Genomic DNA, 72,089 nt, shown 5'->3' on the forward strand with positions numbered 1-72,089 from the left:
GAAAATGTCATGGGAAGGCAATGAGAGCCTAGAATTTCTAATATTGATGTCTTAGTTAGGGTTTTACAACTGTGAACAGACACTATGACCAAGGTACCTCTTATATGGACAACATTTAACTGGGGCTGGCTTACAGGTTCAGAAGTTCAGTCCATTATTATCAAAGTGGGAGCATGGCGGCATCCAGGCAGGCATGGTGCAGGTGGAGCTGAGAGTTCTACATCTTCATCTGAAGGTCTGTAGGAGAAAATTAGCTTCTAGGCAGCTAGGATGAGGGGTCTTAAAGCCCATGCCCACAGTGACACACCTACTCTAACAAGGCCACACCTCCTAATAGTGCCATTCCCTGAGCCAAGCATATACAAACCATAACGTTCCATTCCCTAGCCCCCATAGGCTTATCTAAATACATGAGTCTATGGGAGCCATACCTAGACATAGCATAATGCAAAATATATTTAGTCCAACTTCCAGAGTCCCCAGTCTATAGCAGTCTCAACAATGTTAAAAGTCCAAATTTCAAAGTCTCTTCTGAGATTTATCTAATCATTTAACTATAATCCCCAAACAAGACAGGAAACCAATTGAACAAACTCCACAGCCTACATCTCTATGTCTGATGTCAAAGCAGTCTTCAGATCTCCAACTTCTTCTTTTTCATCATTGTTGAGTGCAACAGACTTTTTTCTCCTGGGCTGGTTCCACTTCCTGTTAGTATGTTTCTTCAGCATAACCCATGGCTCTGACATTTCGAACATCTTGGTGTCTCCAAGGCAACTTCAACACTACAGCTTCTTGTCTGGGATCCACACATGATCTTCTGGGCTCCTCCAAAGGACTTGAGTCACTTCTCTGTCCACTGTAGCACTCTAGGCTCTGGCTGACTCCACTCCACTGCTGTTGCTATTCTTGGTGATCATCCCATGGCACTGGCATCTCCAATATCCTGGGGTTTTCAACTGCAACTAAGCTTCACCTTTCATAGGCTCTCTTCATGATGCCAAGCCTCAAATCCTTTGCATGATCCCTTTGGTCCTGGGCCATCAACAACTGAGGCTGCACCTTCATCAATGGCCTTCCATGGCCTCTCACAGTGCCAAGCCTCAGCTGCTCTTCATGACCCCTTCATACCAGCACTACCTGGGTGACTCTTACACGTTACCAAGTCCAACATGAGGTACAACATTTGCTATTTCTGGAACACAGTTTCTTTGTGCTCTCAGAAAACACTTCCCAGAAGATATCACCTCCAGGATGCTGATCTCTTCTTAATCACTGCTAATTTCTTAATTCCAGCTAACCAGCATCTATTGTCCCAGTAATCCCTTCTATTCTTTAAAGCCAGCCACATAGCCAGAGCTGCTGGGTTCTGCTGCTTGTTGAGGCTGGCCCTTCCTTATTCTATTACCAGCTTTCTGTTTTCCAACTTCTTCACTGCCTAAGCTTAGCTGTCCTGTAACTTGCTCTGTATTGTATATTCATTGACCTTGAACTCAGAGATACGCATGGCTCTGTCTCCTTAACACTGGGATTAAAGGCATGTACTACCATGGTTGGATTTTTTTTTTAATTAATTTATTTATTTTTATAGGAGTACACTATAGCCATCCACAGACACACCAGAAGAGGGCGTTGGATTCCATTACAGATGGTTGTGAGCCACCATGTGGTTGCTGGGAATTGAACTCAGGACCTCTGGAAGAGCAGCCAGTGCTCTTAACCTCTGAGCCATCTCTCACAGCCCATGGTTGGATTTAACTACTCGGAATTTGCTCTGTCCCAAGCTGGTCTTGAACTCAGAGATCTGCTTGGCTTTGTCTCTTTGCATTAAAGGTGTGTACTACCATGCTTGGACCTAAGCTTTTCATGGCCTCTATTCCTCAAGATCCAGATCAAAAGCCTGTGTCTTTCAGTCTCAAGATCTGGATCACAAGTGTGCCCTCCATACACAGATAACATGGATAACTTTTATTTTTGCCATGTCAATATATACATACATATACATACGTATATACATACACTCATATACATATATGTACATAGTCACTGAATTGACAAAATCTTAAAAAGGCTTTCTTTCAAAACTCCACCTGAAATACATTATTTTTGCTTAATCAGTAGGATTGCTAAATAGTCCAATAATTAGCGGAGGTGCAGGGTTGGCATGGCCACGCCCATCCCTCCACCCCGCCCACCACAAGCGCAGGCAAGAATACACGCTACGCGGGCACAAACACGTACCCAGGCGCGCACGCGCGCACACAACCCCACCCGCGACACACATAAGCGCACACACACGCATATATATGACTCAAGAGAAGAGGGTTCGGGGTTGGGGATTTAGCTCAGTGGTAGAGCGCTTGTCTAGCAAGCGCAAGGCCCTGGGTTCGGTCCCCAGCTCCGAAAAAAAAAAGAAAAGAAAAGAAAAAAAAAAAAAAAAAAAAAAAAGAGAGAAGAGGGTTCTCGACCTCGTCCTCTACAGCCAGCGCTGAGAAGTTTTTGAGGAGCAGTCAGCAAAGGTGATTCTAGTGTGGTTCCTTTAAATGGTCTCAAATCCTCTTAGATCCTTTTGAAAGGAATCCAAGCTGCAGTAGAGGCGACAGGCAGCCCAATGCCTGTCAACCCGTTGGCACACGAGTGTACAGAGGACCTGACACGCTCTAGAAATCAGCTGCGGCACAGAGATGGAGACGTAGGACTCTGCGCCTAAAGAGCTCTAGGTAGCGCGAGTTTTTCCATAAATACCAACAGCCCGTAAACTTTTTCTCACTTAATCTTTACTAACCCACCACACACACACACACACACACACACACACACACACACACACACACACACACACACACACACACACACACACACACACATTTAGGCTTCTTTCCAGGAGTCAGCTGGCGGTCTGAACACTAACTTTGCGAAGAAACAGGAGCTAAAACCAGCCCTTGCTCGCATGAGAGTACAGAGACGAGAAAACACGGTAAAAGCCTGACCTCACAGTCAGATTTGCCCGGTGCTTGAATAAAAAAAAAAACCCCACGGGCGGCTCGCCGCGCGATGCATGCTGGGACGAGTAGTTTGTCCCGTCGGTCCCGCACGTAATCAGAACAGAGCGCAGGTTGGCTCCGCGACCAAGAACTACCATTCCCGTGGGGCCTCGCGGCAGGGGAGGGGCGGGGCCGGAGGAGGGGCGTCTCCCTCGCGCAGGTTCTGGGGCTAGAAGGAGGCGGAGGAGCCTCGGTCCAACTGCTGAAGTCTCCATGTGACAGTGAGTGGGGTCCCCTTTCTAGGCGCCACTCCAGTCCTGATCACAGTCACAGGAACGGGCCGCTATTCCAGCACCGGCAGACCGGCAGGCTTTGGACTCTGGGCGTCGGACCGTGCGGCCGCCAGACTTGGGGTGCGGAGTGAACGGCCGCCCCGGGGAAGGAGGCGGAGCGGCGCGGCGAGCGGGGCTCTGTAGCGGCGCCGGCGCCCCCGAACTGGCAGACATGAACGGCTTCACTCCGGAGGAGATGAGCCGAGGCGGGGATGCGGCCGCCGCCGTGGCCGCTGTGGTCGCTGCTGCAGCTGCCGCCGCCTCGGCCGGGAATGGGAACGCTGCCGGCGGTGGGGCAGAGGTACCGGGTGCCGGTGCGGTGTCCGCTTCTGGGCCACCTGGAGCGGCCGGTCCGGGCCCCGGGCAACTCTGTTGTTTGCGCGAGGACGGTGAGCGGTGCGGGCGAGCGGCAGGCAACGCCAGCTTCAGCAAGAGGATCCAAAAGAGCATCTCCCAGAAGAAGGTGAAGATCGAGCTGGATAAGAGTGTAAGTGGCCCCGGGACCGCCCTGCCCTGCCTTATCCTGCGTGCCCTGCCGGATCCTTGGCGGGGTTCAGGAGTCTCTGAGACTGGGCTGCAGGTGGGATTAGTGGTTCTCTGACTCAAACAAAGTCCCTGCAACTCCGGCCACCTCCCCCCCACCCCCCGAGCGCGCGCTCGCGCAGTGGTGCGGGTCCCCTCCTCCCCTAACCCGGACTCCCGCTGCCTCGCGTGTCTCCCACGCCAGGCTTCCCTCTTCCTCCTTTGCTGCGATCTGGAAACGAAACAAAGGGGACCGCGGCACCAAGTAGTTTTCTCGCAGCCGGGTAGTCCCTTCTGGAATGGAGGCGCCTTTGTTTTGCTGCCAGAGCCGGTGTCTGCCCCAGGGAGCAGCTCTGTTCCTCTAGGGAAAGTAGAGTCTGGCTGGATCCCACAATCCTGCTTGCTTCTCTCTCTCTCTCTCTCTCTCTCTCTCTCTCTCTCTCTCTCTCTCTCTCTCTCTCCCTTTCCTCTCTCTCTCTCTCTCCCTTTCCTCCTCCCCCCCCCTTCTTTTTTTTTTCCTCCCTCGGTGTTCTCTTTCTCTGGAACACAGGCAGGGAAGCCGAGCTCACCAGTTGCCTTGCAGAGAGATGGTTGTAAACGGCGTTTGCGGTGTCAGCTCTTCGGGCAGCTGCTCTGAACCAAGGCTGCAAATAAGCCTCTGCGGTTTTACAACCCTCTCGGCAGCCATCGGGATTTCTTTTTCTGTCTTTATGCACGTCTGCTGTTTTGGCCAGCTATGAGGTTTCAGAGAATTCAACTACTACTTTTCAGAGCTCTGACTGATGGCAAAGGAAGAACAAGATACAGAACCTCCACACATCCTGTATATTTTTAACTTGCCCTTAGCTTAGAAGTCTATTGAAAAGCCTGTTCATTCGGCCTTTAATTGTAGCCTTAAAAGCGGGGAGGGGGAGAGTGTCACTCAGCTCACTACTTTCTATCCCACCGTATATAACTCTCAAATGCCTGAGTAATTACATTTTTTTGAAAAGTTTATTTGTGATTCTGTTTGGGCAGTTTCTCAGTAGGGTCCATGAGAAACTTTGCAAGTGAACGTGAATAATTTCAGTTTGCTTTAATTGAAAACAACATAATACAGTGAAATGCATTCATTTAATTCTTGAAAAGAAACCTTGGGGCTTGAAATTTAAACATAGGATATGACTATGAATTCAATGACACATTCGTAAAAAAATGCATACTTTGTATCTGTGTAGAATTTGACTATCTAATTAGAAAGATAAGGAAGCATATGTACCATTAATATAATTTGCTGTTCTCAAGTTAGAGAAAATACTAACAAGTACAAAATTGTGGGCAATGTCACCTCTCCCCTTAAGTCAAAACCAGCAGGAACTAACTTATTTAGGTCACCCTCGATGCAATTTGGTGACAAAACACAGAGGATTGGAATTTCTCTTCCTCTGCTTGTCTGCCTGCCTGCCTGCCTGCCTGCCTGCCTGCCTGCCTGCCTGCCTGCCTGCCTGAGTTCTCCAACCATTCTTCCTACCAGCCCATCACTTTCTACTACACCCCTCCCCCAATCTCCTTAACAGTATCACAGATTGCTAATGTTACAGCATTTTAGTATTGGAAAGAAACATTGCATCCTCTTGCCAGTGCCATTAGACTGTTTTTAGTGAGCTGCCTGGGCCTGTGCAGTTTACTGACCTTAGTTTTCTGGACTCACAGTCTTTGAACCTTTCTTTGTCCTTTCCAGGCAAGGCATCTTTACATTTGTGACTACCATAAGAACTTAATTCAGAGTGTTCGAAACAGAAGGAAGAGGAAAGGGAGCGATGATGATGGAGGAGACTCACCTGTTCAGGACATCGACACTCCAGAGGTAGAAACCGCAGGGTTTTCTCTAGTGAATTGTCAATCATAATCACACTGGCAACTCCAAAACCGTTCTGTAAATATTTAACCATTTAAAGCATCTGAGAAATCTCAAAATTAAATACAGCCAGTAAGATAGCTTTATATTAATATTAAATCTCAGATGACAGTCTTATAGTTCTTGATATACAACTTCCCCTTTTATTTCTCCAAAAGTTTATAATATGTATTCCCCAAAGATGGAACTGTTTCATAAATTACAGGTCTGATTTTGTAAATGAAGTCATGTGAAGTGCCATACAGATCAGAGATATCTTTTTAGCAGAGTGATCTAATTCATATGTTATTTTTTTCTAGGTTGATTTGTACCAATTACAAGTAAATACACTTAGAAGATACAAAAGACACTTCAAGCTTCCAACCAGACCAGGTCTAAATAAAGCACAACTTGTTGAGGTATATATAAATATGCTTTATACTGGTAAACAATCCTGTTTACAGCAACAAGGTATCACTAGGTGATGATGAAATAGAGAAATGCAGTATACTGAATAGTACATTACATGCAGTAAAGTCAAAGTTAATAGACCTATCATGGAAGAGGAGATCTTTAGAAACATCTGTCTGCCACTGAGAAAAATCTCTTAAGTGAGTACTCAGTGGATTATATTCAGAGTATGTACAGCATCTTTTAATAGTGATTTTTAGAGTAAGTATTCAATAAGAAATTTTTATCATCGTTCTAGAATTCTGTTTTAAATTTCTAATTATTCAATGAATATTTATTGAGGGAATATAAATATGGAGTGGAATTGAAATGGAATATTTCCATTGCAGGATGGAAAATAAATAGTTTATAAGTATTTATTAGAATTTAGTTTTCAGAGTTTCTGTGGAACAAGTCTGCAGGGTTTTATTACTTTTTAGCTTTACTTTCAGATACATTTGCCTTTGTTAGGAGTTTTAAGTAGAGGATACTTTCTTTACATCAAGAGAAAGAACAAAAATAAAGCTTTAACATAAAGTTTGTTTTGTATGGGACTTAGTTCCTTTGATGTATTTTGGAAGCTAATAGAGTGTGTGTGTGTGTGTGTGTGTGTGTGTGTGTGTGTGTGTGTGTGTTGAAGAAGTAATAAAGCCACAAAATCTGTGAACGGTTAAAATAACAGATTTAAGTAATTATACTTTTTATTCAAAGCAAACGTTTCCACTGAATAGACACATCAGAAGTCTGTATGTGTGAATCAACACATACATATTTATGTAAGAGTGTTCCTGTATTCTTCAGCTGGACATTAATACTTAGCCTGCATTTCTAATGTGCACAAGTAAAAGATAACTGAGTTACATTTTTTTGTAGAAAAGCTCTTTAACATTAAAATTCAGTATGCTAACAAGCCAAATCTCCTATATTTCTTGCCTAGGCAACAAAAATATTTTTTTCTTTAAATTTATTTAAAAGTTCTCATCCTTTTTTGGCTGCATAGTACATAAATGTGAAGACATTCCTTACTGTAATAAAATATACTAGTCACTAATCTAGTACAGTCACCCCGTTCTATAACAAATAGCCAGGATCTGATGCAAAGTTATATTTAAATATAGAACTCAAATCTCAAAGCCCTTGAAATCTGGTCTTGAAAGACAGTTGTATTAGTTTAGAGTTCCGATTCTAGAAAAGCAGGCAATCTTCAGTCTACGCATATCAGCTGCGTGGTTTCTCAGCTGTTGATAATTGTGGCGTACATGTTAGATTTGTGCAGTAAAAGTCAGGGAAACAGCCCTGTTGAATAACCCTCCAGCTCCTTTAATTTTCCATTCTTAAATTTTATTCAGAAAGATTTGCAAGAAACTTAAGAAGAATTAATATCAATTGCACCAATGATATTTATGGTATAGTTTATTACCAAGGGTTTTTTTTTTCTTTTTATTAATCTTTTCCTGTGAATACACTCTAAATGTCTAAATGTCTTCATGTGATGGACATCAGTTCTTCTGTTTTATTTCATTGATATTTAATGTTTACGAATATGTAGCTTGGGCTGGAGAGATGGCTTAGTGGTTAAGAGCACTGATTGCTCTTCCAGAGGTACTGAGTTCAATTCCCAGCAACCCCATTGTGGCTCACAACCATCTGTAATAGGATCTAATGCCTTCTTCTGGTGTGTCTGAAAACAGCTACAGTGTACTCATATAAATAAATAAACAAACAAAAAAATAAGTCTTTTTGAAAAAAAGAATATGTAGTTTGCAAACTAAAGTTGTAAAGTTTAAAGAGAAAATACTTATAACAGGTGCACATTAATCAAGTTGACCAATGGGAGTAAAATACTCAGAGTCAGAACATATTGAGTTCTTTGAAATCAGACTCTTTTGTTTATAATATCTTGTTTGTGTGTGCTTTGGAGCGTGTTGATACTCTGTTAAGACAGCTTAATCTTTAAAAGTGTCTTGTGGTCACATAACTCGTTGGCAAAGTAGCGTCTTCTACTCGGCTCCCAGCGTCTGCTCTATCTAACTTAATTTGTCTGTTTTTTAATTTGTAGATAGTTGGTTGCCACTTTAAGTCTATTCCAGTGAATGAAAAAGACACCTTAACATGTTTCATCTACTCAGTGAGGAACGACAAGAACAAATCAGATCTCAAGGCGGACAGTGGTGTCCACTAGGAGAGATGCCCGCACGTAGACGTCTGCTGTCAAGAGTGTTTACTGTTCTTCCGATGTAGAAACGTTCTTGTGTATTTTTTCTACAGAGGATTTTCTTTGGCTTTTTGTTTTTGTTGCTGTCGTTTTTGATCCTGATAATTAGTTGGAAACTCATATAAACTGAGCTTCCTAGATTAAACATATTTTAAATAAAGGTTATTACTATTACAGCTGCTTCAGCCTGTTTATTTTATGAAACTTTGTTTTTTGTTTGAAGCTTTCTGGGGCTGGCATTAAGATTTCAGGTAAAGGTTCTTATTTTGTAAGCCTTTCTTTAAAATTCCAAGTAATTAAAGGTAAAGGAGGAATGACAGACATGACCCAGTTGCCTTCCCTAGGCCAATTTGATTTGTAATTAAGCATTCTTGTTTTGTTTTTGTTTGTTTCTCTGTGTAACCCTGGATGCCCTGGGACTCACTCTGTACAGCAGATTTTCTCCCACTCAGAGATCTGCCTGTGTCTGCCTCCTGTGTGCTGGGATTAGAAGCAGGCACCACCAACTGCCTGACTAGCATTTTGTTTTTTAAAGTGCTTTACAATGTATGTTAGCAAATGTGAAAATTAGTCTTTCATTACTTTTCAATCTCCCTTTATGCATTGTTATTCCTTGAGGACCTATGAAAAAAAAAGAATTGTTTTTGTGCCTCTCTCTTTCCAAAGACACCCAACATCCCAGCAAAGTTAAGTGCCGTGCTTGGGCAAGTGGGCGGAAGGCCTGGAGCTAATTACTTCTTCAAACCAAGGTGACATGAACATAGAAACAAACGCACCTTCTGGCTATTTGCTTTTCACATGCAAACTGATGCTAATAAAACTGGTATGCTCTGATTGTTTGTAATCCCCGCACTCTGGAGGCTGAGGCAGGAGGACCACGCGTTAGAGAACAACCACACTGCATATAGCAAACCTTGTCTGAGGGTGGAGAAGTCTAGGTGTGTAACAAGCCCTTTGTTTTTAAGGGTTGGTACTGCTTTATGTTTTCTTATGCTTCATTCCCCGTTGGCATTTGATTTGCAATGTTGTTTTTTTCCTCATGGGATTGTATTGCTTGGCTAAACGCTTAGCATCATGCATCAGGGTTTTAGCTTGTCCCATCAAAAGCAAAAACAGCTCCAGGAAAATGTCCTAAGAATGTGCGCAAACTTTAGGCTGGAAATGGATATGACTACTAAAGTAACTCAGACTTATTCAATGTGAAGGTTTGAACCTGTGACGTCCTGGCTCTAGGAAGATGAGCAAATGCCACTCATGACACTGACCTATAAGTGCCAATGGCTCTGAGGTGTAGTACTAAAGACCACCAAAGGTCACCAGCTGGAAAAAAAATGGAGCAGGAGCTGAGAAACAGCTAAAGTACACTTATACAGTACTGATCCATGAAGGAGGCGAGTCTGCTTAGGTTCCGGTTACATTCTTGACCAGAAAATAGAGCAGCTGGCGTTTGGTTCTTAGCACCATTTAAAACGTCCTTAGAACACTGGTGAGTGGAAGTCATGGTTCCAGGCATTGTGGAAAGCTTACTGCAGTGTCCCAGAGACTTCTGGGACAAGGTAGGGTTTTTTTGTTTGTTTGTTTTCTTAGCTGTGTCAAAACAACCTGTACCCACTTCATACCCGGTAGCATGCCTTTAATTCCTAATTAAAAAAAAAGTACAGGCCAGGTGTGGTGGCACACACTTAATCCCAGCCCTCGGGAGGCAGGGGCAGCCTGGACTACATAGTGAATTCTAGGACAGTCAGAGCCATATAGTAGCTAGGATTGTGCTAGCACTTGTTTGCTTGCACTTTCTGGTCTTTTTCTTTTCTTTCTTATTCTTCCCTCATGCAATATATCCTCACTACAGTTTCCCCTCCCTTCCCTTCTCCCAGTCCAGCCCCTACCTCCCCTCTCTCCCAGATCCACTCCTCCTCCATTTCTTTCAGGAAAGAGCAGGCCTGCCAGGGATATGAACGAATGCAGCATATAAGATATAATAAGACATGGACACAGACCCTTCTATCAGGACCGAGTGAGACAACCCATTAGGGGGAAAAGGATCCTAAGACCAGGCAAAGGGACAGGGTTCCTCTACTATATAGCTCTGGCTGTCCTAGAATTCACTATGTAGTCCAGGCTGCCTCTGCCTCCCGAGGGGTAGGATTAAAAGTGTGTACCACCACACCTGGCCTGTACTTTTTCCCTAATTTAAAGCCATGCTAGGGGTATGAAGTGGTATCTTATTGGGGCTTTGATTTATATAATTTTTAAGATTTACTTTTATTTAAGGACATATGTGTGCATCTCCCTGTCTGTCTGAGTCCACATGTATGTAGGTGACTTCAAGGGCCAGAAGAGGCATTGGGACCCCTGGAACTGGAGTTACAGGCATCATGAGCCAGTGTGTGTGTGGGGTTCTGGGAGTTGAATCCGGGATCTCTGTAAGCTCAGCAAGTGCTCTTAATCACGAAACCATAGTTGTAGCCCTTGATTTATATATACTTATCAATGATATTAAATATTTTATAGGCTTATAGATAATTTAACTCTCTTTGTAGAAAAAGAAAAAGTTATGTTTGTTTTTTCCTTTTTTGGTTTTTGTTTTTTAAACTCAGCTGTTCTTTTCATTTAGTCTCAGGAGTCCTCTATTCTGGGTAATTAACCTTTGTTAGAGATTTCCAAAGGTTCACTCGTCCACATTTTTTAGTGTTCTTCAGTGCACTAAAGTTTTACATCTTCAGCTGGCCTACTGTAATTACTTTTCCTTTTGTGGCTCTACTTTTGGCCTGAAGTCTGGAATCCATTGCTAATCCAGCCTGGTAAGCATTAATGCTGTCTTTATGGCTAAGCGGTTGTCAAAAGCATCATTCTGAGAAGATACCATTTCCTCACTGGATGATCTTAGTTCCCTTGTGGAAAATCACTTAGTCAAGAAGATTCAAGTTTATTTCTGGACTTTCGACTCTTTTCCATTGATTTATTAGCCTCGTTGTAAGTCTTAAAAGCAAGACTTATTTGTTCTTACTCTCATCATTCTTGGGCTCTTGAAACCCCATATGAGTCTGAAAAGATGTCTTTTCCCACTGGGATAGCATAGGATATCCCTCTGTGCTAAGATTTCCATCTCAGTTATGTTAGACACACTAACCCAAGCAGTAGAGTCTTTCCATGGGCCTAGGTCTTCTCGAGTTTATTTTTATAGAATTTTATTGTTTCCATCGTCTTTAGCGTCTTTGGTTAAACTCGTTGGTAGGTGTTTCATTCTTGTCATGTTATTATGAATTAAATTGTTTTCTTAATTTTCTGTCTTGTTCATTAGTGGCGTAGAAATAACTGATTTTGTGTGTTGACAATACTACAACTGCGCTGAGTTCGTTAACTTTACGTGTGTATGTGTGCATGTACATGGGGATATATAGATACACACACACACACACACACACACACACACACACACACACACACACCACGTTTCAGGGTAAGGGAAAATAAAGGCAGTTGATATTTCCCTTTCCATTTTGGATGCCATTTATTAATTAATTTATTTATTTATTTTTGCCAGGTTGTAATTGGCTGGGACTTTCTCTGTTAGATTGACCATCACTGGTGAAGCACATTTTTGTTTTATTTTGTTTTCTCTTCTTCGAAAGCGATAATCAAAAGAAATCACACCTATTAGCAGTTACAGCAGTTAAAATTTAAAAGTGACCTGTGAATGCTGCTATGTGCCTGCCTTAGTCAGGGTTCTCTAGAGTCACAGAACTTATGGACTGTCTCCATATATTGAGAAAATTTATTGTACTGACTTACAGTCTGTAGTCCAACTAACCCAACAGTGGTCAGCTGTGAATGGGAAGCCCAAGAATCTAGCAGTTGCTCAGTCCCACAAGGTTAGTTGTTTAAACCGGTCTTCTGTAATACTAGGTTCCAAGTCATGTGCTGTCAAATAAGTGCAAGTGGTTGAAGAAAAGTAAATCTTCCTTCTTTGTCCTAGGCTGACCTTGGTCTCAGAGAACTGCTTGCCTCAGTCTTCTGGAATTAAAGGTGTGGACTACCTTGCCTAGGCCTAAGATTTCCATGGCCACTATGCCTGAGATCTCCATGTCAAGATCCAGGTCAGAAACCTGTCTTCCAGCCTCAAGATCTGGATCACAGGTGAGCCCTCCATTTCTGGATTGTAGTTCATTCCAGAGGTAGTCAAGTCAACAACCAAGAATAACCGTCACACTGCCCTTCCTCCTGAGTTGGTTGTCTATGTTGCTTGCAATCCTCCAGTAATCCTTAGGATCTGTTCTTGTTCTAGCAAAGCACACCCTGAAGAGCCCCTCAACACTGCAAGGAAAAGAATCCTTTCAGGAAGAGATGAACTATTCAAGTGTGATGGTCACCGTTGAATTCTACAACTTGGAGCCAAGAACAAAAAAGACACAGAAAGTCAAAGACAGATCCAGAAAGTGTTGGATGCCAGTGAGCTTTCTGAAATGTACAATCTCATGTCCTATCATGAAGAAACTTGCCTTTCTGAAAAGGAAATAGATTAAACGGGCCCACAGTGTTTTCACATCAGGTTTTGCTTGCAGCAAGGAAATGCTTATTTAAAGGACTTGTTGTTTCACATCTGCTTTCACACCGGTGTGTTGCTCACATAGACCATGGATTATTAACTCATCTGTTAGAGAAAATACAAATTAAAACAGATTACTGATGATTTTGCTTTATTTAGCTCTCTGATGGATAGTCCAGGAAGAAGGTAAAACTTCCCTTGTTGAGTCTACTTTAAAAAAAATTTTTATTTTATATGTATCGGTATCTTACCTGCATGTGTGTTTATGTGAGGCTGTGAAATCTTGGAGTTATGGACAGTTGTGAGCTGCCTCATGGGTGCTGGGAGGAACAGTCAGTGCTCTTAACCACTGAGCCATCTCTTAAGCTCTGTTGAATCTACTTTACCAGTCCGTTCAGCAAAGAAAGCCCAATTAAATCATGTGCTTTTTAGATAACTGATTTATTAATTTTCTTTACAATTGATTTTCTCCATCTTTTTAATGATGTCATGGTATTGACATGTTCTGACAGGTATTACATAAAGACTCTTAAGAGGATTAATCAGAATTATGATTCCCCCAAAATTGTTTGGCTCAGTCCAGTAGTGACCCTGCTTTCTGGCTGGGGCTTCAGAAACAGGATGTTTGAGGTTGTATGTCAATGAATAGTGTTACTGTTTTTGTCCCAAGATAGTATCTCATCGCTGAGTTTAAGATACAGTGTGTCTCTCTTGTGGGACTCCCAACAGTGGGGATGGGGGCTGTCCATGACTCTTTTGTCTGCTTTGGGGTCCCTTTTTCTCCTACTGGGTTGACGTATCCAGTCTTACTGTGAGGGGAGGTACCTGATCTTATTATAACTTGATTTGCCATGTTTGGTTGATGTCATACACCCTATAAAGCTTATCCTTTTCGGAGATGAAACAGGAGGTGTGGATGGGGAAAGGGGGAGGACTAGGAGGAGAAGAGGGGGAGGAAACTGTGGTCAGGATGTAATATATGAGAGAATTTAAAAAAGAGATATGGTGTGCCTCAAACTTTCCCACACAATCCTTCGGACAGTGACGTCTATTTCTCTGTGGTCGGCTTCATGTTTATCAATAACTTCATTATGACGGCAGCTTTGTTAGAATGTGTTCTGAGAAGGCATGTCTATCCTATTCATTGCTAGTGCCCCAGAATCTTAATAATGGTTAGCGCCTAACCAGCATGCAATATGTTTTTATAGAATGGAGGTTGTTTCTATGATTAACAATTATATTTTAAAATATAAGCTGTGACCCAAAGTTGTTTCCTCATAATTAGAAAATGTCTTCTTTTTCTTTCTTTGATAAGGTCTCATGTACCCCAAACCAAGTTTAAAACTTACTATGTAGCTGATGATGTCCTTTCATTTCTGATCATTTTACCTCCCCCTACCCAGATTGAAGGCACAGGCCATTATACCCAGTTAATGTAGTGCTGGGGTTTGAACCCAGGGTTGTGCATGCCAGTCAGGCATTTATCAGCTGAGTTACATCCCCAGTCCCGTCTGTGTCCCCAGCCCTTAAAAGACTTTTTTATTCTAAGAAAATTGATGCTTCAGGCATATGTATTGTGGTCTTAGGGATACAACTTTGTGTTTGAATGGTGTTCAAATTCTGTTCTGACTTGTATATCTTAAAAACTCGAGTTGGAGAAATGGAACGAAGAATATTACCTTTAAGGTTTTTTTTTTTTTTCAAAACAGCAAAATTAAAATGTGCTTAAAGATGTGTCATCTATAATAATACCTAAGGGTAGGTTCTTTTCTTTCTTAATAGAAAATGTGTAGCATTCCTTCCAAAAAGGCCAGGTTATTACCTGGTTCTCTATTCAATTTGCCTGGTCAAAAGTGACAACCGACAACTGAAGTTTTCTGTCTGTGAATCAGGATTGTGACTTTCCATTAGGGGTCGGGACTCTGACTGAATGTAGTGAGCTCCTAACTAGAACTCTAGCCAAACAGGTTTAGCAGTCCTAACAGTGTCCACAGAGACAAATGAAATGGAAACAACGTTTATTACCATTTTAGCCCAAGTTTACTCTAGCAAGTAAGACTTCATAGAATCTATGCTGGATTGGATACACTGGACGGAAGTCAGAAATGTTACTGATGGAGTTTTGTGGGAAATTAGGGACGGTGTAGAACTTCGGGAGCGCATTTTCCAGAATACAGGCAGATCCTCAGTGACTGTTGCAGGGAATCACAAAGGAGATCTTTGGTCCAAAAAAGACATCTCTGAAAGAAAAAACAGCAGTTAAACTCAGCAGAAAGTTTAAGGTATATGTTATTCTTTTCTGGGTTAAAAATGGACAGTGCTTTGTGTTTTAGAGAAGACAATTCATTGTAGGCTAATAAAATATAAAAGATGAGTAAAAGACTCCCACAGGAGGCACAAAGACCACAAAAAGTGACTTGAGTTTCCTTTCACCATCTTACCATTGATGTTATGCTATTATTTGTCTGTAAATAAAAGGAAAAATGAGGTTATTTCAAAACCTATACTAAACAGTTCAGTTCTTTGATGTGGAAATGGGTCATGAAGTTTAAATTTGGGGTTAAAAGTCAGATCACTAGATATTTCTTAGAAAACCATTAAAGAACTATCCTGATTGTATGCAAATAAACATGTTTTAAAAGCCAGTCTTTGGGGGGGAGTAGGAAAGATGGCATAAGGTAATATGAAACACGCATGGAATAGTATAAATTTTATGTGGTTCTGACTTACTAGAAACATAGTTTGCAAAGTGATTCTGTTCCTATTGGAAAAAAAACCCTCAAAGTTAAGGAGAATTTTTTTTAATGTTTAACCTTCTGTTTAAACGTTAACAGTAATAATCACAAAGTTATATCAGAAAATAAATATAAGCTCACAGCAGTATGTTGGTTTAACAATCCAATAATGAAAAAAAAAGCCATTCTAATAATGGTTGTTATTTAATTACTAAGTAGTATAGAAAACTGATTCATGGGATAAATTAACACGTGTCCTTGCATCACCCAGTACAGCTCTTCTGAAGCATCCTCATGTTTGAGAATCACCTGCAAGCCTTGTTGGACTCTGATGGGAAGGCCAGCCCTGCGCAGCTCCTGACTCAGTCTGCGCTGCGGTCCAAGGACAAGGATGTATTGAACAGGCAGTGCTCTGGAATCCTCACTTGGGGAACTATTTGGGTCTGGACCTGGTTTTTGTCTCCACAATAGCAAGCTGATTCTGTGAGGTATCGCTGGTCACACCCGTCTGCCTTCCCTGGGAGGAGCTTCCTTAGTGTCTCCCTTTTCTACCCTGCATGTTTCTTAGAAGGATGGAAATAGGACATCAGCTGTTGAAAGCAATTTGAACCAGAATTGAATGTCCAAGATCACAGTATTTGAAACAGTCCTTGATCAAATGAAAATAATCTTAAAATCAAACTAAAAGTATTGATTTAATTCCCAATGTTTTTATATATAACATATACCAAATTTCCAAAACGTAAATTGCTTTGAACAAAATTATTTCATTTCTAATTAACTTATATGTAGAACTAGAAAAATCCCCCCAAAACCCTTACTAACATTTTCTGTCCCAATGACTTACTTGATGCTGTCTACTAACTTGTTTAATTTAAAATAAGGTTTATTGCTTTTTCAAATTATTTACAATATCAACTTTGAGGCTCACTTGTATTACCAATCAATTCTTGTTGTTAGTAGGAACTGAACATAAAATTCAGTGGTTGATGCAGTATTTTGCACCATTTTATTTAGGCTAAGTTTTCCTTGCGTTTTGACAGTCTCACTATGTAACCCAGGTCAGCCTTCAACTCAGATCTTCTCACCTATACAACTCTACCACAGTCATTCAACAAGAATGGTATACAACTAGGACGGGCCTGAAAGCAAATGGGATTGGAGTTTATTTAAGAGTGATTAGTTTCAGCAAACCTAGTTCTGAAACTGTTCTAAGCCAGGTCCAGTACCTCATGCTGTGAACCTAGCACTTAGGAGGATCGCCCTGAGTGTTCACCTTCTCAAGGTCAGTCTAGTATACACAACAAGTTCCAGACAGCTTATGCTATAGTTGAGATCTAGTCTGAGAAAACCCCAGAGCTAAAAAACAAAAAAAAAAACCCAAAAAACAAAAAACAAAACCAACCAACAAAACAGACAAAAGAACTTAACAAAACAAAGCAAGCAAAACAAAAACAAAAAACAAAAAACAAACCAAAAGACAAAACAAACAAAAACAACAAAACAAGCAAAACCAGAACCAATCAAAAACAAAACAAAACAAAACAAAAAAACCCATAGTACTGAACCATGAGTCTATTGAGTGGATGATATTTATTAATACCTATAAAAAACTTATTATCACTGGTACATAATAAACCTTCATTGAATGTTACATTTATGCAACACTCAAAAACCAAAATCATGTGTTTTGGGGTTGTTGTTATAATCGTGATAAAATAATTGGAGCAACCTTATAAATAAATAGGAATAATGTTAAAATACTTTAAAGTTGGACACATTGTACTACATGCATTTGTGTAGATTTCCATATTTTAAATTTCTGTGTAGAGAAAAATCACAGAGAAATGTATCTTTATATCATTGCTGGAAGATGAAGATGCCTATGTAAGACAGCAAGAGATGATATTTTAAGAGGTTTTATGTGTGTCCCTGGTGGTCTAGTGGCTAGGACTCGGCACTTTCACTGCCGTGGCCCGGGTTTGATTCCCGGTCAGGGAACGGTGCTTCTGGTGTTCTTTTTTTATGGGCTGGAGAGATGGCTCAGTGGGTAAGAGCAGTGACTGCTCTTCTTAGAGGTCCTGAGTTCAATTCCCAGCAACCACATGGTGGCTCACAACCATCTGTAATGGGATCTGATGCCCTCTTCTGGTGTGTCTGAAGACAGGTACAGTGCATTCATATAAAAAAAATCTTAAAAAAAAAAAAAAAGAGGTTTTACTACAAATATATCATAGCAGTACATTCTGAAGTGCCTTTCCCTTACTTGGGGCAGCAGAGCAATTCACTGAAATTGCAGTAGCAGATCATCTCACATCCCTTCCCCTCCCAGAAATGATGCTGCACATTTTCATCGATCAGCTTCAGGTCGGCTCTGCCCTCTGGAAGGTTGTGACAGTTACGATCTTTTAGCAACTTTCTGTAACAGGAGAGGCGACTTGAAGGCATGGCTTGCGCTCCCAACAGCAAAGTTAGCCCGAGGATGACAAGGACCACACATTTCATCATGGCTCTTGTTCCTGATAAAGAATAACAAACAAAATAGGTCAGCATTTGTTTTTTAAAAGATAGGATTCATCTGAACATAAACTTTTGCATGTGGAAACTTGGATGCAAAGGGAGTTAGCCTTTTCCAGGTTCTTTTTGTTTCTCGCAGTGTACCTTTCTAATCTTTTACACTGTTTTTGTTTTGTTTTGTTTTTTAAAGCAAAAACACTTGAAATACTTGTCTAAAAAAATTCTGAATATAGCAATGCAGCACTCTGCATTATTAAATTGTAGTTTTGAAAGATGATACTATTGGGGAAATCATATAAAAGATATTATAGGATTTTCTTTACATTATTTTATAGTCTTAAATAAACCTGTAATTGTTTCAAAAAAATTCAAGTGTCTGAATACCCTTTAAACACATATTGAGTGCCAGGGATGGGGCTCAGTTGATAAAGACACTAGCCAAACTAGGCTGAGAACCCGAGGTTGATTTCTGGAAGCCATGAAGGTGCAGGTGTCAGCATGCTTCTGTGGTCCTAACACTCTTTGGATGAGATGGCGGGAGGAGACAGGTAATTGGCTCAAAAGCTCACAGGCTGGAACAATGTCAATGAGGTGGATGGTGAGAGAACTAACCTCTCACAGAAGACCTCTGACCCACTGACGTCTCTATAGGTGTCATGGCATGCATGTGCCTGTCCTGTCCTCACAATCATGTGCACATGCTCATGCTCATGTTGATATGCGCGCGCGCGCGCGCGCGCACGCACACACACACACACACACACACACACACACACACACACACATTGAATGGGAAGTGCTAAGGAAGAGGAAACTAAGGATGAGAATCTACATTTAATAAGGTACCCAAGTTCGCACATTTCTTATGTGTACTCACTCAAGAACAACTGCTTTAAAGGTAATATAAACTCGTAAAGCTTTGTAGAACAGCTAGCATCACCAAACACAATAAACTTGACCTTTCGGGATAACCAGATAACCATAACATTGTCAAAGACAATGACACCACCCTGACAGAGACAAAAATACTTATTTATGATGATATTTACTGAAGCGGTATTTATTTCTAGTTTCTTTGGAAACTCAGTTGTGTCACATGTGTGATGTTTTTCTGGAAGCTGTCTTGGGAGAGGATGTTTTGTTGAGAGGTCATGTGACACTTTGTGGGAGCTGATGCTTGAGAGGGCGTGGAGAGAGTACAAATGGAACCCCAAAAACAGAGAGAGGATGCTCATGCTTGCAGCACCCTTCCTGGTCTTCATGGGTGTTCACGTCATAGATAGAAACACGCCAGAGAACTTCTCATAGTATTCCTGCTGCTTCCATTGACTTGTGCCGACTGGGGGAGCCTTGCTGTTTCTACTGGATAGAGGAAGCCACTGCTAGTGATTTGTGTTTGGTGTTTGCTATTCGATTGGACTGCTGGTAATAATCACTCCAAAGAACTACTTCTAAACCACTTCTAGGTCCACAAGCCCCTTTTCCTATTAACCTTCTTTCTCCCCAATCTCTAGTCAGTAAGTTAAAAGGGAGGTTGAAACATTCAAGAACCCTAAATAAAGTAGGTTTAGAAAAATCTAAACCTAACAGTTCACAGACAATGTCATATATATACATATACATATATGTATATATATTCCAATTATTTTCAAATATTCCAGGATTAATCTTTGGACTCATTTTTGTTACAAACTTAATATTCGACTTTCAAAAAAAATTCCCAAATAAAGTATCTGCTACTAGAAAATGGAGGCTAAAATTATCTCTTAATCACGTAGCATGGCCATGACCGCCTATGAAAGATAACTTCTGCTAAGTGAGCAAACTTCTGCTGACATAGTTTTAACATTTTACTCTTTGTAAAATAGTTTTCCAAAACTTCTATCCACTAGTCTTTGGGGGGTCATACCAGACAAATATAACTCCTACAGAGATAATTCTTTAATGGTGGTTACACAAGACTGAATGAGTCGTCATGCATCTAAACAATCTCTCTAGCTTTTGTATTAGACCTGGGGGAAGTGGAGCTTTTTGCAGTAAAGGAAGAATAGCAACATAGTGTGGAATTCAGAGTCAGAATCCATACGTAGCATATGCACTTTGCTAACATGCCAATATTATCTTTCTATCATAGGGCAATACAGGGTACTCTCTTTGTACTTCTCTTTGCACTTTAAGAATATTTGTTTTTAATTAACATACAGAGAAATAGGTTTCAAATTGGCATTCTCATACACATGTGCCTTGGGCCCTCCTCCTCTCACCCCTCCCCCATGTACATCCCCACCCCGTACTCTTACTTCCAAGTCCTCCTTTCTGCTTTCATATCCATTTTTTCTATTACCTTCTTCTTTCCCCTTCTCCCTTCCTTATGACTTTCCCCCTCTTCCATTCCTCTTCTGATCTCACATCTATAATCATTTACACACACACACACACACACACACACACACACACACACACACGAGCAGACATGCGTCCGTCTTTCTTACTCTTACACTTTGAACGTTAACAGTGTTGCTGAGAGGAAATGAGAGTATTGACAGATGCCATGCAGGTAGAGCTGCCATGGGCAAGTGAGCTCCCTGGAGACGGTCTACCATCTTGCTCTGCAGGGATGAGGTGTCCTGGTAAATCCCGGTCCCAGAGACTTTGTCCCAGGATTGCTTCTTGCGACTGACGTTCTGTCTTCTGTTTGTCATCACCGTGCTCTTCATTTATGTGGCGTGGTGTGAGTGGACACCAGGGGACCCTCACTGCCTACAGCCTCGACTGATAACTTCCTGGTGATAGCCCACTCTGTTGGGCAAGTTTCCTGCACATCAAGATGAAGATGAACTTCCATGAATTAATGCTGTTTAGATGAATTAATGACTTTATAGAATTCCAGATTTGATTCAAATAATTTGATTAATTTGATTCAAGAAAGTTTAAGGAGAAAAAAATAATGTGTCTTCTGAGGCTCTGCTCCACCTACCAAATGTGTATATATGTATATACATATGTCTGTCTCTCTCCATATCTATCTATCTATATATCTATATCTGTCTTTATGTACATACATACATATATACGTAGGACTATGTGTACATATTTAGGTATGCATATGCAACTGATGAGACAGGTGGTCAGGCCTGTCTGAGTATTTGTGTGTGTGTGTGAGTGAGTGAATGAGTGTGTGTGTGTGTGTGTGTGTGTGTGTGTGTGTGTGTGTATACATGGCTTTCTCTTTATCCTTTTTGTTTTCTTTCTCTCTGGCTCATGAAGGCTCAGTTAAGGAGTAAAAAGCCCACATAACTTTTCTTTCAGCAGGAATCAATTGACAGAGGCCAGCAGATTTTGGCCTCAGGAGAGGAAAAGAGAGTTCATTGCCAGAAGTTATTATCTACTGGCCTCCAGAACAGAAGAGTTAAACTGCCGGAAGCCATGGGGCAGGGTGCAGAACAGTAAGAGAAAATTAAAAGCCAGAGGTCCTCAAGCTGTGTCCCATCTCAGTACCTAACCCTGTTGGGGGCTGGGCCCTAGCAAAGTTGAGCTTCCCAATCACTAGATACAGCTTATGAAGAACTCATCTTAGGTAAGATGTGAAATTTTGAGTAAAGACTTATTTTTTTTTAAAGTTTAGAGCATAAAAATATTCCATCATATAACTGAAAGTTCCAGGTTTTATTTTATATTTGAATCTGAGTTAGTCATCTTTGACCTGGCTTGTAATTTTTAAAATTGTACACACCTGATTTTTTTTCTACAAACATTACTAAACGTATAAATTCTCTGATTTATTAGAACAAAACATTAGTTCTACAGTGTATCACTATCTAGCATATACATATCGCATGTATAAGTATATTAAACATTCAGATGGACTTTTTGCAGATCCTAGATTACCCAGTGCTGGCATGGCATGTTTGTACATCACGCCTGCAGTGTTCAGATGGCTAAACTTTAATGCTACCAGGGGCTCCCATTGTCATTTATGTCCTATGAGCCCCTCTTTAATACCCATGAGATACAGTTTAAAAAAATAAAACCAAGTAACCCCTGACACTGCTTTTATCAAGAAGGCTGGAGCTACCACGTTGTGAACCTTTATCGTGCGGCAGGAAAAACCACAGCCAACATTCTCTAAGGAAGTATTTTTGTCAGGCAAAACAGGCTCCACCCACTGGGTAAAGATTTTTTATGGCTTTTTGGAAGTGAAATTGACATACAATAAAGTGCAGCTACTTCAAACATGGAGTTTGTTAAGCATGTGTTTTTCCCATGTCGTCATCACTACAATCAAGACATTAATTACAATCGCATCTAACTTTCTCCACAGCCTTTACTTGTCCATCTGTCCTTGTTGCCTATCTCATCCAGCAACCATCGATCTGCTTTCTGATATTCATGTTCTATATTCATATTCTAGAATAGGATAGCTGACATTACACAACCCTTTGTGTAGGCTATTTCGGTACAGTAGTCTTGAGATGTGCATGCTTTATTGCTAAGTATCCCATTGTATATACTATAAATTGTATATCTATCCTTTTACCTGTTAATAAACATCTGAGTCATTTTTAATTTGGGACAGTTAGAATAAAGGTACTGAGAACACATCTATGCAAGTCTTTGTAATATCAGAGCATTTATTACTCTTGGGCAAATATGTACATGTGGAACAGCTACCTGGGCTGGACGAAGAAGTCAGAGGTCAATCTCAGGGTCATTTATCAGGAGCCATCCAGCTTGGTTCTAGTTTTTAAATTTATTTTACTTTATGTATGTCTTGCCTGTATTCCTGTATGGGTACCACGTGCATGTAGGTGGATGCAATGGAACAGTGTTTACAGATGGTTGTGAGCCACCAACTGGATGCTGGGAATTGAACTCAGCTCCTCTGTGAGAGCAGCACGCGACCTTAGCTGTTAAGCCAGCTCTCCAGCCCCGACCTTGGTTCCTGAAACAGGATCTCTCATTGGGTCCAGGTCTCGGGTCTCGCCAATGGGCGAGGCTGGCTGCCCAGTGAACTCCCACAGGCCTCCAGTCTCCACATCCCTGGTGGTAAGAGTGTAAGCATGTGCTGCCAAGTGTGACTTCTTGCCCATGTGGGCTCTAGGTTCAAACTTAGGTCATCATGTTTATATAGTAAGTGCTTTACCAGCAGAGCTACTGCTCCGGCCCCAGTGTGTTTTAACTTTTAAAGAGACTATCAAACCGTTTTTTACAAAGTGGTTATGTGGTTTTCAGTTCCCACTAGCAGTGTGGTTTGTACACGGTCTCCAACTCCTGATTTGGTCACTTTTTACATCTTAGGTATTTTGATGCTTATATAAGATATCTTTAAAGGATATATAATGATATTTCATTAGTATATACTGCCATTTCTCACTCACTTTTCTTATGTGATCTTTAGTGAAGAATATGTTCAGTGTCACCAAGCCTGAGAATCTGAGTTCACTTCCGGGGACCTGCCTAGTGGGAGGAGAGAACTGACTCTTACAACTTGTGCTCTGACTGCCCCACCTCAAAATAAGTAAAAAAAAAAACCAAAACCAAAACCAAAACCAAAAACAAACAAACAAAAAAAACCCGTAATTACCTCTGTTGCTCATCTAAAAATTAATTGGAATAATATAATAAAATAATATAATAATAGAATAGAATAAAAATAATGTGACTGGGTGTGGCTTTGCGTGCTTGTAATTCTGGGAAGCTACAGCAGATGGACTATACACTATGGCTAGCTTGTGCGTGCTACATAGCAAGTTCTAGGCCAAGCAAACAAGACAACAACAACAAAGCTAGTGAAATCCTGACTTTAAAAAAGTATGCTAATTGCTGGGCAGTGGTGGTGCAGGTCTTCAATCTCTGAGTTTGAGGCCAGCCTGGTCTAACAGAGTGAGTTCCAGGACAGCCAGGGCTACACAGAGAAACCCTGTCTCAAAAAATAAAACAAAACAAAGCATAGAAGTATGGTAAGACATTTTATATGTTTCATTCCTTGATTTTTTTTTATGCAAAGTATAGGTATCAAAAAAGAAGACAAAGAGAGGAGAAGGAATAGGAAGAAGGAAGAATGAGGAAGAGAAGACAACTGGGTTTTTATTGTTGTGGTTTGTTTGGCAATGTGATGTAACCCAGAGTCACTAGGTGGGGAGCCTCAGTGGCCTGTGTGGAGTGTTCTTGATTATCAATTGGCTGTTGATTGACATGGAGAGCCCAACTCATTGTGGGCAGTACTTCTTCCCTACAGAAGGTCCTGAGTGATATGAGAGACAGCTGAGAGTGAGGCTAGTGAGCCAATGAACAGCCTTCCTCTGGGGTTCTGCTTTAGTTCCTGCCTATAGGCTTCTGTCTTTTGTGCCCTGACTTCTCTCAGTGATGAGCTGTCACCTGGAAGTGTGAGAGGAAGTGGCCTTTCCTGGCTGAGTTGCTTCCCGTGATGGCCTTTTTCACAGCCTCAGAAAACAAACTAAGACTTTGTCAAATTTTGAGGATTCTACATATATTGCCACATTGCCCATATATTGCATATATTGGGATATGAGTTTTTACCACATCTGTTTGCTTGCGTCTATGACTTACCACTTCGTCTTAGTAAAGGTTTCCAAAGAAGAAAAATTCTCAAAATTGGTAAAGTGTGATTTCTGTCTTTGTTTCCTTTTTCAATAGGCCATATTTCTGTATATCCAAGAAAGCATTGCCTTTCCAAAGTAAGCGAAAGTTTTCTCCTATGTTTTCTCAAGTTTTATAGTTCTAGGTTTCACGTTGCTTCCCCAGTCCATTTAGTTACTCATATCCAATGCGTTAGGTTCATCCAAGTTCCGAATGTAGCTGTCTAATAATTTCTGTGCTGTTTATTTAAAGGGTTACTTTGTCTTTATTGAATCTCCTTTGCCATTGTCAAATGTACTGACATTTCTTAGTACAAAGTCAGAGCCAAAACTCCAGCAGGGACCACAGGGATGCCTCAGAAGGCTGCTGCTTCCTGGCCAGGTCGCAGACACATAGTCACCTTACTATAGGTGTGGCCTCTTTCCCAGCTGTCCCTTCTTTCCCATTCATCAACTTGTATGTTTTATTCCAAACTAAAGTTGTACTTCCTGTCACCTTGTAACTTTTCTCTGAATCAGGGAGAGTTACCCTACAACTTTGTTCTTTGATAAAGGATTTTCTGGTTTTCTTTTGGGTTTTTTGTTGTTGTTTTGCTTTTGACAAGTCTAAGTCTTTTGTATTTGTGCATGAATCTACTTGCCAATTTCTGTAGGAAAACCCTGGTGGGATTTTTGTTGAAATTGCATTGGTCCTTATAATACTGGACCTTATGAATATATTTCCATCCTTTTATGTTTATTTGTTTATTGCTTTCTATTTCTTTTCTTTTTCTTGCCTCAAGTTTATTTGTAAAAACAGCATAGGCCAGTTGTGGTGGCGCACACCGGTAGGATTTGCTGAAGGAGGCAGAGGCACGAGGATCACGAGTTCGAGGCCAGCCTGGGCTACACATTTTTGGGGTTGGGGATTTAGCTCAGTGGTAGAGCGCTTGCCTAGCAAGTGCAAGGCCCTGGGTTCGGTCCCCAGCTCTGAAAAAAAAGAAAAAAGAAAAAAACAAAAAAAACCAGCATAGGACCCTGGTCATCTGCACATAGTGTGTAGGTGGGTGTGTCACAGCAGTCCGTCTGTCTTCACACTGGCAGGAGCCTTTTCTATGGGGCCTTCACAGGGGCCTGGGCACCCTTGGGAGCCTGGGCTGGAGCTGAAGCCTGGGCCTTAGCTGGAGCTATGGCCTCTGCCTTGGTTTGAACCTTGGGCTTTGGACCGCAGAGCCTACAACCCTTGGCCATGTGGCTTCCAATTCTCTTCCCAAGCTTGAGGGGAGCCATGAAAGCCAGACGGCTGAATTTGAGGCTGGTGCCTTTTGGCATCTTGGACTTGATGGCCTGAGGCTTCCCGAGGGCCTTGATGGCCTCCGAGTGCACTCACGGCCTTTGCACTGTTGGCCTGCATCTTCTTCAGGCCTTTCTTGTGCTTCTTGACAAAGTGTATGTTCCTCAGGAACTTGGGTCAACCCCCTTAAGAGATTCTTATCTTTGTGACTGGGGTTTCTTAATGCCATTTCTGTGCTATTTGCAGGACTACATGGTAACCCGAGACTCCCGCAGTCATTTCAAATACCCATTTTTTACCTTATTATGTTAAGAATATTTAACATAAAACTCTATCCTCAAAGAAAATTCTTTAAGATTTATTTGTGTGTGTGAGTGTGTGAGTGGATGAGTGTGTGTGAGTGTGTGTGAGTGTGTGTGAGTGTGTGTGTGTGTGTGTGTGTGTGCCTGCGTGCGTGCGTGCACACGCGCGCAGATGTCTGTGGAAACCAGAATATCGTGCTGTGTCCTCTGAAACTGTAGTTGCAGGATGTTGTATGGTGCCTACGTGGGTACTAGGATATGAACTCAGGTCCTCTGCAAGAACATCATGCAACATCTGCTAAGAACATGCTTAGCAACTGAGTTAAATCTCCATCCCGGGGATGACTATTTTAAATTCTCTGTCAAGTAAATCATACATTTCTCTTTCATTATGGTCAATTTCTAGACTTTTTTTTATCTTGTTCTTTGGTTTGGATTCTGTTTCCCTATTTTTTTCCATTTTTGTTGATATGTGTGTATATGTGTATATTGATATATCTGCACATTAGAGATTTAAACAAACAAAAGAACTCCCATTACCTTTCCCAGTTTTGATGAATCAGCTTTGTACAGGGAAAGAGTTTCCCCTGTGGGCTCTCCACCTTTATGCTAGTCCCAAACAGCTGTCCTTGCTCTAAGCTATCTGCAGGTTTCTAGAATATGCCTATCAGTGCTAAGACGGGAGCCAATCAGTAGCTCTCCGGGAAGATAGAATGCTGATAGTGTGGCCCAACTCTCCCTGTCTCCAAGGAAAAACTTGGAGCTGGATCTCTTCGCCGACCTGTTCTGTACTCAGCTGAATTGCAGTGAAGCACTCCTGTTTTAAGTTCGATATTTTCTTTGTAGTTTTGTATAGTATATGCTTGGCCCTGTCACCGCTCAAAGACAAGCAAAACCAAAGCCGGTCCATTCGACGGCACTGAGAACAGATGTGAGGTTATAGACGCGGTCTGACTCCGCCTGCCTTCTCCTGAGAGCTCCTAGGTTTTCTTCTTGTTCTGTGACTTGAGGAAGGAGCTGTGATAAGTGACTTCATGTTGTTTTATTTTGTGTAGCTCCTCGGGAATTAGTACACACTGGCCCTATTAACATTCTGAACAAGAAAGACAGAAGCCAGTTCCTGTGGTAGGGCCAGGAAAAGTTAGGATGCTAGCTGCATGATCCAATTCCTTCCTTTACTCTTCCGGGAAATACTGAGTTGGGGTTCCCTTCTCATCGCATAGCACTCTGTGCCAGAAGTAGAGATTATGGTGAGTGAGACTGTGTCTCCACCTTTTGGACCTGTTTTTGTGTGGTGGTGCACTCGCCCAAAGTGTAAGAGTCTCTCTAGTGACTGGGATGGCTCACAAAGACGAAATGAATCTAGGAGTTGCTGTAGACTTGGTGTGTCTACAAGGAAGGAAGAACACAGAGACCTCTCATGTTGCTGCCAACACTGTCACATGTGTTTCTATGATTCTAAGGTCTTGCCTTTTTAAGTATGTATTTAGACATTTTCATGTGTATGTGCACCACAATGTATATTTTCCTTACTCAGTTATATCTTATTAATTTAATCAATGAGAAAATGATACATTTACTCATGTAATCATTTCAACTTCTAATTCTTTCCATTTCTCAGGAGACCCATAGTTCTATCTAACAGTAGCATTTAGCTGTATGAAGGCCACTCTTTAATCTTCCAGTAGATCAACTTTGCTTCTGGTTAATCCTTTCAATTTTTGTGTATCTGAAAATGTTTCTATTTTACCCTTGGGTTTGAAAGATATATTTACTGATTGTAGTTTAATTCATTGACAGATACTTTTCTCAACTTTTTTTTTCTACTTTTCTCGTCCTGCCTACTAATCCTGGTGCTTTCATCAGTCTAGTTTCATTTCAGTTGATCAATTGTTCTGTTGTGAGTTAGAGTTTCTTGCTTCTTGGATAGTGAACTTTGAACCCGAAGCCTCATAGGCGCTGGCCCTGAGATCTATTTCACTCTTTTAGAGCTTACCTTAAGTTTTGTTAGGTGGTTCCGGAGCAATGCTCAGTCCTGGAATAATTATTCTCCACTGAGATCAAATCCTCCCAAGTATTTAACCCAATGCCTGATGAAATATTAATTTTTCAACATTGCTGTGACTATTCCTAACCTACTTGAGTAGCCAGGGTTTCTATTTCATAATCGTTTTGGATTTTTCTCCTATGGCCTTGGATAGTTTTCTCATGTGGACACACTAATCAGTTTCCTGACCAATATTTGGCTCAGGCTCTCTGAAGGCTTCCAGGGTTTTCTCTCTCTGAGTACCTGTCTGTGACTGGTGTTCTCGAGTTCAGTCTCTAGCCACCACAAATAGTCCCCTCGACTCTTAGTTCTGGGCTCTGAGTTTTCTTTCCCTGAGCTGCAGCCTAGGGTCTGTCTTAAGGAAGTAGTAGGGGGGCAACACTAGGGCTCTCCTCTTGTTTCAGGGGTCAGCATCCTTCCTGACTGAAAGGCTTCCCTCACACTTTTCCCTCTTTTTAAAAAGTGTTTTTTGTGGAGCAGGTAAGTCTGGTTTCTGTTACTCTGCATTGAGCAGCAACAAAACTCTTTGGTGTCCCCACTGTGTGGACCCATCTTTGGAGAGATGTGACCTGACACCCTGTCTTACAGATTCTAAGTATCAGCTGTGCTCCTCCTTGGCAATTTCAATACTTAGGCTAAATTACCAAAGTTCTCTTTGTCTCTTACCCTTCCTTAACTGAGCTGTGGTCCCTCTGATTCCTGGCACTTGCCTAAGACTAGTGGCAATTGGATGGATCCCAAAATATAACTAGGTACCATCATAGTCTACACACTGAACCACGCAGGATGCACTTTTCACTCTGGAATAATCCTTCTCTTTTCTTTGTTCTAGATAAAATGAAGCTTCTAAAATATAACCTGGGATTGTTTTCTTCAAGACCTGACCTTCATATCTTTGTCGGGTGTGCTAGACTCCCAGATGAAGAACAAGCTAGCAAGGGTGTTCACAGGAAGTACAGTCAACACTGAGAAAATGAGGAAGTCAGGGGTGCACTAGTGTTGGACTTAATATAGTTCCTGAACAATTGTGTCAGAGGAAAAAAGGGAGAAACAAGGCTAGTTCATCATGCTTAACTTAACATATAATTTTAGTGATTCCTTCATAGCAAGGACTGTTGGAAGAACTAAGAATATGAGATGAATTTGAGAAAATGAAAATAATACGGGTGACTTTACCAGTAGTACCTCCACTTCTTGAATATTGATAGTAATAAGGCATTACTTAGTTGAATCCACAGTTCTTGTAGTGCAAAGTAAACATGAAAACATGGAGCTGTGAGGGTGGTCTTTACAAATGGTAGCAAGCTTCTGAGAAGATAAATTCTGGGCTGGTAAGATGGCTCAATGGGTAGGGGCACCTGCTGTCAAGCTGGATGACCTGAGTTCTATTTCCAGAATCCAAATATGGTACAAGGGAAGAATTGACTCCTACATGTTATTCTCTGATGTTCATGTGGAACACACACACACAAACACACACACACACACACACACACACACACACGCATGCACAAATGTGAAGAGGTATAAGGGAAGATATTAATCTGATATTTGTCTTTAGTAAAAACCTTACTAGAAATGAACATGAAAGAATAGAGAGGTAAGCAATTTACACACACTCTCTTTCTCTTCCTCTCTCTCTCTCTCTCTCTCTCTCTCTCTCTCTCACACACACACACACACACACACACACACACTACACATGTGCATACACACACACAAACGTGCATGTACATACACATGCTTGCACAAACATATGATTACAAGAAATTGCCCTACTGCCTGATGGCTCAACAGGTATGAGAAGGTCTCAGGTTTGCCCTAAGAAGTTCGTGCAGTCTTTTAGAGTACATGAAAGCTGGGCCTGGGAATATAGCTTAGCAGGTCAGAGCACTTACTACAGCCACAAGCATGAAAACCTGAGTCGAAATCCCCAGTACCCATGTAAAAAACCAAGCATAACTGCACACTCGTAACTGCAGAGCTAATGTGGCAAGGGCTTAGGTGGAGGGAACAAGATGTGAAGACAGGAGGATTGCTGGGGCCCTGGTGGCTGCTGGCCCAAAACACTCTAGGTTTAGTGAAAGACACCTTCTTCTTCTTCTTCTTCTTCTTCTTCTTCTTCTTCTTCTTCTTCTTCTTCTTCTTCTTCTTCTTCTTCTTCTTCTTCTTCTTCTTCTTCTTCTTCTTCTTCTCTCCTCCTCCTTCCTCCTTCTCCTTCCTCCTCTTCCTCCTCTTCCTCCTCCTCCTCCTCTTCCTCCTCCTCCTCCTCCCTTCCTCTTCCTCTCTTTCTCCTCCTTCCTCTTCCTCTTCCTCCTATTCTTCCTCCTCCTCCCCTCCTCCTCTTCCTCTTCTCCTTCTCCGCCTTCTCCTCCCATCTCCCTTCTCCCTCAGATCCACCCCCTTTCAACCTCACCTTAGTAAAGAATAAACTTCCCACGGCATAACAAGCTACAATAAGTCCAGGCACGTATCATCATACCAAGGCTGGACAAGGCAGCATAGTAGTGAAATGGGCCCCAAAAGTAGGCAAAAGAGTCAGGCACAGCCCCTGATCACTGTTAGGATTCCCACAAGAACACCAATCTGCTTAGCTGTATCAGATGCTTAGAGAACCCAGGTTAGACCCCTACTGACTCCCTGATCTCTGCAAGTTCCCATGAGTCCCAGTCAGTGGATTCTGTGGGTGGTGATCTCATGGTGCAGAGACCTTGTCTTAAGAGAGTAATAAGGAGGGTGGTGGGATGGTGTGCCCAATGTCCTCTTCTGACCTCTGGTCATAAACATGGGTAGATGCACATACAAACAGGCAAATGGGATAAAGTGAGATCTCTACAGGTCCTTCCCCAAGATAAAATGTGTTTTTACAGTGTTGTTCATTCAACAAATATGAGCCACACATTGCATTGCTTTATTGTCTGATATGAGGTGATATATATGTATATATGAGATATATGTATGTATATCTATGTATTTACATTTATATTTATAGAAAAGTATATTATGTTATATATATGTGTGTATATATATATAATAAACACACATGCACATGTGGAGTGGAGTTACCAATGGTAAAGGCTACCCTTATTATTTTCATTTTCTTGAGTTCATCTGGTATTCTTGGTTCTTCCAACAGTTATTGCTATAATGGAAACACTCAAAATATTTGCTCAGTTAAGCAGATAAAGTAGATTGCTTCTCTTTCCTTCCTTTAACACAATTATACATTATATTATATAAAATAATTTTATAATAGTATTTATATATAAATATATATATAATATATATAGTTTTAAACGAAGTTATAATGTTTAGGCTGGGGAGATCCCTCAGCATGTAACAGCTACTGAGTTCAGGTGCTCTCTTATAATTTTAAGTCAGATGGGAATAATAAATATGAACTGTATCTCTAATATACAGCTTATATTATTCAACACAGACAATCTGCAGTTAGAGAAGGGATTTGTCTATTTTATTTTAGGAAAATGTCCTAGACATCATGCAACTTTAAGCAGGTGAGATGGGATTATTTTCTAATCAAAATATAAATAACCAAAATTAACAGCATGATCTGGGTATGATTAGTCCACATCTCCAATCTCAGCCCTTGCAAGGCAGAGGAAAATGAGCGACTCACTCAAAGCCAGTTGGGCTACATAGCAAGAGCTGAGCCTGACAGATCTGAGTTCTGTCCCCTAGAGCATGCCAAATAGGAGAGAACTGACTCCCACAGATTCTGTTTGAACCTCCTGCATGCCCACTCTCCCTGAGCACAATCAGTCAGTCAGTCAGTCAGTCAGTCAATCAATCAATCAATGTATATATGAATGTATGTAAAAAAAATTAAAAGCATGTGTGTGTGTGTGTGTTTAATCACAAGAGTCAACAGTATCAAGCATCTAGCTTTAATCTCTCTCACTAGGTTTCTGTCAAAGGTTTGGGTGCAGGTGGAGGGTGTGGGTGATGGAGGGAAGAAAGAAACATCTCTCTTTAACTAATGCATTTGAAGTTTGTTGTTGTTGTGTGTATACACACACACACACACACACACACACACTCACACACGAATATGTATTTAAGACAGGGTCTTACAATGCAGCCCTGACTGCCCTTGAACTTGCTATGTACTAGGCTGGCCGTGAAGTGTCTGCCTATCTCTGCCTCTGAGTGCTGAGATCAAAGGTGAGCACCACAGTGCCCAGCATGGGTTTTCTAACTTTCACTCTGAAGCTATGTCCTAAATTATAGCTTAATTTTATCAGTGTTCTATAGCTTTTCTATAAGATCTTCTATCTAGCCATTGTGGGCCCTTTTCTTTCTCCTCTTCCTTCCCCCTCCGCCCCCCCTCTCCAACCTCTTCTCATTTCTTCGTTGGATTGCTACAATGTCTTTTGTCTTACCTACTTTTGTTTCTGAGCTCATTTTATGGCTCTTGGCTGCTCAAACTTCCTTTCCATTTGATTGCCCGTATTAGAACGTAATTGCCCTTTCATTTTAAATAATTAAGCTGATTTTTATTTGTTATACATTTTTAATTAAAATAGAATTGTATCATCTTTCCTCTTTCCTTTACTCCCTCCCACCCCTCCTATGCCTCGCTCCACTTCCAAATTAATAGCATCTTTTTCTTTGAGGATTATTGCTACACAGGAGAGGAAAAATTAGCCTATCCCAGAGATGAGCCCCTTTCTGGTTATCCAGTACAGAGTGGTCAGCCCTGAAACCATATACACACAAACAACAAAAACCTACTAAACAGGGTTGTGTGTGTGTGTGTGTGTGTGTGTGTGTGTGTGTGTGTGTGTGTGTGTGTTAATTATATGTTTAAGGACCGAGGAGATGGCTTAGCAGTTAAAACCATTTACTGGAGTTTAATTCCTAGCATCCACCTCAGGCAACTTCCAACTGCTTGTAACTTAGGTTCTGGGAGATTCAGAACCTCTTTTGACCTTTGCAGGTTCATACACAATATGATACACATAAATTATTAAAACACACACACACACACACACACACACACACACACTCTCTCTCTCTCTCTCTCTCTCTCTCTCTTGTAAAAAAAAACAGTTTTAAAAATGACTAAAAGCTACTTATTTTGCGTTGAAAATACAGGGAAAAACCGAATAAATACCAACTAGCATCTCAGTATAGGGAAGAGAGCAGTTGACATTCCGGCACGTAGACTTTGAGCATTACTGTTCAGTTTGGTGGTGCGTACAGAATGGTGAATGAGAGGAAACTGAGCCAGGGCAAAGTCCAAGAAAACTTGAACATTTGTGGATTGTGTAGAAGATAAATCAGCAGAAAGGAATTATAAGCCAGGAAGGAAATGGGGAAAGGACAGGGTTGTAAGATGGTAAGTCTGGGTTTGGAGGACACGTGAGTGGGAAGCTGAGGAAAACTGGTATTAACTTTGCTATTAACTGAATCATGCTCTTTCAAGTAAACCCATTGTACTCATGCACATAAAATAAATCTTTTCTTAAAGAATGCAAAGGTGGTGGAGAGATTTCCAAGTATGTAAGCGCATTTTTGTATCTTACAGCTCTTACAGAAGACTCAGAAGTTCAGCTCCCAGCACCCATGTCAAGCAGCTCACAAACTTCCTGTAACTCTAGGGAATCACACTTGTGGTATACATATACACGTAGAGTGTGAATGCATACACATACACATGCTTATACACACATATACACATGCACACATACATACACATACACATGCACACACAATCTTTTTTTAAATTGGAAGGCACCAATTTCATACAACTTCAAGAATAATATGATGATAATTAAATGTGGATGGTCACTAGATATCGAAGTGAAAATGTCAAGTAGTTCAGGAGTTGAATATAATCTTTAAATATCAAGGTTGGAAGTAGACATATGAGCCTAATCATGAGTTTTTTATGGCAGTGATAGCCACTTGTACACTTGGCCATGAGAGAACATAGACTGAGGAGAGGCAAGGAGGAAGTCTGCATTGATCCGAGGCTTGGAAGAGGATATGCCAACATCATGAAGGTAAGGCCTGAAGCTCAAAAACAGTTTTTAGAAACATCACTCAGGCACCCGATTCAGTGCCTGACTTAAAGAAAAAGCCCGAAAATATTCACTGAAAGAATGAACAAATAAATCTCTGGAAAGGCAGATATGTTGTCCTACCATGCCCGTCACGTCTGTGCCACAGCACAGAGCTGTGCTTTTGCCCAAGGCTCAGTGTTCAGCGATGGAAATTTCCAGAGCTGGCAAGCACTTAGGGTGGACTTTTTCCTTCCTGACTTTTTTTTTTAACACTTAATAAATTATATGTTGTAAGTGAAGCCTTCTCTTCCTTTCCTTAGGCTCAGATAACAAATGCGCAGTGTCTGGACAGGTTGTCCCCTGGGTATATTTGTCAGTTTTCTCCCCACCAAGAAACACCAACCAAATCCTTCAAAACTATATTTTTCAAATGCAAACCAGAGTGAGATGACTGATCATTTTGAAGAAAGTTTCTCTACTTTTTTTTTTTTCTATTTTCAGTCATGTGCATACCCTTAAAATTCCTCCTGGAGAATATGAGTTGCAAGAAATCCCAAGGAAAAACTGTAGGTCTGAAGGAGCATGAGAACCTTTGAGACTGGTTATGCACTGGTTTTCTAAGCTTCAATCAGATGATCTTAATATTGCTCCTGATAAGATACTGTTTATATTCCAATATTGGTGTTCTTTAACATTTACATAGGCACAACACAAACTGTCAGGAAAAAAACCATCCCTGCAGAAGATGCAAAATTACAAAGAAGGCATTTTCACATTAGCATCACTGAGTCGCTGCTCTGTCGTTTGGAAGGGAATTGCAAAGTTTAGTTCTGTGAGAGTTTTTGGCAGGCTTTTGAATGGCTGGAGTTAAATGGAGACTTAAAAAGAAAAACTAAACTATGTGACGGCCAAAACTAACAAGGTGATGCAGCTTAACTATTCAGACCCTTGTGGTGCAGCAGCCATGGCTGTAACTGATGCCAGTTCTGGGAACCAGTGTTCAGGGCAGTGGAATAACACAGCATTGATGAATTAGGCTGAGAGAGCAGTCCATTCTCAGATGTCTGTCAACAGCTAACGGGAGAGAAGCAAGCCAGCAAAAATCAATGGACAACTCCAGCCCTTAATGTTTGACACTGGAGATTTCAAAATGGGAGTTGGGTGATGTTAAAATTGTTACCCTTGCTATGCTCACTTGGGCACTGGAACACAATCGGTTATTGTTTCCATCTCTTGCTTCTCTTATCAACTGTCTTAGAGGGGGGTTTGCTAGGGCAGCCAAGTTCTGAAATGACTATCTCAAGGCAGCATATGTCAAGGGACAGAAATGGCATAGAAAACAGATAACACACATGGCATCCTGAGTCCTCAGGATACCTTTACCCTCGAGGAAGCAGCCGACATAGTCGCTGGAGGTCTGCTTTCAACTTCGTGCAGCGTGCGATGAGGTAATGCTGATAACCTTGTGTCGTTCTAATTTCGTTCTGACCACAAACACTAACTCATCAGAGGAGAAAAGAAGCAACCGCTGGGAGAGCTTTTCATAGACTGTGCAAGTAACCGAGTCAAGGAATCTTAAAAGGAATTTTAAGTCCTGAAGGGAGAGACTTCTCTCCATCTCAGCAAGCACAGACTCTGCTGTGTTCCATGGTCAGAACACCAAGTATGGAGTCAATGAATTCCCTCTTTGTGTCGTGCATTGCTACCAGTTTCTTTTCAGGAATCATAGCTTCAAAAGGCAAAACCATTGGCTTTCTTCGACATTACAATTAACTTTGTGCAGAGGACCGATCGAGTGATTGTGTGTTTTATCAGTCACACATAATTCTGAGGGGTGGGTGGGGATGGGAGCACTGGATGCAGAGTGAATCTGCACATTAAATGAATGACACCAACCAAGCAGCCTCCTCTGGGAAATGTGGCCAATGGTATTCCCAGTCAAGGAGCCACATTTGCTATCCTCTTTTCATCAGGGTCTTTGCTCTGTCTCATGACCCATCCCTTTCAAAGTGCACGCACCATCCCTTTAGAGCCTTAAAGGACGCCTCAATCTTTATGTCTTCCCCCTCTCTTCAGCGTGCACATATATTTCTGCTCACCTGTGGCAGCAACTTAGAAGACAATAAATGATATAAATGTTTACATAGAAAAAAAATACATACCTTTTTCTTTCTTTTCGGTGTTATTGGCAGGAGAATCTTCTTCAATGCTCCAGCTCACTGGGTTAGTCTGGGCAAAGGAGAGGAGAGGAGGTGCTGGAAGGAGGTTCTTTACAAGTGAAGCTTTGTCTGCCTTGTCTCTCTGCCTGGGATTGACAGTCTCTGCTCCCAGCCAGAAAGGAGGGGAGAGGGGGAGTGGAAGGAGACAGGAGCTGCCTCTCTTGGGCTCTTCCAAAGCAGAATGAACTGAACAGTTTAGTCACAGAGAGAAATAGCTAGTCTATACAAGAACACTCATGATCCAGAGTCTCTAGCAATAAAACTTGAAGCCTTGGGGATTAAAAAATAAATAAATAAATAAAAACACAGAGTGATTGATATATTTTTTAAAATGTGGTATGATGAGATGGGATGGGGTGCCTTAGCGGGCCCATGCTGAGGAATCCAGCACAACGAGGTACCAGCCATAGTTTAGTATAAAATAAATGTTATTTTGGGGCATGAGAAGGGGGGCAGAGAAGAACAGAGAGAGGAGAGAGGGGAGGGAGGGAGGAGGGAGAGAGAGAGAGAGAGAGAGAGAGAGAGAGAGAGAGAGAGAGAGGCCAGTCATGAACAAGAGTAGAGTAAAGGTGAGAGAGAACTAGGAGCAGTGGGGTGGGGTGGGGTGAGGTGGGTGGCAGTCAGAGAAAGGGAGAGGGCCAGACAGTTCTTTTACAGTGAGTCAGGCTGTTGCTGGGCAACTGTTGGGCGGAGCCTAGAAGGAATGCTAACAGTGACTTTTACCTGGAGAGAAGTTTGAGGTGGGGGAGAAGGAGAAAAGGAGAGAGATGAGGCAGAAGATATGTTACTTAGGACAAAAACAGAGCATCTCTTGTCCTTTCATGGTGTCCCTCAGCACTTATATAATTTAGGACATTTTGATAAAAGATATTTTCAAATTCATATTTTGTCCTTTACATCTTATCCATTTGATGAAAGCAGAGATAAATAAAAATTATTTTGGGTCTCAAAAAAGGGACAACAGGAGTTCCCTGTATTTTGAACAAATAGTAAAATTCTAGAAAGCCCAACCTCTATTTAACTATCTTTTAGTTAATTTGTTTGTTGAGACATGATCTCACTGTTTAGTCCTGGATGGTCTCGAACTTTCTATGAAGATTATCATGGCCTCTAATTTGCAGAGATAGCCCTGCCTTAGCCTCGTGAGTGCTGAGATTGCAGGCGTATACCACCACCTCCACTGTCAGCTAGGCCTTTAAACTCAGAGGCAACGTCATAGGAACTTGGAGCTTTATAACGAAGTGTGAGTTACTTACGAAGAGAACAGAGGGAAGGCATCCATTCCATTATATTAAGAAAAGCACAGTGGTGAGGGATAGAGTAACAACTTTGTGGACGACTAGTAGCTTTGTGTAGCTGAAGAAGCCAGAGATCTGGGAAATGAGATTAGATAGGAAGAAGGTTGGAAGTACCTTAAATAACAAAGATTATGCTCTAGTTTCTATTTCTTTTGCTCGGATAAAATACCCTGACGAAAATCAACTCAGAGGAAAAGGGTTTGTTTTAGTACACCAGTTCAGGTTATAGTACATTAAATAAAAAAAAAAAAAGTCAAGGCTCAAGGCAGCAGGAACTTCAAATGATAGTCACTTCAATTGCGGGCCCCCAACCATGTGCAGGAAGTAATGATGTACACATGCTCCCCTGATTGCTCCCCTGTGTTCAACTTGATTTCTCCACTCTTAACAGTTCAAGTCCCTTTGCCTAGGAGTGGCGCCTCCCATGGTAAATCATGTCTTCTTACATCAAGTAACCAAAGATAATTCTACACACACGCCCACAGACCAACCCAATGTAGAACATCCCTAATTGAGACCTTCATTCTGGAATATTGTGTCATGTTAACAGTCAAAGCTAAGTATCACCTCATAGTATAAATCCAGGACTTTATCCTGAAAGTTAATGAAAGAAAGAAAGAAAGAAAGAAAGCTTAGAAAAGATGACCTCCCATTTCAATGTGAAAGAATTATAGGGTAAGAGGAAACATCATTGAGATGGGCTGGAGGAACAGAACTGTAACAGTAATCCCTAAGTGGAAACAGGAAGAAGGTAACACTGAATTAGCAGTGAAGGGAAAACTGAATCAGCCCTAGCTGAAAGAAGAGAGCATTAAATTCTCAAAGGCTTGGGCCTTGATGGTCTGTGCTGTCATTCATCTGGAAAAAGAACCCGAAAGGGAGAGCTTTTATTCAAACAGGAAAACAAATATAAAAGTTTTGGCTAACGTCGGAATAGGAAGACAGAAATTAGTTACTTGGTAAATGTTGAGTTTAAGGAGCACTTGGGAATGTTTAATTGGCAACTGGTTATGGAGACCTGGAGCCCAGGAAAAAAATCTGGCTAGAGAATTCTTGTTTGCTAACTAATCAACTAAATGCCAAGTAATGCCAACTATATGACTTGTAGAGTTTTTCAACTAAGCGACAGTGGAAACATGGATGTGCCCCCTAAAGCTTACTGTGTATTATGGTATGCATATTATATGTGAGAATATATTTTCCCTTGTTATGGCCCTCTGAAACGGCTTCTATTATAGCACTTCTCAATGCTCGAGAGAATATCAGAGATGTTAGATAACTTGCCCAAGGCCCAAGGCCCAAGGCCAGGAAAAGATAGGATTCATGGAATTCCAGTGTCTTTGCTTTTCACACTTATGCTAATATGCCTCTCAAAGCAGATTATAGAGCAAAGAATAGTGCTGCACCAGAGTCTTTGGGACCATCAGCCTCCAAGGGATAGGTAGACAACTGGGAAGAGAAGTAACAAAGGGACATTCAAAGAAGTATTATGAATAAAACTGTAGGTGAGGTCAATGGAAGAGTACTTTTATAAAAATGAGGGTTAGTGGGAGGCTCTCAACAGTAGTTCTGGGGAAGCTATACATGCCCATCCTGGTTAAGACGTAGATCAAGAAAAACAAGATTCTGGTAGGCCACCATTTATCTGCTGTGATGCTAAGCTTTGCCAACTTTCCGCAGTGTACAATTGTCTTGGAATAAAATATCAATAAGAGTTTGTCTACATTGGGTTAGGCTGTGGGCATATCATTGGCAAGTTGCATAAATTAAATGAACTGATATGGGAAGATGCAGCCCACTGTGGGAGGCACCATCCCTTAGACAGAGGGTCCTAAACTGTATAAGAGCAGAGAAATCAAACAGAGAGCACACAATCAAATGTGTATATGTTCATTTCTCTTTGCTCTTGACTGTGGATGTGGTGTGACTATCTATTACAGCTTCCTGCCTTGGCTTCCCCACAACGATGGACTGTAACCTGGAATTGTAAACTAAAATAAATCTCTCTCTCTCTCTTTCTCTCTCTCTCTCTCTCTCTCTCCCCTCCCTCTCTCTCTCCCCCTCTCTCTCTGTTAGTTTCATCAGGTCTCTCAACATAGTCCTAGACATTCTGTAAGTAAATCAGACTGGCCTGGAACTCACAGAGATCCAACCGCCTCTGCCTCCCAAGTGTTGGGATTAAGGAAGTGCACCACCACACCCAGCCTCTGCTAGTTTGGTCGAAGTGTGTAGAAAATATGAGGACTCTGGGAAAATGCTTTCATGGCATCTGACGTGCTATCTGCCATGATGGCTGTGTAGACATAGTTCGGAAGTGTGGCGCTAAGGGTATTCCCACCAGTCAGACCCTTTCCTTTCTCTTTCATGGCCCTTATTGTATTGCTCATTCCGTGTTCTTTGTGTTCAAGTGTCTTCTATATTATACTCTCATATCCAGCCATACCCAAGTGTACAACCTTCTAGGCACTGCTTCCTGGATGCTGGCTTCAAATGGTATGTGCAGTTCTTGGTAATGGTCTCATAGTCTCTGGATCACATCTGAATCACTTGTGTAAGTGTTCCCCAAGGACACAAATTTGGACCCAGTCTTTCTAGTTCCTTATTAGATTTGTCAAACATTTATTTATTACTAGCTGGGCTTTCTACTAGGCCAGGGGAAAATATTAAACAAATATTGAAAGGCTTGCTTTGACCTCGTCTGTTACACAAAGTTGTCCATTTTGAGAAGCAACTGAATTATAAACCAAGATGGGCAACTGAAGAATCTGCACTTGTGAATTTTATTTTGGGGCACAAACCTGGCATGGTAGTACAACTCTCCAATCCTACCTCCGGGGAAAACAAGGGAGAGGGATATCAGGTTTGAGGACAGCTTGGATTACACAGCGAGACCCTGTCTCAAAACAAACAAACAAACAAACAAACAAACCCCCAAAAAACCAAACAAAACAAAAATAAAACCAAAGAGGCTCAAATTTGAAACCAATATTTGTTGTCATTTATAGAGGCCTTTTATTTTCTTTTCTAATGAATTGTTATTCAGACCTTTTATTGAACCTTAATTTATGTTGCCTTAGGGACTGACCAATTGTTTTGGGCCTCCCAAAGTGAAAATTTTAAGTGACAAAAAGCCAATGTTTTAAGCAAAGTCAATTCAAATATACTGCCAGATTTCTAGAAAATATGTCCAGTTCTGTTTTTATATTCTATATTCGAATAATGATAAATGTATTATCCAGTTCTGTTAAATGTATTATCCAGTTCTGTTTTTATATTCTATATTCGAATAATGATAAATGTATTATCCTACAGTTTTGTTTACACATATTATCATGTCTAAATCCAATAAGATTTGCTACAAATAAAAGCTCACAAATTAGTGATAGCCGATTTTAAAGTAAAAGAATATTTCATGGAGAACGTCAACAATCATGTCCAAAGAACTTGCATTACATTTGAAAAGTGGTCTAATTTGTGTTTCTTTTTTTTTAAAGATTTATTTATTATATATAAGTACACTGTAGCTGTCTTCAGACACAACAGAAGAGGGCATCAGATCTCATTACAGATGGTTGTGAGCCACCATGTGGTTGCTGGGAATCGAACTCAGGACCTCTGGAAGAGCAGTCATTGCTCTTAACCACTGAGCCATCTCTCCAGCCCCTAATTTGTGTTTCTTAAAAACAACAACCATAAAATCCTTGCCACCAGATGAGGTCTCGTAATTATTTGAGATATAATTTCAGACATCATAAATCTTAGGCTTGTGGTAAAAAAAAAAAATGGGGGCATCCATCAGCTCTCTCTCTCTGGGGCTCATGCATATGCCCTGACTGAGAACTGCTCCTCTGTTCTACAATTGACCTCTTTTTTCAACTCCCTTCAGGGGCTCCAGTCCCTCTGGAATCTCTGAGGTTGGGAGTCCCTGGAGAAGCAGCCGCTGGATTCTCCCAGCAAGAAGGCAAGATTTGTCCTACATCATAAGTATTCACGACAAACGTAGTCTCAGAATGATCACACAGACTAAAGCTAATGTACAACACATTTGTTGCAATTGTAAGTAGCTCAGACAGCATACCTTTTAAACACCTCATAATCTCTTCAGTTAAAAAGAAACATGCATTAAGCATTCGCTTAATTGTTTTTAATGTCAGAGTTTTCTCTTTTTTTGCTTGAAACTATTTAAAAATCTTCTCTCAAGATTTCTGCAGAACCTGGGGAAATTTGTACCTAGAGTGGTTTTTGCAACTAGGTTAAACAATGTGGCCTCTATTTCTCAAACTCAGCTTCATGTCACTGAAGTAAAATTTAATGAAAACAGACAGCCCCAGGAGTCTCCAGTGAGGCTTAGAGGAAAAAACAGAATCACTCAGTTGCTGGTGGGGCAAGATGAGATGTTGATGTTGTTACAGCTTCAGGAGGAAAATGCTTTCAAGAGACAAAATTGTACTGGGATGCAACTTCTTCAGGAGTGTAATATAGGGAGACGTGCTCACTGTGGCTATAGTGGGGACAGGAGAAGAGACCATTGCAATAGCAAGCATGAACCCCCTTCTTCCTGGAAAGAGAGACCAAGGTGTCCTCTGGGCATTCTCACAGAATTTATACCTACAGGTCACTAGCACTATTGAAAATAGTGAGGAATGAATTCAGACATGGGCATTAAGAGAGAAGTGTGCCAAAGGGAAGTAGCTTGTTCTAGGGCTCTGCGGAACTAGCAGATGAACGATAATGGGAGTAAGGAGACACACTCCAAAAAGAGGCCAAAAAGGACCATAACAGCAACCTTTTTAGTCTCCCAGGGTAACAGACTCAGTGCAGAGAGTCATGTTCTAAATCCCAGTGTGAAACATGTGCTCTTTCAGAAAATCCTAGTCGCTTGACTAACCAAGGTGGGATGGTTCATTGTTCTGTGACAGGCCCCAACTTGCTGTCTTAATCTTTCAAGGTTGTTTACAGCTACGTGCATCTGATCGGTTGACCATTCAGTAATAACGGTATCGACGCTGGTTCTAATATTGCTGACTGTCATTACTAAGGATGTGTAATGCTCTAACCCTATTGTATTTCATAGGAGCAAATTACTTTCATGGAGGAGTTTACAGATGGGGGAACTGATTTCAAAGGGATTAGGCAACTTAGCCAAGATCATACATTTTCAAGTGTTGGAGCTCAAGCTGGAATTAAAGGCAAAGGTACACTCTTAAACAGTTTACCTCAGTAAAGAGAAACATGAAGACTGAGTATCTGAGTTAGTTACATTTGGGGCTGGCTTACAGAGGTTTAGGTCTTCACCATCTTGGTGGAAAGCATGGCAGCTTGCAGGCAGACATGGTGCTGGAGGAGCCAAGAGTTCTACATCTTGTCTTGCAGATGCCCACACTGGGCATAGCTTGAACATATGAGACCTCAAGCCTGTCCGCACAGTGACATACTTCCTCTAACAAGGCCATACCTACTCCAACAAGGATATACCTCCTAATAGTGTCACTCCCTATTGGCCAAGCATTCGAATGTTTACATGAGTCTACGGAGGCCTTACCTATTTAAACCACCATAGTGAGTGAGGAAGAATATAAAAATAATATGGACTCAGTGGTTAAGAGCACTGGGTACTCTTGTAGAGAACCTGAGTTCAATTTCCAGCACCCACATGGCAGCTCACAACTGACAGTAACACCAGTCTCAGAAAATCAGATACCCTATTCTGACCTCGGGGCAGCAGGCATGCACACGATGCACAGATATACATACAGGCAAAATACTCTCTCTCTGTCTCTTCTGTCTCTGTCTCTCTCTCTGTCTGTCTCTGTCTCTCTGTCTCTGTCTCTCTCTATTTCTGTCTCTGTCTTTCTTTGTCTCTCTCTGTGTCTCTCCCTGTGTCTCTGTCTGTCTCTGTCTCTTTGTCTCCTCTCTGTCTCTCTGTTTCTGTCTGTCTCTGTCTCTCTGTCTCTGTTTCTCTCTCTGTCTCTCTGTCTCTTTCTCTCTGTCTCTCTCTCTGCCTCTCTCTGTGTCTCCCTCTCTTTCTCTATCTCTGTCTGTCTCTGTCTGTCTCTGTGTGTCTCTGTCTCTCCCTCTCTCTGTCTCTCTGTCTGTCTCTGTGTCTCCCTCTCTTTCTCTATCTCTGTCTGTCTCTGTTTCTCTGTGTCTCTGTGTCTGTCTGTCTCTCTCTTGTGCGTGCGGGCACACACACACACATATACACACACACACACAAATAAATATTCAAAAAGACACTATTCTTTACAGATCTATAGTTCATAATTTGAGTATGAATGAACCACTCATGCCTTCTGTGAACCCCAGAGCCATCTCTTTCTCTTTCTCACTAGAGCCTCCTCAGGCAATTTTCTCTGACTACTTGGCTTGAAATGATTTCTTAGATCAATTCAATTGCATTTTCTACAAGTCAGACATGGAAAATTGCCAGAATGTCAGCGCGTTCTAAATGACTGTAATTCGAGGAATAAAATTGTAGTGCCAGGCACTTGGTATTTATTTGCTGACAGGAATGCTGTTATATTGTCACTAAAGGAAATCCTGCTGCTGGTCACATTGCTGGCCTCGAGGTCCTCTTATTAAATACCACTGTAAAGTCTTAGTTTTCTTTCTTGCAGCATGTGCGATTAAAGAATAATTTTTACAGTCCCTTTTATTCCCACTTTATATGAGTTTCTGACATATATATATATAAATTTGGAGGTTTTTTGTTTGTTTGTTTGTTTTGTTTTTGTTTTTTGAGGCAGGGTTTCTCTATGTAGTGGCTGTCCTGTAGCTTGCTATGTAGACCAGGCTGGCCTCCAGCTCACAGAGATCCATCTGCCTCTGCCTCAAGGCTTGCACCACAATGCTCAGCTCAGTATCTTTAAATTCTTTTAATTTAAAGATTTTAAAGGTGTAGTCCTTTTGTTTTGTATGTGTATGGGTGTTTTGCCTGCACATATGTTTGTGCATCCCTTGTATGCAGAGCCCCCAGAGGTCAGGATGAAGTAGATTCCCTAGCCTGGAGTAACGGTTAGTCGTGAGCCACAATGTGGAGGATAGGAGCTGAACGTGGGTCCTCTGCAAGAGCAACAAGTGCTCTTAAGCACTGAGCCACTTCTTTTATGCCCCCTTTTAGCTTTAGTATAGCTTTATACTCATGGGACCCATCTCCCTAGAATGGTAAGCAGCATCAGTACCCAAAGGAAGGCAGCTAGAACGGGTTGGAGAGGTTGAGCAGGAAGCAGCATAGCTTCATATAATTGCAAGGAGGTCTAGCTCTAGGGAGATAATGAGCTAATGTAGAGTACGCAACCTGTTGTGAGCAGCTGGATCAGACTGATTCTAGGAGAGGCAAGGCGACCTATAGTTAGTGGGATTGAAGAGTAAGAGTCCCTATCTCCCCTGAGAGCCCAAAGGGCCCGCTATAGTTTTCTCTTATGACTTTTCTAATAGTGCCACTCGGACTGCATGCCCTGGCTGGGTCCTTCAGGGTGGCAATAAAGGATTCCTCAGAGACTGTCATAGCCAGAAATCACAGGACACTTGATGTACCCCTTTCCCTACTAATTCTAAGGCAGCCCCCTGCCGTGTGTGTGTGTGTGTGTGTGTGTGTGTGTGTGTGTGTGTGTGTGTGTGTGTGTGTGTGATGGTGGTGGTGGGGGTGGCAGGGGTATGGGCTCTTCCGCCCACCTTAACCTCTTTGTTCCCTTTATCCCATGTACCACCATCCCCAGGGACTCTTTCCTGCCCCTGGGGATTTGGTCCCTGTGAATTTCCTTTGCCTGAAAAGGAAGCAAAGCCTCCAGGACCCTGCACTCGGACAGCCTGTGAAGGCATTGAGAGCCATGGTTTGCAGCCAGGCCTCAAGGCTCACCTCTGACCCCACCGCAGAATTATTTCATTCCTGTCACATGGGGTGAGAAATATGTGACGCTCCATTAGAAGGCAGGAGGCCACTCAGGAACCTTTGCTCCAGCAGGAACTGAGAAAAGCTGGTAGAGTCTAGGCCTGCTACAAAGTTATTTGATGAGATGTAAACTGTATCCCTTATTGAATTCTTCCTAAATTAGCACTAGAAAGCAACAGCCTGACCTAGATGAAGGCCTGTATTGGAAAACAATAACTAATGACAGTTTTAAATCCCATACTAGAGGTGTGTTCCTATGAGAGCCAGAAGCTAGCCAGGGACACACTGTTGCTTCCCAATGTCCTGGCGTTAAGAACCCCAACCCAACGAGGTAGACCAGAGTTAGGAGGAAAAAGAATTGCCACAGTTCACAGTGAAGAGGCCTGCCTGAGACACCTAAGAGGGTCAGGAAGCAAAGTCAGAACATTATACAAGTTGACCCAATACCGAACATGTTCCAGTAAAGATTTTTGTTCTTCCTGAATTGGCCCATAGATTCAGTGTACTTATAAAATCTAAGTTAAGCAAAATGAAAATAAGTATCTTTACCATAACATAAGTCTAAAATGTCCTCCAAAGGTCTGGGTGTTAACAGATTGGTACTCAGCAGGATGTCCCTGGGGAAGGGTGAACCGGGAAGAAGCAAGGCCCAAAGCTAGGTCGTTAGCTCCAAACCCCTGGAGGGAATTTTACAACCCTTCCTTTCCTGTCCTTCCTGGCTGTCATGCATGGAGCAGGCCTTCACCACACACACACTCCTGCCATGATGTTAGGAAAGGCACAGGTTCCTCACGACCATAGACTGAATGTATGAGTCAAAGTAAAGTTCTCATCTTTGCACTGATTTATTTGAGGTATTTGTTGCCGGCATGAATGGCCAACTGAAACGACACAATGTGTATCTATGTGTGGTCTTCCTGTAGAACAGGTTTTTAAGTAAGCTGGGCAATGCGCTTTCACATTTATTTGTTGAGTGGGTTGAAATTGTTCACTTTATATGACTTTTAGAGTGTAGCAATTAAGGAAAAAAAATAAACAGGTCATTGAATAGATCTGACTAGAATCAAGTATGGTCTTTTAAACTAAAAGGATAAGCAAAGTTACCATAACTATTTTATGGAACAAGAGAGTTTTCACTAGAGGGCAATTCAGTCCTATTTCCATTTAATGTTCTTTGAAATGTGATCAGACTGCTGGTCTGCCAAGATCATTTCTTTCACATCGCAAACGGAAATTGATGCGTATTAAGTTAGCTGCAAAATTGCTCTCTCCCTAGTAAAACATATTAACAAGTACGTATATATGTTCTTTACCCAGGTTCTGAAATAAGTAAATACTACATTAAAATCCAAATACAAATATTTGCACATTGAAATAATAAATTCAAAGGACTAACACTATGTCTGTAGTCACATATGGGGATATGAAGGGACAAGGAAATCCCCTTTTCTCAGTGGTTCACGACTAATGCTGGGAGTATATAACATTCAGTACAATCCAATTAAAACATAACTTGCTGCTCAGAAAGGCTGTGGGTATGCATCAGAGAGTCAAATGTGCCCTAAAAATCCAAAAACACACTAACATCGTCTGCAAAAAAAAAAAGAAAAAAAAAAATACACCCCTTTTTACTGTTTTGTTTTTTTTTCTTTTTTGTTACATCCATTTACTTCTTTATCTTTTTTAAACTTATTTTATATATTTATTATTAATTATTTTATTTGTTTACATTTCAAATGTTGTCCCTCTTTCAGTCCTCCCTTTGCAGAGTTCTTCCCTCCTCCTCCCTCCTCTTCGACTCTGAGAAGGTGCCTTCCTCCCCGATCTCCCTTCCCTGGGGCATCAAGTCTCTATAGGACTAGGATTAGGAATCCTCTCTCATTGAGGCCAGACAAGGTAGCTCTCTGCTACATATGTGCCAGGAGCCTTGAACCAGACCCTATATGCTCTTTGGTTGGTGACTTAGTCTCTGGGAGCTCCTGACTACCAGAGGTCTAGGTTAGTTGATACTGTTGTTCTTCCTATGGGATCACCCTCCCCTTTAGCTCCTTCAGTCCTTCCTCTAACTCTTCCATAGAGGTCCCCCACCTCAGTTCAATCCTTGGCGGTGAGTAGTTATGTCTGTAGAGACTGCTCTTGAGGACATGTCTCAGAGGACAGTTGTTGTGGTTTGCCCTGAAGTTATCTGTATTTTGATGCTAATTCCACTGCCCCAAGGACAGCAGCCTAGTCAAGGACTCAGAACTCAGGTGACTTCACCAGAACCACCTCCCCATTGAATTTGTAAAGTAGAGATGAGGGGCAGGTACAGGATAGAAGGAGGCCTGTCATTGGAGGAGAAGGAAGGATGGGCGGGAGAGAAGTTTGAAGGAAGAGGAGGAGACTAGGACTAGAGGAAAGACAGGAGACAGACGGAGAGAGGGGAGAAGCCATGGCAGGTGATGTTAAGATTCTGCTCTGTGTATTTACAGGTTGTTATCAATGTTCCTAAGGGATGGATGGTACCGGGCTTTGTATGTTTAAGTGGGCAATTATATCTTATCAATTGGATCAAAGATTATTGTGTTGTGTGTTCTTTTATGTGAGGGTTTGAGTGTAGGAAAATGTGCAGCTGGGATGTGTTTCCACCAAGATATCTAGCAGATATCTTAAGGCACCACGGTACAGGACCTAGCGAGGTAAAAGACAATGTTACTTTTTATTTTTATATTTTACAACAACAGACAGTCATGGTAGGCTCCTGTCATGCATGTCCTTTTGGGTCTGAGTTACCTCACTCAGGATATTTTCTAGCTCCATCCATTTGCTGCAAAATTCGCAATGTCCTTGTTCTTAATAGCCGAATAGCACTCCATTGTGTAAATAAATCACATTTTCTGTGTCCATTCTTTGGTTGAGGGACATAGGGCTCTTAAGACAGGGTTTCATGTAGCCCAGGGTGGGCTAGAATTCTCACAGTAGCTGGGAATAGCCTTGAAGTTCTGATCCTCTTGCCACCAAGTCCTGAATGTGTACACCACCATTGCTGGATTAGACAACAACAACAGCAACAACAACACAACAACAACAATAGCAACACCTTTCTATAACACCTTCTACTGAATGGCAGGATTGTTTTCACCTTCAGCAGTCCTAGGAACGGCTCCTTTTTAGGGGACGGAGGGACAGTTTAACAAAAATTTGTGCTCCGTTCACTCTATGGTCTCACTGTGATGTGATGTGGCCTAGTAGGGTTAAAGTATAAACGTCCTAAAATCAGAAAGCCCAGCGAACACAGAGTGGTTTATTTTGTGTCTTCATTAATTTTGTGCGTGTGTCTTATGGTTTAAGTTATTTTAATATGAAAAATCAGAAAAGAAGGCCAGGTGTCAGTGAACGTGCACACTTGGTTCCATGAATTTCCATCTCTGTGGAAATCAGAGCTTTTACGTGACAAAAAAATACCTAACGTCATTTGAGCCAGCACAGGTCATTTTTTCCCCTGATCTCAAAGTTTCTGAGTGATTTCTCCATTGATAACCTGCCTCACTCTCATGAGAGAGCTAGTTTTCCACGAAGCCTAGAAAGTGTGGATGACTTAGTTTGGAATAAGTTCAGGAGAGAGTTCCTGACTCTTGCTGACGCATTGATAGGAGCTTGTAAAATATACTGCATCCTTTTAATATACAAAATTATAAAGGGGAATCTTCCTCTATCTCACTGTACATTAGCTTCTTCATATGTGCTGGGGAAGAGGAGGACAAACACCCAGATATTCCAATATGGTAAAATTCCTACCTTTTGTTCTTTTTCCTTCTTTCCTCTCTCTTCTTTGTTTTTACAAAACTTTATTAGTTCTGTGCTCTGGATCCTATACTGGACTTAGCTAATTCTCAAATTGAAAGAAATAAGATATTTTAAGACTATCAATTATACCATTATAGGTGACTATAGACACACATGTCTGGGTAAAGAATACTGTCTCTTTATATTGTTTTTCCTGGTATCATCTGGATGTACCAAAGCAGCCTAACTGAGGGCCTAACTGAGGGCCCAGGAGCTCCCAGTGAAAATGGGGTAAAGACTGTTTCTTTCCCACTTGAGCTCCAAGACAGCTGTAACTTTTAGCAGACTGGAAACAGTCGAGACGTGAGATGCTCCAAGGAGAAAGAGGGAGGCAGGCTCGATGGCAGGACCTTGAGGTTGTGGGGGACAGCTTGTTCTAGGTATGCTGTGTGGCTGTGGTCTGAAACCCAGTTATACCTCGCCACCATGGCAAAGCAGTCATGTTTGGGGAACAGTAGATGATTGTGTGTGCCCAATAAGCTGTCACGTTGGGCTTCTATGTGCTCAGAGCCACGGCTTCTGCACAGGGCTCTGCAGCAGCCAAAATGCCCTCATGGCAGGGCGCTGGATTCTGTTAGTACCAACTTATAACAGTGTCACTGTGTAGACATGATTAACACTAGAGCCTGTGGGCTGAGGGTTGTAGATCAGCAGCAGATGGCTGGATCCAATCCCCAGAACCATAAAACCCAAACCAAATTCAAGCACAAGGTTGGTTTTTTATATTTATTTTTATTGGATTTTTATTTACATTTCAAATATTATCCCATTTCGTCCCTCTCCCATCCCTCCTCCCCATGCTTCTATGAGGATGCTCTCCCTCCCACCCACCCACTCCCACCTCAGCACCCTGGCATTCCCCTATACTGGGGAATCAAGCCTTCATAGGACCAAGGGCTTCTCCTCCCATTGATGCAAGACAATGCCATCCTCTGCTACATATATGGCTGGAGACACGGGTCCCTCATGTGTACTCTTTGGTTGGTGGTTTAGTCCCCAGGACCTGGAAGGGGGATCTGTTGGGTTGATATTGTTGTTCTTCCTATGGGGTTGCAAACCCCTTTAGCTCCTTCAGTTCTTTCTCTAACTCTTCCATTGGGATCCCTGAAAGCACAAATTTTTTTTTTTGTTTTTGTTTTTCTTTTTTTCGGAGCTGGGGACCGAACCCAGGGCCTTGCACTTGCTAGTCAAGCGCTCTACCACTGAGCTAAATCCCCAATCCCTAAAGCACAAAATTTTAATGGACCAATTGGTTCCTCTCATATGGAAAACTGAAACAACACTATTGCTTCAGAACAAGTAAGCTTCCAGAATTTCTTATCAACTTCAAGAATGAGGGATCGAAGAAGAAGGAGGAGGAGGAGGAGAAGGAGGAGGAGGAGGAGGAGAAGAAAAAGAAGAAGAAGACAAAGAAGAAGAGAGAAAGAATAAAAGAAAGAAAGGAAGTAAGGAAGGGAAAGAGAAAAAAGAGAAAGAGAAAAAGAAAAAGAAAAAGAAAACATTGAATTACTTCCACCGTTGAGGGGGAAAGAATCAGACAAGTCCATTGTAAAAATGAAGAAAGCATGCTCAAATTTCAATCCATATTATGTTTAAAATACTAGTTCAATGTGAAACTCCAAGATCTTTTTTCAGATCGAGTTGAGTACAAAGCGTGTGTGTGTGTGTGTGTGTGTGTGTGTGTGTGTGTGTGTGTGTTACTGAGGGTTGAAACTAGTGCTTTGTACATGTTAAAGCTGTATTTTACCAATGAATTGAACCACTAGGCCTAAAACCTCTCCTTCATTTTGTTTTTAAACTGAACATCTCAGAAGACTGAACTCCAAGGGACACTTGGAAAATCCTTTTCAAATGATAGCTATTTAGGGGCTCTGAAAATATTTGTGGAATGAAGGGCTGTCTGGCTTATCACTGTTTGTGCAAAGTTTCTAAAAACCTGACAACCAAGAGTAAATTTCCCTAGGATTGCTTATAGCAGTGGTTCTCAACCTTCCTAATGCTGGGACCCTTTAGTACAGTAACTCATGTTGTGCTGACCCCCACCATAAAATTATTCTCACTGCTACGTCATAACTAATTTTTCTGCTGCTATGAATTGTAATGTGAACATCTGATGTGTAGGATATCTGATATGCCTCCCCATGAAAGGGTCATTTAACACCCCTCATGGGGGTCACGACCCACAGGTTGAGAAACTCTGGTTTACAGGCCTATGCGTGATGGTTTGATTGTAGGAGCATAGATGTTTTCCCAATGATTACGCCACTGAAGAAAAGAGCTCTCCCTTCCCCGGCAGCCATTAACTGGTATATTGATTAACTGATAAGAGGCAGTGGGGCCGTGAGCATCTCCTTGGCTCATGACAGGCTGTTAATGGACCTGGCCTAGATTGGGTAATCAGACTGAGGATCCCTCACTGAGTTTGGTAGACCCATCCTCAGAAGCAACTGGTAAGTACAAATTTCATTTGTAAATTGGGTGAAATCCCTATTTCCCCAAACTGACCAGCCTGAGATGGGTTTCAGGATTCTCACACCCCATCAAATAAAACACACCCCCAACCCCGAGTCCCACACTGCCTGATCTGAAGGTGAGGTGTAGTGTAATTGGCGACCTTCATGGATGCACACATTTTATAAACAAATGCACCAGGTTTCTATTAGTCAATCAACCAATTCAAGTTTTAAATAATTTATTTAGACTATTTAACCAAACTAAACTTTGTAGCATGAGTTTGCTTAGACTGCAATCTTAGGAAGCAAAATGTTCATGAAATCATATTAATGTTTTCTAACTCACTACTGGATTTTTGGAATTACTGGTGTGATCTTATGCGTGACAAGTTTCCATTAGCTAGCAAGCTTAAGAACAGGCTTTTGTTTCTGATGGCTGGTGCTGTCAGTATGGCTGGGTGTCAGAAGCAGCCCTGTTGTTAATGGTGTGAGAGCAGGAAGGCTAAAACCCTCACCAGTGAGCATGATCTGCACCCAGGGCTCCTCTAATTCAGGAGTTTTCTTTTGGGCCCTAATCAAGCTCTCCATCTCCGTCTTTCTGTGCCACCAGTGGATCTGTATAGATGCTCTAAGGGCTTACATTTTAGGGACAGAACACAGAGCTTAGATTTTTGCTCTGGGACTCCTGACACTGTAACTCCTATGGGCATGTGTACACAGTTTCCTTGGGGTTGACTCCATGAGTCGCATTTCAGAACAAGGCCTGGCATCACAAGGAAACCACTTTTAGTTGCTCCATTTCCTGGAGCCTGCAACTGGCAAAATGCCCAGGACAAGATGTATTCAATTCAGGCCCAAAGCTGCCTTGTTAGGAGAAGCAGATGGCCCACCTAAGGTGAAGAAATTACTTTCTTGTGGGGGAACAGCGGGTCGTTTGCTCACATCTTCTCTTGGAAGGTGGGAATGTTGGGAGGCAAAATAAATAAAGCAAATGCTTCCCGCAGATGAACGGAATAATTGTTGCGGAACAAGGCTATGGGGGGCATCCTCCTGCCTCCTGGCAGGCTGGGGGCATTTGTCACATATGTTTTAAAGCTCCAAGATCTTGAAGACCATCCGTCAGAACAGCTAGTAGAGCCAAGAAACAACTGAAGAGACTATGAGCAGGGAAGAGTAGGCAGGGAAGAGAGGAGTTAGACACCTGTGCCTGTCAGGAGAGGGCAAACTGGGTAGCAGAAGTCTGAGTTGCATTTTTCCTCCCTAAGCTCCGCTTATATGGTGCTGTATGTCCGCCCCTGGGGCTTCAGGGGCATCATGCAATCTCTCTGCTCGGTTTGCTGCACCCGTAGCCTGGCAGCAAACATTTCTTGCTGGTTTTCTAACAAACATTTTCCAGATTAGAGAGAAATTTCTGAGAGCTAGTGTCTAGGTCACCCCGGAAGCACATTTCCTCAGAAAGTGTTTCAGCCACAGATGAAAAGCGTCTCAGGACTACCTAATTCTTTTGCTCTGAATCTGTTCATTTAAAAAAAAAAATCTTTATTGGGCTGGAGAAATTGCTCAGCAATCTGACTGCTTTTTCAGAGGTCCTGAGTTCAATTCCCAGCAAACACATGATGGCTCACCACCATCTGTAATGGGATCTGGTGCCCTCTTCTGGTGCGTCTGAAGATAGCTACAGGGAACTATTATGAATAAAATAAAATAAAATAAAAATAACTTATTTTTTTAAAAATTCTTATTTACAAATTTAAAGTCTTGCTGATAGGTGGGCTGTATTTTCACTTAAGAAGACAAGTTTGGAGGTCACTAGAAAAGTTTATTGCATATATGTTACAGATGAATAAACCTAAATTTTTCAATGTTTCGATTAATTAATAATTAATTAATGATTATGTATTTATTTACATGTGTGCCTCACTTCAAATATGGATGTCACAAGACAACTTGTGGTACTCAGTTCTCTCCTGAGACCATCATATGGGTCTTGGGGATTGAACTCAGGTCACCAGGCTTGGTGGCAAGCATTTTTACTCACTGAGCCATCTTGCCAACATTAATAAATAAGTTTACATCTTATAATCCAGTAGTTTCTTTAGGTTTGGCTAGTACAGTTTAGACCAGTAGTCTGATCACCTAGCGATGAAGATAATTTCCTCACCAACACTGTCTTAGTTAAGATTTTACCTGTGAACAGAAATCATGATCAAGGCAACTCTTATAAGGACAACATTTAATTGGCTTACAGGTTCAGAGGTTCAGTCATTTTCACTTAGGCAGGAACGTGGCAGCATCCAGGCAGGCATGGTATAGCAGGAGGTGACAGTTCTACATCTTCATCTGAAGGCTGCTACTGGAATACTGGCTTCCAGGCAGCTAGGATGAGGGTCTTAAAGCCTACACCCACAGTGACACACCTACTTCAACAAGGCCACACGTACTCCAACAGCACCACACCTCTTCATAGTGCCTCCCTAGGCCTAGCATATACAAACCATCACAGACACTGACCTTTTTTTTTTTCATCTTGCTATTCCATGAATCTTCATTTCAGGATCCTCAGACTCTCTTTTCTGTCTCTCATTTCTCTTTTTAAGTACAACACAGACCAACCAAGAAAGGTAGCCTCCTACTAGCTTCTTTAAAACCAGCAGAAGATCATCCTGAATTATCTTTGTGACTCAGTGTGGTGCCTCATCTCCCTGGCCCTTCAGAAACAGTTACATTTTGTAGACTGTGATCATACAGTCTTGCAACACAATTTCCCTATAGCTTTCTGCAGGGGTCATTGCTGTCCTCTAGACCTTGAGGGGTGAACTGTGGGCAGCCTACATAATTATGCCCGTGGCATCCATAAACAAGAAAAGAGAGGCGGAGGGTCATGCTACTAGGGACAGTGCTTACCCAGAGCCCTTCACTGCCTCAATCATGCAAGTCAGAAAGGGAATCATTAGGATTGTATGAAGTGTGGAGAGCTCACACCACAAGAGTAGAACTGTTATGACACCCATCTCTTTGCCCCCTGTGTTTGCTACAGTTGTGGCTGACTGTTCAGTATGCCTGTCTTTCGGCCATCAGAGAGCGTGCTTGGGTGGTTTGCCACGGTGTTCCATCCCTGAGCCCTTTAAAGGCAGAACAGCTACACCTCAAGTCTTCTCTCTTGGTTGTCATGATCCTTGGGAGTAAATGGCGACTTCGTAACACTGTAGGCATTTACACACTTGTTCATTATAGAGCATTGGCTTCTTGGTGACTTTGCTGGTTAGTTTTTATCAACTTAACATAAGCTTGGGTCATCAGGAAAGAGGGGATATCATTGAGGAAAGGTTTCTATAAGACTGGCCAATAGGCTATCCACTGGACATTTTCTTAATTAGTGGTTGCTATGGGTGGGAGCCGCCCACTACGGGCAATGCCTCCATAGCACAGGTGGTTCTGAGTTGTGTAAGAAAGCAAACTCACCATGCCATGGGAAGCAATCCGAAGTAGCATTCCTCCCCGGCCTCTGCTTCAGCTCCAGCCTTCAGCTTCCTGTCCTCAGTCCCCACAGTGATGAACAGTGACATGAAATCATGAGGCCAAATAAACCCTTTCCTTCCCAGGTTGCTTTTGGTCATGGTGTTTATCACAGCCATACAAAAGCAAACTAAGACAGGGACCAACATATTTTGACTGTCTACAGAAATGAATGGAAGAAACAGGGGCCCAATTCTAATCTTACATCCCAGACCTTGTCCTGCATTCCTTGAAAAGAGTGGATGATCTCTCTTCATACGCAAAACACACACATTAGAATCACGTGTTAACAACCCCGCTTCCCTAGATTAGAGACTTGACAAGAGTACTAATTGTGATGATAAATATCTTCTCTTCATAACTCACTTCATAAACAAAATCGACTTGTCTTCTGCAAGCGAGATTTATGAAAGTGAAATGGTAAGGCGAGGTTCGCAACTCGGGATGTTTATTGCTCGTGGGGCTGTGGCTAACGTGCTGTGACTCAAGGTTCCAGCTGGGTAGAGATGGAGCAACTGTTACAGGGACCCATTGTGCAACTGCTCCTTCTCCTTTCTTTCTTGTGCTCCTGACTTGGGCTGTGTACTTCAGCTTAGCAGATTTCTTTTGCTAAGTTCACATCACAAGAGCTCACCATTTGTCACAAAGCATGGTCACAGATCACCAAGGACATTGCCTTTGGCAGATTCACACAAAAGCATCCGACTAGCCTTTTCTTTAAGCTTTAGAGAAGTTTAACGAGAATTTTAAAGTTTGAAGAGAAGGATGTGGGATTTTTTTTGACAATCTTTTATCATTATGTGTATGTGTATGCATGTTTCTGTGTGTGGGTGCAGGCATGCATGTACCACAGTGCATGGTAGAGGTCAGAGGACAACCTCGGGAATCATTTCTCACCTATGTTGGTTGAGAACACCAAGGTTCTTTTTGTTCACCATGCACAGAAGGCTAACTGGCCTCAGCTCATTCTCCTGACTCCACCTCCCGTGTCATCATGAGACTGTTGGAATTACAAGGTTGAGCTTGTCTTAGTTACCTTTTGATTGCTGGGAAAAGACACCATGTCCAAGTCAACTCTTATGAAAGACAATATTTAACTTGCTTACTGTCTTAGAGACTTAGTCCATTATCATCATGGCAGGTGGACACGGTGCTGGGGAAGGAGCTGAGAGTTCTACTCTTTGTCTTGACTTGCAGGCAACAGGCAGAGAAAAAAAAAATGGGCACGGCATAGAGTTTTGAAACCTCACCCCATCTCCACACTCCTCTTTCAACAAGGCTGCACCTTCTAATCTAGCAGTTCTCAACCTATGGGTCATGGCCCCTTTGGGAGGGGTCGCATATCAGATATGCTGCTTATCAGATGTAATTGTGCTTACATCACAATTTATAACAATAGCAAAATTATAGTTATGAAGTAACAAGAAAATAATTTTATGGTTGGGGGATCACCACAATATGGGGAACCATTTAAAAGGTCACAACATTAGGAAGGTTGAAAACCACTGTTCTAATCCTTTCACATTTTAAAAAAATATTTATTTATTTATTTTATGTATGTGAGTGCACTGTAGCTGTCTTCAGACACACCAGAAGAGGGCATCAGATCTCATTACAGATGGTCGTGAGCCACTATGTGGTTGCTGGGAATTGAACTCAGGACCTCTGGAAGAGCAGTCGTTGCTCTTAACCGCTGAGCCATCTCTCCAGCCCCCTGTTCTAATCCTTTCAAACAGTTCAACTCCCTGGTAACTGAGCATTCAAATATATGAGCTTCTAGGGGCCATGTTTATTCAAATTACCACAGCTTCGTGTCTGGCTTTGCATGGGTTTTGTGGATCTGAACTCATGTCCTTGCACTTGTCCATGCATATTCACTGAGTCATTTCACCAGCCAACCCCTTCTAATGACATCTTAAAAAAAAAAGATTTATTTGTTTTATTTAGGAATACACCATAGCTGTCTTCAGATACACCAGGAGAGGGCATCAGATCCCATTACAGATGGTTGTGAGCCACCATGGGGTTGCTGGGATTTGAACTCAGGACTCTGGAAGAGCAGTAAGTGCTCTTAACCACTGAGCCATCTCTCCAGCACCCCCCCCATGACATCTCATTGAGGATGCAGCTCTCTTTACTTCTCAGTCTGAGTTTGTAATAGGTCTTATTTCTTATTTCTTCTTTGTTGTGGGTCAGACAGAGGTTCAGGGAAATTAGGTTACTTGCTGGAGGTAAGAGAGAACACGAAAAGTTTATAAGGAAGGAATGCTCTTCTGGTCAGGTTCCTATAGAAACATGGAGATCAAACTGAAGAGCCAAACTGTAATGTGTCTCTGAAGCCACTGCTCCTCCCATTGTTCCATACTGTGACCTGGGCACACAAGAGGTCTGCCACAGGACTTTAAAATACCACCAGCAAACTGGTGCGAGAGACACGTCTTCTTGAGAGCATTCGGCTCAACCGAGCCCACGAGTCACAGCTGACCTACATTCAAAGAGCACATTCATGAAAGATGAGTAAGAAAACATTTGTCTCTCAGGCCATGGAGACGGGGCTGATAGTCACGGTTAGTCATTTGGATCACTCTTAAGTTCTCCACAGCAGCCAAGTGCCTAGAAGACTTTTTTTAGATTCATATTTGAGCGCCAGGGGTTAGTTGACGAGCCAAACAGGCAGGTGCACGCTTGGCGTCTTCTCGGTGCGAACCAGACATGCAGGACAGCAAACGCAGACGCCCGCCTGACATCTCTGTGTTCTGTTCGTGGGTCGAGTACATAATGAGTTTTACACTCGAGGCTTTCTTGTTTCAAAGGTGTGCTTAATCTCTCTGTCTCTCTGTGTCTCTGTCTCTGCCTCTGCCTCTGTCTCTGTGTCTCTGTCTCTCTCTTCCCTAGGTGTCCCTGGCCGGTCTTTTTCTTTTCCTTTTTTACTTCTCTGTTCCCCTCCCTTCTCTGCCTCTACTCTCTCCCTCAGGTCCCAAATAAACGTCTTTTTATTTTTTTTTAATATTTCTTTTTTCTTTATTTAATTATTTTCCTTATTTACATTTCAAATCTTGTTCCCCTCCCCTTCCCAGAGTTCTCCACCCCTTCCACCTTCCCTTGCCTCTGAGGGGTGCTCTCCAGCCAACCACCCCACCCCACCCCCCCCCAAGCATCTGCCTTCCCTGGGTCTTCAAGTCTTTTTATACTTAAAAAAAAAAAAAGCGTGCTAAATCATCATTTAATCTGCTTACCACCACCATCCTCATTCCTAGTGTGTGAGGATTCTTGAGTTAGCATCAGAGCTTCCTGAGTGAGTCTTCCCTCGTCGGCCACCCTTGCCCCCATGCATGGCAGGTGGATATACCCTTCCTCCGACAGTGATGCCTTTATAGCCTCACACCTTGGGCTCAGAAGGAAATCAATCCCCAAGTGTCAAAGAGAAACTTAAGAAATTCTGGCCAGTCATCAGGCTTCTTGGGCCCTCTCTTTTGCTGCAAGGTTGTAAAGACTCATGTTCTCGCTTTGGTTTTTGCTGTTGTTTGTTTGTTACTTTGTTTTTATTTTTTATCACACGCGGTAGTTCTGCTTTATAAAGGAACCGGAAGAAAATGAAAAGAACCTTGGAATTCTAGTCTTAAGTTGTTGTCGAGCGCCACCTGCTGTTTGTAGTAAAAAGCAGCTCCAGAGACGGGAACTCGGCCTGGAATAAATACTTTTAAGCTATTGGCTGTGTTTTACCACGGGATAGAACTGCAGCGATCTTATAGACCGCTGTCTGGTTTTATGCAGGACTCGAGTGGTAGTAAAAGAGCTCGAGAACAGTAGCTTACGCTCTACTTCTTGAATCTCAGGTACCTCAATTTTCCAACACGTCCCTACTATCCCTTAAACCTACAACAGAACTGAGCGGAAGTGATTTTCTGAAGAATACCTTATCCTTGCTGCTATTTCACAGGTAAACAAATAACATTTCTTGGGCATGCAACTACTTTTTTCCTGTATCTACCCAAGATCTGTTTACTCTATATGTCTCTTGACCTGTGTGAGTTGCCTTATAAACACTTTGCTAGTGGCAATTGTCACAGATTATGAAACTTCCAAGGCAGGGTAACTTATTCAGTTTGCATTGAATTATCCATCTAATTTATTCATCTAAGTTATTCATCCGCCCCCTGGCGTCTGCTCCCCTTTCCTGTGTATGCAAAAGGCAGAGTAGACCTCTTGGCTTCCGAAGGCTTTGCCTTGGCCAGTGGACCTTTCTTAGGTCAATAGGGTGTGTTTAGAACGGGCATATAGATATTTACAGCCAACCAATAGACAGAGGCTGCTTGACCCCTGTGGTTGAATTAAGGAAAAGCTGGAGGAAGCTGTGGAGGAGGGCGACCCCGTAGGAGGACCAGCAGTCTTAATTAACCCCAAGATCCCTCAGACACTGGATCACCAACCAGGCAGCATACACCAGCTGATATGAGGCCTCCAACACATATACAGCAGAGGACTGCCTGGTCTGGACTCAGTCAGAAAAGATGCACCTAACCCTCAAGAGACTGGAGGCCCCAGGGAGTGGGGAGGTCTGGTGAGGTGTGTGTGTGGGGACATCCTGTGTGTGTGTGGGGACAGAAGGGCTGGGGGGCGCGGAGGTATGGATGTGGAACATGTGGAACAGTCAGAGGGTGGACTAGGAGGGGGATAAAATCTGGACTGTAAAAAAGATTAAATAAAAATAAAATATTAGTAATAATAAAAGAATAATCATGTGCCCTGCGTGAGATTAATTGTGCCTGCTTTACCCTTGACAGTCTCTACAAGAGCAGCGAGCCGAAGAGAGTGACTACTCCTTCAGCCCTGGCTCCTGGCGGCTGAGTTCAGCCTCAGAAAATGAATAAATGCTCTTTTGTGGTTTTTCGATTTTTTAGTTTGAGATTTTTGTTTTATTTATCTTCCCTGTATGGGTGTTTTGCCTGCATGTGTGTGTGGACATCATCTGCATGCGGCGCCTGAGGAAACCAAATGAGGCATCAGATCCCCGGAACTGGAGGTTGTTGGCTGGTGTCTGGGGGCTGGGAACTGAACCCAGATCTTCTGGAAGAGCAGTGAGCCGTCTCTGCAGTCCCTAAGCCTTTGTTTCTAGTTTCCCAGCCACTTCTATTTTTCTAATATTTAGAAGGCTTTAAACGTGGTAAAAATTTATACACATAAAATCTATTATTTTATCCATTTTTAAGTGTACAGCTCAGGGCAAAGTCCGTTTGTCTTGTGCGCCTATCGCCAGCTATTTCCTTACCATTCCACTCTGTGACACTGAGATTCTGTGCGCATTGAGAACTTCCTGCTTCTCCTCACCTCTAGCACCATCTTCATGACATCAATGTGACTCTCCTCACACTATGCGCTACACAGCCTTTCTCTTCTTGTGACTGGTTTGTCTAGTACGACGTCCTCTAAGTTCCTTCATACTGTCGCACACGTGATGCAGAATCATACTGTTTCTACTGCATCTTGTTTCTGCTTTCATACGTAATGTAGGTTGTTTCAAAACTCCTGGCAGTAGCCATCAGCAACGTTGCTCTGAGCATGCGAGCTATGTAGAACTCACTTCAAGCCCCGCTTCCGACTCCATCCCGAGAAGGAATTGCCAGATCATTCGGTAACTCTGTTCTTACGTTTGTGCTTTCTACAACAGCTGTGCCCTTCTCCACTCCCACCCACAAGGCCTCACCACATCCTTGCTGGCCTATTACCTGTTTCTCTTATGAGTCATCTTGACGCCTGCGAGGTGCTATCTGGGTGTGGTTTTGTACAAACATTTGCTTTTTAATGAGGAGGATTTGGGGGTTTTTCGTTTGTTTGTTTTTGTTCTTTGCTGCTGTTGTTGATGTTTTTGTTTGGTTGTTTTCTGTGACGAAGGCCGACAGAGTTGGAACACAAGTCTGGCAGATTCCAAACCCTACAGTAACTACCAGAGAAAAAAGATGCTGCCTCCAACATGCTGCGTTATTTAACTCATTTGTGACTTACCATACGGGGAAAACGGGGGTAGGGGGAGAATGAAATATCACTTTGTTAGGATTCTTACTTCCTCATCCCCTTTACCTGGCCCTTCTTTTTCAGATTCCTGTCTGGTTAAAATCACGTGAAGTCAAATGTAGTGGTGCCTGCTTGTAATCCCAGCCCTTGGGGGGTGAAGGCGGGAATCGGAAGTTCAGGGCCATCATGGGTTACGAGACATCCAGTTTCAAAGAAACTAAAAATAAAATTTATCAAGCACTTTCTACCCTCTATTGTACTAGGACTGTGGTTCTCAACTAACACTGTGACCCTTTCAGACAGTTGCTTCTGTTGTGGTGACCCCCAACCATAAAATTATTTTCATTGCTTCTTCATAAGTGTAATTTTGCTACTGGTATGTATCATAATATAAATCTATGACATGCAGGATATCTTATATGAGACTCCCCAAAATGTCATAACCCACACACAGGGCTTTTTAATGTTTTCAGTATAAATGTTTCTCCTAACAAAGTTCAAGACAGAAAGCATTTTTCCCATTATAGTCCCCATTTATAGTACCTGAGAGATAAATGGCATTTATTTATTTATTTTATTTACTTTTTATAAAAAGCATTTAAGTGAATACACGAGGAAGCACTGTCTGGGAAAGAGGGGAACCAGCCAGGCAGGGCCAAGGAACATGGGCCAGGGCAGTAGGGGAGGAGAATAATTGAAAACAAAGTACACTGACGTGTATATTTTAAAATATCACAATGAACCTATGTATGTTATGAACTATGTATGTCAACCTAAGATGAATAGATACTAATTTTTTTTAATTAAAAATGAAAAAAAAAAAATCCTGGATGTTTGCTGCTGTATTTTAATAACATGGCCAGTAGAGGTCAGAGCTGAGTCTTTAAATATTGTCCATGGGAAATCATTTCACATCTGTGTTTACACAGGAATCTGTCTCTTCTGGGTGTCTCTTGACCTGTATGGATTGGGCATGGTATGGGTCACAATAGGCATGGATCATGAAACGTGTTACCTGAGAACAGTTACCTCAAGATTGGCTTCCCCTCTGTATATGACCTGGTCTTGGAACTCAAGTAGAAAAGAAGGAAGGAAGGAAAGAAGGAAGGAAGGGAGGAAGGAAGGAAGGAAAGAAATACAAATTTTATTTCTGTAAACTGTACCAGAAACAAACTTTAAGGCTGTCCACAATTGTATGAATTATTGCTCATAAATGCAAGTTACATTCAGTAAAACAACCAGAGAAAGCAATAAATAATTGCAAAGTTGTTTACCCTAGCAACATTTCCTACCCAAGTTCTTGTGTGACTCTCTCTGTGTGTAGATATAACAGACTTGGTAGTTAATATTGGTTGTGAAGTTGCCCAGATGTAGAATTACCGAGGAGACATACCTATGATGGTGTTCACAGAGAGCTTTAGCCGAGATAGGTTGATCCACTTGAAAAGTGGGGGTAGCGTTCCATAGGCTGCTGGTGTCCAGGACGGAATAAAAAGGAATAAAAAGGATATAAAGGAATAAAAAGTGTGTAGATCACATGTCCATTGTGCCTTGCCTTGGGCTGTAACCAGGTGTCTCAGATGCCTGCCACCATGCCTACATGCCATGATACAATGTAATCTTGAGCAAGAATAAATCATTTCTTCCATGGGTTATTATTTGTTAGTTTGTTTTTGTGTTAGTTTTTGTTTTTTGGTCTCAATAATAAACACAAATAGTTAATATACCCTTTTAACACTAGGATGCTTCACTGACATTTTCCTCTCCCTTTCTACAACAACAATAAAATAAATGGATAACTCTGCCTTAGTGTGGCTTGCTCTTCCTGGCTCGGTAGTTTGTGTCTAAATGTCATAGTCCGTAACAATGGAAAAGGAGCGCTTTAGGAAGTAATGACAATGAATCGGAAACAGGTTATGTTCTTTTGTTTGCATATTTGTTTGTGTTAACCAATAGTTCAAGGGTAATTCTTTGAGGAGAAAAAGGAAATTTTCTTTTGTTCATGGCTTCCCACATATGAGGGCCTGTGATATGCATGTTTACACACCATCTCCCTCCTTGAAGGGAACAATGTCAAGACAGTGTGGTAAGTTCACGGAAATCGCCAACTGTTGAATGTTTAAGCAAGTGAGGCGTTGTTAGGGAGGGGGATTTGTTTTTGTTTTGAAGACACTAAAACATTGTAGTTTTTTGACAGAAATAAATCCCATTTACCTTCAGGATTTGGGTAAATTTATACTCAATGGTTATTATTATTATTCCTCAGATGCCCTTTTGGGGAGACACTAAAACATCTTCCCTGTTGATAAATGTGTTTGTGGGATGGAGAGCTAAATCAAGGGGATTGTTAATTCTGTGTCTCTGGAAAGTGATCTTTCCCTTTGGTTATATACAATAGCAATTACAGAATTCCTCCGTTTCCCACTCTATATGCCATGAAATAAATATAGGAGGCTGTTTTTAACTTATTGGGAATATTATCTATGGTGCCCAGTTCTGGAGAAGGGATGTTCCACTGAGTATCATGCATTGCTGCCCAAGAATCTCCTGTTGTGCCTCAGTGGATGGTGGGGGCCTCTAGCTTGAAACACTTTGTTGTATTGGAGCATTAGAGGTGTTGGGTTGAGCTTAGCGTTGCTTGGGAACCAGAGAATGTAGATTTTGCTCAAGAAATGAGAAATGAAGAAGAAATGTTGCCAGGAAAATGTTTAAGAGTCTTTTGTGAGATGGCAGGAGAGAAAGAGAAAGGAGGGAAAAGAGAGAGAGGGGAGGGAGAAGGAGGAGGAGGAGGAGGAGGAAGAAGAAGAGGAGGAAAAGGAGGAGGAGAAGAAGGAGAAGAAAAAGAAGAAGAAAAGAAGAAGAAGAAGAAGAAGAAAGAAGAAGAAGAAGAAGAAGATGATGATGATGATGATGATGATTACTCATCCATGTTTTCAGTGTGGGACAGAGGAAGAGAATGGGAAAAGCATCACTATAGTAGCTCCCTGGACATGCTCAAGGAGTGTCAGTCCTCAGAAGGAGAACAGGATTGAAAGCTCTCTCTCTCTCTCTCTCTCTCTCTCTCTCTCTCTCTCTCTCTCTCTCTCTCTCTCTCTGTCTCCTCCTTAGCACTTTAATCAGCTGTTGGACACATAATATATAAATTACAGTCATCACCCAGAATGAAAGGATGCCAAGTGTACATGAACAAATTAGAGGTTCTTAGTCAAATCCAACAAATATATACTTGGTAATGGCTTTGGCTAAAATATATTTTTATATTTTTTTAGTACATTCACATTCGTCTGTGGTTAGGGAGGATTAAGCTTGCCAAACTTTAATGTGGTACAAATGCCATGTTCAAGACGAAGTAAGCAGACTGTGAGAGGGTCTGGCAAATCAAAAGCAGCATCAACAGCTGTGGCTTTCAAACACTTTTGAGGCTAAAATAATATAACCGGGTGGAGTTGGTGTGGGTACTGATTCTCCAATTTACCTTTTCTTTTAATACAACGTGATTGTTGGTAAATTTACCTTTGTTATAATCAGGGTTTGATTAGATGTGATAAGGGCCAGAAGATAAAAATGGATTGAGAAACTAATTAATTAATTAAGGATTTATTGAGGAACTAGTGCAAAGTCACACATACTTGATGCAAACTGTAGACCATCCCAACACACAACACACACACACACACACACACACACACACATGCACACACACCCTCACACACACGACACACACACACACACACACCTCAGTCAGTAAAGGGTTAATTTACCTCTTCTCAGTTTCCGTGTGTCACTACCAGTGGCATATTTTTAAAGTGGAGTGGTCAGAATAAGTGAGAACTCAGAAATAATGAAACACAACAGAGATTTCATATTGTTAAATAATCAGCCTCTGAATAAGAGAATTCAATATTATGATTCTGACCACTTGATGACAAAACACATTTGAAAAATGACTGAAGATCCACAGATTACCTGATAATCTGAAATAATACAGTTGTATTACAAATATGATAACATATGGTTACATCATATTTTTAATATCTCAGCTTTCTTTTCTGGGCATGTGGTGTTTGTATGTACAAGCAGCCTTGGGTGCCTGTGTGCGCATGTGCAGAGGCCAGAAGTTGACATGAGATGGCTTTCTCTGTGGCCCTCCACTGGCGCTCACCATTTTGCTGGCTCTCAAGCTCCTGGGTCTGCCTGATTTAGCTCTCAGTTTCAGATGCAAATGTTGCACCAGGCTTTCATCCAGGCAAATACTCTAACCACTGGGCTATCCCCCACCACTGGGCTTTCCAATTCATGTCTTCAAAGGCAAAAGCATTTACCACAGTTACGATCTAAACTGTTTAAAACTGCATCCTCAATAAATTTCAGAATAAGAAATATGTGTGTGTGTGTGCATGTGTGTGTTGTGTATATGTATGCATGTATGCATATATGCATGTACAACAACAAATAATGAAAAGAGAGGCCATGAATTTGAAAAATAGCAAAAAGAGGAGCATATCAGAGAGATTACAGGAAGGGAAGGGAGACGTGATGTTATAATATTAATGTAATATATTATAATCTCAGAAAATAAAGGAGATGTTTTAAAATTCCTTTCACTTTTAATCCCAGCACTCCGGAGGCTGAGGCAGTCAGATCTCTCCATGAGGTTCAAGGCCAGCCTGGTTTGCAGAGCTAGTTCCTGGACAGCCCAGGCCACACAAAGAAACCCTGTTTTGCAAAGCAAAGCAAAGCAAAACAAAGATGACATCACTCTCACATTCCATACCTTGTCATCATTAACGAGGCACATGATAATTATAAAGTTGATTCCTCACCAACTCTTGTCTAGTCAAAGTCCTTTCTTGATATATCTTAGTACAGAGATGAAATTCAACCCAAGATTTAAGTCTCTACTAGATTATTTTTCTCCTAGAAGCTAATTTGTAAAATCAACACCATGGATATTTTGTGTCTAATTCACGTGCCCATTTACTGGTTATATTGCCTGCCATTTTAGTGTTTATGCTCTAATCTTTACACAGTCTAGATGTTAAATTTCCAGACACTAATCTCTTGTCAGATGGATGGCAAGTAAAGGTTTGGTCCCGTTTTGTAGGCTGTCTCCTAACTCTGACAATTGTTTCCTTTGCTTCGAAGCTTTTGGGTTTCTTTCAGTCCCATTTGTCAAACCCCACTATTACTTCCTCACATTAGAATCCTGTCCAGGAAGTCATTACCTAAGCTCGAATCTTGAAGTATTTCCCCTATGTTTTCCGCCAGCAGGATGGGAGGTGTGGATCTAGTTTCGTTCTACTGCATGTTTCCCCGGCACCGCCTGTTAAAGAGGCTGTCTGCTCTTGGCGTTCGTTCTTAGTTATAGGGAATCCGGCGGGTTTGTTCTGGAGCAAAGTGCCACCTACAGCATTCAATAACGAAGCAAGGTCTCATCCACACTGGATTACGTGCCTGTCTCTGTGCCAGTCCACATTTGTTGTTGTCAGACTGTGGCTCTGTGGTATTGCTTGAACTCAGGCATAATGATATCCCCACACTCCTCTCAGCATTGCTTCAGCTGTTTGCAGTATTTTGTGCTTCCATATAAACTTTAGGATTTATTTTTTTTTATTTGTGTAAAGAAAGTCAGGACTTTTAATAGAAGTGAAGCTATGTTCCAAAGAAGAGGTACTTAACCTTTTGAGTCATTTAAAAATCCTTATGTATAAGTTTAATATGTGCATTTGTTTTTAAACAGTCTCCCTCCTAACCCAGGCAGGCCTGTGGCTCACTAGGTAAGGTGGGTCAGCCTAAAACACAATACAGGCCAATGCTACCCTTAACCCTGACCCGACTCTACCATGTTAGTGTGTATGGCTGACGGAAGAAAATGTTGGCTAAAACCACGGAATGTTAGGTAATCTTGGAAAATCACCCTAAATTTGAGTTTTATGAAAACAGAACAACCAATTTTTCAGACACTTGTAAAAGCAGGTTGACTCTAATAGGGTTTCTCATCAATTTTGCAACCGTAGATTTTTTTTTTTTACAAACAAAATAACATTTTAGCTAAACACAATATGGTTAAATATTAATATTGGACAAAGCCATATTAGTATAACTTCTGAAATCATATTCATTCTGGAAGAGGTAGACCATCCTAATGACACAAATGTCTAAAGCCGTTCTCATCATAACCTTATGTCTGTAAACCTCTGATCTAATGCTTACAGCGTGTAAACTTTCATTTTGTGGTACAATTCCATCTTTTTAAGTAGCTGGCATTTCACGGATTTTCCTTGTTAACCTATCCATATGGGGGCTGAATGGAAGTTTCTGGATCTATCAGCTGATAGAGACTCAGTGGTGAGGTTGCCTCACAGTGGTGTTTTGCTGAGGCCAGCCCCATGGAAGGATGTTTGAAGAGAGTATAAACAGGGCTCAACGGACAGTAATGGTGACAGAATGCTTGCATAGTTGGCTAAGCAATGAATGCTTCATGGTCTCACATCTTCGCCTTCGCTGATCTCTGCTGTGTTGAGAGAGGCACAGCAGAGAACTTCTTGTGTCCTGTCTGGTCCTGGTCACTCCTGCTGACTTTTGTCGATTCGGTTGAGGCCTGGCAGTTTCTGCTGGATCAGGCCACTGCTGCTGATTCATGTTTGCTAATTTGACACTACTAACTGGGCTGCAGGTAACCTGACCAATGGAGATTGGAATCACCCCAAGGAGCTACTTCTAAACAGGTCCACATCCCTTGTCTTATTCACCATCTTTTCTCCCCTTCCTTTGGATGGTGGGCTAGAAAGTAAGTTGAAGTGTTTGAGAACTTTTATTAAAAGTAGGTTTTTTAAAAAAATTCTAAGCCTACATTAGGCTTAAATTACAAAGGCTGCAGAGTTAATCCTTTAAAACATATATAAATAAGTATCAAGAAGATTAATTGATGATTTCAAGTTTCTTCTAGAATAGTAAAATGTTAGTGAATACAATCAAACTACTAAGAATTCTCTTTATTTAATAGAATTAAAATTGAACGTATATGAATTTAGACCTTTCTGAAGGGGAAGGAAGGGCAAAAAGAAGAGAGGAGAGGAGAGGAGAGGAGAGGAGAGGAGAGGAGAGGAGAGGAGAGGTACAGAAGGATACCCTGCCTTAAAAACTCAAGAGCTGAGGATGTACCTTTGTGACAGAATGATTGTCTAATATGAGAGGCTCTGGGTTCTATACCCAGCACCACAAAATAAGCAAACAAATAGTTCCCAGCAAGTGACGTTAACTTTGGCTGATCAGCATGTGTCTGACTGCAACCAAGCAGAGCCATAAAGAACACCTAAATCAGGGCTAACCTTCTGGACCATCAGCACTGAAAGCCATTTTCTACATATGTCAAGTCCAAGAAATCTGGGAAGCCTATCACATTGAGTGATCGTGCTATGCGAATTCATTAGGTCCTCTATTTCTGGCTCTGCCCAAGTTCTTCTGCTAATTGCCATGGAGAAAAGTGCGCATACACTTAGGAATTCTTAGCCTACAAGTCGTTGCTTCTGTGAAAATATTTCTTTTGTGGTTGTGTTACATCACTTCAAAAATTTAAGACTGAACAACCCAGGAAATAAAAATAGATTTTTTTAAAAGGGAAAAAAATGTAGAAAACCAGTAAGTTGTTAATTTTAAGAACATCATTGTGATGTTTTAATTTGATCCTTTGTTGTTCTTTTCATTTTTTCAAAGAGAGTTCTTGTTATAAATTGGGCAGATTTTACCATAAGTTCAAAAGGCAATGCTCTTCAAAGGAGCACGCTAAGATCTTCCTGACTTCGACTGATAATGAGGAATTTCTTCCTTCTCTTTTTAAATGTTAAGTGGCTTTCCAACAGTTCTCAAGGAAGTAACACTGTGCCACCCACTTAAGTTAAAAACCATCCTGGCTGGGGAGGAGGCTCAGTGGGCAGATCGCAGTCACTGCACTGCATAACCCAGCTGTGGTGGCCCCTCCCTACATTCAACCCAGCACTAGGCCACAGCAGCAGGAGAGGGTCAGATGTTCAAGGTCATCTTCAGCTATACCAGGTCAAAGCCAACCGAGCAACACGACAACAGCAAAGCCCCACATGCTTCTGTGTCTCTTACACATGTTCTGCATTTTACCCTGCCTCCCCTGAGGTGAAACTATGACAGGCTCCTGTGCCTGTAGGCCTATGATGTCTTGTGTTATTATTGGTCTGTATTATTTGATTCCCTTGTCACAGTGAAGAATTTTGACTCTGTGGACAAAAGGAAGGCCAGTCACGCCCTAAGGTTGCTAGTGATAATCTACAGACACTTCACTCTGATTTGTTCCTCTACACTTGCCTGTGGCATTTCTATCTGCCCCTCAACCCCAAATCTCCTCCAGAACCTAACAGAGGGTTTCATTAAGGGCCATAATGATTCAAACAGGTAATACTGTTGAATGTCAAAGCATCTTTCTTTCCTGGTCCTTGTCTGCTTTCAATCACTTGTTCTCTGGATGCCTTAGTGTATTCTCCTAGCTTGAACTGATTTGCCATTCAGTAGATTCTCTTCTATGGAGATTATTCCATTTCTTTTATTTTCATTTCCCTTCTCCACAAGGCAGACAAACACAGTTTCTAGTTGAGTCTGGCTTTACCTTCTTGATTCCCATTACTGATAGCCTGGGTAGGATAGCCGATGCTGCAAGGCCAGAGATGGCACTGTTTTCCTCAGAGGAGATCAATAACTCTATCTGTATCTTGAGATTTATATTATCACTCAATCCTCAAAGGTGAAAAGGGAGCTCATGACGGTCCTCTCAGAATCCACAATATGAACTACCAGAAAGAGCCAGGCACAATGGCACCTCTTGTAATCCTAGCACTTAGAAGGCTACATGGCAAGACCGTGACTCACGAAACAAAACAAAACAAAACAAAACTGAAAATTCTTGACTATACAATTCTAAGTATATTCTCTAGACTCATATGCTGTGCTGTATATCTATATATAGTAACCACCCAAGTCGATATAAAATGAGTTTAGAATCAGTATGATTTAGTGGAAATAATAAGAACTTTAGAAGAAACCAGACCTAGGTTAAACTATAGTCCTACTTCCTACTACCTATGTGATTTTGGGGAAAGCCCTCCTTTCTGTGTTTATAAGAGTAGAATAAGACTTAAATTGCAGAGACTTAGAGTCATTTTCTAGAACTGCCATAACATAATATTGTGACTTTTTATAAGCTAAGGGCCTTAAATAGAACATATAAGCTAAACGTTTGAAATTGAGGGTCCAATTGCTGGTTTCCTTTTGAGGGCCATAGATGATGGCCTTCGTGCTTGTATTTATGTGCTTCTATGTCCCAATTTCCCACTTTTCTAAGGACATACAAGGTTATGGAGCATCCTATAATTCCATTTAGATATAGCTATATCTGTAATGACCCTACCCCCAAATAAAGTCATACTCTGTCTTTTTCCCCAGGGGACATAATTTAACTAATAGCACACTGGTGAAAGCTCTAACTTGGGTAATTCTTGGGATAGAAGTGCTTAATGGTAGGTACCTGGGTTTAGAAAGACAAATACTGCATATGTTCTCTCTGTGTGAATTCTAGTCTTTAAGTGTCAAGCTTAGGAAAGAATATGTGTGAGTAAGGGCCAGAACACTAGAAAGGGAGCCTGAGACTGAATACAAAGAGGCCATAAGGGAGGGAATGGGCAAATCAACAAAGTAGAAGGGAGAACACTGGGAATGAAAGAATATAGGGGAAAGGAGGATTGGGGGGCGGGTGTGGGACAATCTCTATTCCTACATACAAAGTTTGCCTGAAAAACTGTATGAGGAACTATTGCTTTACAAACAAATGTAAAAGATGCCAAAAAATTCATCAGTTTAATGATACACTTATTCTATGTTTTGTATGGGGAAAGGTGGTGTGCATATGTACCACGTGCACATTTGGAGGTCAGAGGATAACTTAGGGTTGTTCTCTCCTTCCCACATGTGCATTCTAGGGATTGAACTCAGGCCATCAGGCTCGGTAGCAAGTGCCTTTGCCCACTGAGCCATCTTACTGACCCCAAAAACAAACCAAAAAGAAGTGCTTAATAATTAGTACTGTTATAGTTCTGTCTTCTAGTTCTTAGGGATGGTCATAAGAATACTTAGCTACTCTCTGGAATTAAGGACATATGATGAGAAGCCACATGTGGAAGAAATGAAATCGAAACATACAAATATTAGAAAATGTCTCAACCATGTATTGCAAGTGATGAGCATTATTACTTTTATATATGTGGTTGTGTAAATGGGCAGAGGGAGCAGGGCTATGGGATAGGTGGTAAACTGAGTGAATTTAAATGGTATAGGGTGACTGGCTTTCAATGAGCACTCCATTTTACTTCACTTTGGAAACAGAGTCAGAGAGAATAATGAAATCAAAGTTTATCCTTGAACAATATAAT

General features: G+C 41.7%; 2 protein-coding genes and 1 non-coding gene across 3 annotated transcripts; 2 read left to right on the forward strand and 1 right to left on the reverse strand.

Moving 5' to 3' along the window:
* Positions 1 to 3,186: 3,186 nt before the first annotated feature.
* Positions 3,187 to 8,558, forward strand: Sap30 (Sin3A associated protein 30). The gene is made up of 4 exons (XM_032919228.1): positions 3,187 to 3,803; positions 5,559 to 5,684; positions 6,035 to 6,133; positions 8,224 to 8,558. The coding sequence occupies exons 1-4, from the start codon at positions 3,489 to 3,491 to the stop codon at positions 8,344 to 8,346; spliced, it is 663 nt and encodes a 220-aa protein (XP_032775119.1). The 5' UTR covers positions 3,187 to 3,488; the 3' UTR covers positions 8,347 to 8,558.
* A 6,368-nt stretch (positions 8,559 to 14,926) lies between these two features.
* On the reverse strand, positions 14,927 to 36,721 carry Scrg1 (stimulator of chondrogenesis 1). Its single transcript, XM_032918800.1, has 3 exons — positions 36,587 to 36,721; positions 17,927 to 18,179; positions 14,927 to 15,165 (listed from the first exon to the last, which is right to left on the reverse strand). The coding sequence occupies exons 2-3, from the start codon at positions 18,166 to 18,168 to the stop codon at positions 15,111 to 15,113; spliced, it is 297 nt and encodes a 98-aa protein (XP_032774691.1). The 5' UTR covers positions 18,169 to 18,179; positions 36,587 to 36,721; the 3' UTR covers positions 14,927 to 15,110.
* On the forward strand, positions 17,590 to 17,661 carry Trnae-uuc. Its single transcript has one exon. It is a non-coding gene; the product is annotated as a tRNA-Glu (tRNA).
* Positions 36,722 to 72,089: the final 35,368 nt, after the last annotated feature.

This window comes from Rattus rattus, chromosome 13 (genome assembly GCF_011064425.1).
Source record: "Rattus rattus isolate New Zealand chromosome 13, Rrattus_CSIRO_v1, whole genome shotgun sequence".
NCBI classification, from domain to species: Eukaryota; Metazoa; Chordata; class Mammalia; order Rodentia; family Muridae; genus Rattus; species Rattus rattus.

Bases quoted from the DNA above. Each gene is read 5' to 3' on its own strand.
- Scrg1 (XM_032918800.1), bottom strand. From the start codon at position 18,168: ATGATGAAATGTGTGGTCCTTGTCATCCTCGGGCTAACTTTGCTGTTG. The intron at 15,166-17,926 runs GTAAGGGAAAGG...TTTTTCTTTCAG, and splicing joins GAATTGCTCTGCTGCCCCAA to AGATGTCTTTTTTGGACCAA.
- Sap30 (XM_032919228.1), top strand. From the start codon at position 3,489: ATGAACGGCTTCACTCCGGAGGAGATGAGCCGAGGCGGGGATGCGGCC. The intron at 3,804-5,558 runs GTAAGTGGCCCC...TGTCCTTTCCAG, and splicing joins AGATCGAGCTGGATAAGAGT to GCAAGGCATCTTTACATTTG. The intron at 5,685-6,034 runs GTAGAAACCGCA...ATTTTTTTCTAG, and splicing joins AGGACATCGACACTCCAGAG to GTTGATTTGTACCAATTACA.